Source organism: Phalacrocorax aristotelis, chromosome 24 (assembly GCF_949628215.1).
Source record: "Phalacrocorax aristotelis chromosome 24, bGulAri2.1, whole genome shotgun sequence".
NCBI lineage: Eukaryota > Metazoa > Chordata > Aves > Suliformes > Phalacrocoracidae > Phalacrocorax > Phalacrocorax aristotelis.
The window spans coordinates 910,889-981,557 of record NC_134299.1 but is presented as its reverse complement, the minus strand read 5'-3'; the positions used below and the strand labels follow the sequence as shown (position 1 = coordinate 981,557).

Sequence of the window (70,669 nt, the reverse complement as noted above, 5' to 3'; positions counted from 1 at the left end):
AGGGAACTGGGATGTACTGGGAGGGGATTGGGACGGACTGGGATGGAACTGGGATGTACTGGCCTGCACTGGTAGGGAACTGGGATGTACTGGGAGGAAACTGGAATGTCCCAGTTGACACCCACTTCCCTCCCAATGCCTCCCAGTATATCCCAGTTTCCTCCCAGTATATCCCAGTTTCCTCCCAGTACATCCCAGTAAATCCCAGCTCGCTGCCAGTACATCCCAATACATCGCTGTACATTCCAGTTCCGTTCCTGTACATCCCAATACATCCCCGTTCCATGCCAGTACATCCCAGTTCCCTACCAGTTCATCCCCGTACATCCCAATTCCCTCCCGGTTCACTACCACTTCTTTCCCAGTTCCGTCCCATTACATCCCAGTTCCGTCCCATTACATCCCAGTACATCCCAGTTCCCTCCCAGTACATCCCAGGTCCCTCCCAGTAGTGGGAGGGAACTGGGATGTACTGGGAGGCACTACAATGTGCGGGGATGCCCTGGGATGTACTGTGGAGGAACTAGGATGTACAGGCTTGTACTGGGTTGTACCGGGTGGAACTGGCAGGGATTTGGGATGTACCAGGATCTACTGGGATGTACTGGGATGTACTGGGAGGTAACTGTTATGTACTGGGAAGGAACTGGGAGGGAACTGGGATGTACTGATAGGGAACTGGGATGTACTGGGAGGGAACTGGGACGTACTGGGATGTGCTGGGAGGGAACTGTGAAGTACTGGGATGTACTTAGAGGGAACTGGGATGTACTGGGATGGAACTGTGAAGTACTGGGATGTACTGGGATGGAACTGGGATGTACTGGGAGTGAACTGGGAGGGAACTGGTATGTAGTAGGATGTACTGGGTGGGAACTGGGATGTACCAGGATGTACTGGGATGTACTGGGAGGGAACTGGGATGTACTGGGATGTAGTGGGAGGGAACTGGGAGGGAACTGGGATTTACTGGGAGGGAACTGGTATGTACTGGGAGGGAACTGGGATGTACTGGGACATACTGGCAGGGAACTGGGATGTACTGGGAGGGGATTGGGACGGACTGGGAGGGGACTGGGACGTACTGGGCTGCACTGGTAGGGAACTGGGATGTACTGGGAGGAAACTGGAATGTCCCAGTTGACACCCACTTCCCTCCCAATGCCTCCCAGTATATCCCAGTTTCCTCCCAGTATATCCCAGTTTCCTCCCAGTACATCCCAGTAAATCCCAGCTCGCTGCCAGTACATCCCAATACATGGCTGTACATTCCAGTTCTGTTCCTGTACATCCCAATACATCCCCGTTCCATGCCAGTACATCCCAGTTCCCTGCCAGTTCATCCCTGTACATCCCAATTCCCTCCCGGTTCACTACCACTTCTTTCCCAGTTCCATCCCAATACATCCCAGTTCCGTCCCATTACATCCCAGTACATCCCAGGTCCCTCCCAGTTGTGCTGGTTTTGGCTGAGAAGGGGTGAATTCTCCTCACTGTGGGGGTCAGCTACCTTTCCAGCTTCCCGCGCTCTGCCGCGTGGCGTGGCAGGGGGGGCTGGGAGGGGCAGGGCCATGGTGGGGGCGGCTGACCCCGACTGGCCAATGGCAGGTTCATTCCATACCATGTGACACCATGACCAGTATATTGAGGGGGGGGCAGTGGCAGCACGCGGGCGGCGCGGCGTCGGGTCGGCGGGCGGCGAGCGGCTGCGGCGCGTGCGGTTTGTTCCGGCGGTTCGTTCCCCCTCTCCCCTCCCTTCCTTTCCCCCTCCCCCGGGGCTTTGCGCCTCTCGTTGTTCTCCTTTACATTGCATTTCTACTGTTGTTTCTTTTAATTTTCATTATTAAACTGTTCTTATCCCAACCCACGAGCGTTACCCTTCTGATTCTCTCCCCCATCTACCGGTGGGGGAGTGAGCGAGCGACTGTGTGGGGCTGAGCTGCCGCTAAACCACGACAGTCTTTTTGGCGCCCAACGTGGGGCACGAGGGTTGGAGATAACAACAGCTGCTGGTCCCAGCACCATGTTGTCCTTTTTGCAGTTGGTGTTAAAAATCGGTGTTGGTTGTTTGAGTCTGCTGTGTTCTGCTGTGATTAGTAATGTTTTGCCTACGAGATTTGTTATACAAACACTCGTTTTCAGCTTTATCTGGTATTTGGGGTTTTTGCTGAAACCGTTACTGTACTTCGGATACCACCTTGTTGAGGCAATTAGCAATTATACCTCCTCCTCTGAGAGATTTTATATGGAGGAAATACAGAATAATACCTTTGCAACTTTGTTCTATGATGTCTGTGCCTTTGTTACAACAACGTTTTTGTATCTTGAACATCCTTGGGTGGTTAAGGTGCAGTCATTGTTAGTTTTTGGGCATGTTGTTTTGGTTTTGACTAAGCAACTTAAGAATATCACCCAGAAATCTGCCCCGAGGCTTGATAGTTACGAGTGGCAGGGCATGTGGGATAGCATGGGCAAATACCTAGGGCAGTGGGCACCCCCAGTGTTTTGGAGTTTCACCCCCGAGCAAGTGCAGAATCCTAAAAAACTAGTAGAATATTTGGAGAAAGTATGTTGTTACGCTGGGAACTCCAGAGAGACACAGATAACTGCAACGTGCTGGGGTCTGGCCCATGCATACCGAGCCCTGCTCAACAGTATTCAGTGCCCCCAGGGGGAAGAGAATGTCTCTGGATTGAAATGCAAAGTGACTGGCACTGTAGACAATCCAGCCCTGACAACAGGCACTGCAGCCACTCAAACCCCCACAACAAGTACCGGAGCTAGCTCAGAAAATAAACCCGTACCAGTATCAGTTGCCCCCATACATAAGACGAAATATTGGAAGCGGACATCAACTCGTTTAGAACGGGATGATGAAGAACCAGGGCCATCGCGGGGAGAGGAGGGAGAAGTAATAAATGAAATAGAGACCACCCGATCCCTGTCCTTAAGCGAGTTGCGAGATATGCGAAAAGATTATAGCCGTCGTTCAGGTGAGCACATTGCCACCTGGCTGCTCCGATGCTGGGATAATGGGGCCAGTAGCCTGGAACTAGAGGGAAAAGAAGCCAAACAATTGGGATCCCTTTCTGGGGAAGGGGGTGTTGACAAAGCAATTGGAAAAAAACCACAAGCCCTCAGCCTCTGGAGGCGACTCCTGTCTGGAGTGAAGGAAAGGTATCCCTTCAAAGAAGATGTTACATATCGCCCAGGAAAATGGACAACTATGGAGAAAGGCATCCAGTATCTCAGGGAATTAGCTGTGTTTGAGGTGATTTATGGTGACCTGGATGATCAACGGTCATCCAAAGATCCAGATGAAGCCGAGTGCACACGACCCATGTGGCGGAAGTTTGTACGGAGCGCACCATCTTCGCATGCAAACTCATTGGCAGTGATGTCCTGGAAAGATGACGAGACACCAACGGTGGCAGAGGTGATAGATAGACTCCGGGATTATGACACAAATATCTCTTCCTCGCTTGTCTCTGCTGTGGAGAAACTATCCCAAGAGGTCCAGCAACTCAAAGAAGATCTGTCCTACTCCCCACCTCGACAGAGCAGTGTCTCAGCTGTTAGGAATAAGCGTCCTTTGGCTCAAAGAAGGGGATACACACCACGGGCCACCCTATGGTTCTACCTGCGTGACCACGGAGAGGACATGATGAGGTGGGATGGCAAGCCTACTTCGACCCTACAGGCACGAGTACATGAACTGCAAGGGAGAACAGTCACTCAGGGAGGCTCTTCCAGGAAAGCTGCTGCTCCAGTTTCCAGCGAGCAAGTCCCCAGACAGAGGAGTAGAAGCGCAGATTTTATTTCTAAGTGTAATAGAGGGACTCCTGATTCACATTTACAGGAAGTGAGTTGTGACTGCCATGATCAGGACTAGAGGGGCCCTGCCTCCAGCCGGGTGGAGGAAAGGGATAACCGGGCTTACTGGACTGTGTGGATCCGATGGCCTGGCACGTCCGACCCACAGGAGTATAAAGCTTTAGTGGACACCGGCGCACAGTGCACCTTAATGCCATCAAACTATATAGGGGCAGAACCCATCAGCATTGCTGGAGTGACAGGGGGATCTCAAGAGCTAACTGTATTGGAGGCCGAAGTGAGCCTAACTGGCAATGAGTGGCAGAAGCACCCCATTGTGACTGGCCCAGAGGCTCCGTGCATCCTTGGTATAGACTACCTCAGGAGAGGGTATTTCAAGGACCCAAAAGGTTACAAGTGGGCTTTTGGTGTAGCTGCCTTGGAGACAGAGGAAACTGAACAGCTGTCTACCTTGCCTGGTCTCTCAAAGGACCCTTCTGTGGTGGGGTTGCTGAAGGTCAAAGAACAACAGGTGCCAATCGCCACCACAACAGTGCACCGGCGGCAATATCGCACCAACAGAGACTCTCTGATCCCCATCCGTAAACTCATTCACCAACTGAGGAGCCAAGGAGTCATCAGTAAGACCCACTCACCCTTTAACAGTCCCATATGGCCAGTCCGGAAGTCTAATGGAGAGTGGAGACTAACAGTAGACTATCGTGGCCTGAATGAAGTCACTCCACCGTTGAGTGCTGCTGTGCCAGACATGCTAGAACTTCAATACGAACTGGAGTCAAAGGCGGCCAAGTGGTATGCCACAATTGATATTGCTAATGCATTCTTCTCAATCCCTCTGGCAGCAGAGTGCAGGCCACAGTTTGCTTTCACATGGAGGGGCGTCCAGTACACCTGGAATCGACTGCCCCAGGGGTGGAAACACAGTCCTACCATTTGCCATGGACTGATTCAGACTGTACTGGAACAGGGAGAAGCTCCAGAACACCTTCAATACATTGATGACATCATTGTGTGGGGCAGCACAGCAGAAGAAGTTTTTGAGAAAGGTGAGAAAATAGTCCAAATCCTTCTGAAAGCTGGTTTTGCCATAAAACAAAGTAAGGTGAAGGGACCTGCACGAGAAATCCAGTTCTTAGGAATTAAATGGCAAGACGGTCGTCGTCAGATTCCAATGGATGTGATCAACAAAATAGCAGCCATGTCTCCACCAACTAGCAAAAAGGAAACACAAGCTTTCTTGGGCGTTGTGGGTTTTTGGAGAATGCATATTCCAAATTACAGTCTGATCGTGAGCCCTCTCTATCAAGTGACCCGGAAAAAGAATGATTTCAAATGGGGCCCTGAGCAACGACAAGCCTTTGAACAGATTAAACGAGAAATAGTCCATGCAGTAGCTCTTGGGCCAGTCCGGGCAGGACAAGATGTAAAAAATGTGCTCTACACTGCAGCCGGGGAGAATGGCCCTACCTGGAGTCTCTGGCAGAAAGCACCTGGGGAGACCCGGGGTCGACCCCTAGGGTTTTGGAGTCGGGGATACAGAGGGTCTGAAGCCCGCTATACTCCAACTGAAAAAGAGATATTGGCAGCATATGAAGGGGTTCGAGCTGCTTCAGAAGTGGTTGGTACTGAAGCACAGTTGCTCCTGGCACCCCGACTGCCAGTGCTGGGCTGGATGTTCAAAGGAAACATCCCCTCTACACACCATGCAACTGATGCTATGTGGAGTAAATGGGTTGCACTGATCACCCAGCGGGCTCGAGTAGGAAACCCCAGTCGCCCAGGAATCTTGGAAGTGATTATGGACTGGCCAGAAGGCAAAGATTTTGGATTATCACCAGAGGAGGAGGTGACACGTGCTGAAGAAGCCCCACTGTATAACAAACTGCCAGAAGATGAGAAGCAATATGCCCTGTTCACTGATGGGTCCTGTCGCCTTGTGGGAAAGCACCGGAGATGGAAGGCTGCTGTATGGAGTCCTACACAACAAGTAGCAGAAACTGCTGAAGGAGAAGGTGAATCGAGCCAGTTTGCAGAGGTAAAGGCCATCCAGCTGGCCTTAGACATCGCTGAACGGGAAAAGTGGCCAGTGCTCTATCTCTGTACTGACTCCTGGATGGTGGCAAATGCCTTGTGGGGCTGGCTGCAGCAATGGAAGCAAAGCAACTGGCAGCGCAGAGGCAAACCCATCTGGGCTGCCACATTGTGGCAAGATATTGCTGCCCGGGTAGAGAAACTGGTTGTAAAGGTACGGCATGTGGATGCTCACGTCCCCAAGAGTCGGGCCACTGAAGAACATCGAAACAACCAGCAGGTAGATCGGGCTGCCAAGATTGAAGTGGCTGAGGTGGATCTGGACTGGCAGCATAAGGGTGAACTATTTCTAGCTCGGTGGGCCCATGACACCTCAGGCCATCAAGGGAGAGATGCAACATACAGGTGGGCTCGTGATCGAGGGGTGGACTTGACCATGGATATTATTGCACAGGTTATCCACGAATGTGACACATGCGCTGCAATCAAGCAAGCGAAGCGGGTAAAGCCTCTGTGGTATGGGGGACGATGGCTGAAATATAAATATGGGGAGGCCTGGCAAATTGACTATATCACACTCCCACAGACCCGCCAAGGCAAGCGCCATGTGCTTACAATGGTAGAAACAACGACTGGCTGGCTGGAAACATATCCTGTCCCCCACGCCACTGCCCGGAACACTATCCTGGGTCTTGAGAAACAAGTCCTGTGGCGACATGGCACCCCAGAGAGGATTGAGTCAGCCAATGGGACTCATTTCCGAAATAGCCTCATAGACACCTGGGCCAAAGAGCACGGCATTGAGTGGGTGTATCACATCCCCTATCACGCACCAGCCTCTGGGAAAATTGAAAGGTACAATGGACTGTTAAAAACCACACTGAGAGCAATGGGGGGTGGGACATTCAAGCACTGGGATACACATTTAGCAAAAGCCACGTGGTTAGTCAACACGAGGGGATCTGCCAACCGAGCTGGCCCTGCCCAGTCAGAAATCCTACATACTGTGGAAGGGGATAGAGTCCCTGTAGTGCACACAAAAAGTATGCTGGGCAAAACAGTCTGGGTTCTTCCTGCCTCTGGCAAAGGCAAACCCATTCGTGGGATTGTTTTTGCTCGAGGACCTGGGTGCACTTGGTGGGTGATGCGGGAGGATGGAGAAATCCGATGTGTGCCTCAAGGGGATTTGATTTTGGGTGAAAACAGTCAATGAACTGAATGGCACAATGTGAACTGCTATATAATATTGTGTGTCACCTCTGTGTTGTATCAATGATATCAGAGTACGAGCCTCCCAACCCATGGAAGATCAACTATGAAACAAGCCGTGCAGCAGTGATGGAACGATGACTGACTCGGTATGCAGCAACCCAACGCCACACACCATCTCTCCCACCCGGAAAGACTGATACAACAGATGGAGCCCAGAGTCATGGACTGCGTGAACTCAATGGACATTTTAATGGACATTTTACAGGGAAGATCCATGAACTAAGGGAATGATGTCTGTGTATTATGTTAAAGGATGGGAAGGGGAGGGGTGGTGGTTGGTACGGTTGTATTGCATCATATGGGACCTGGGCATGGTGTAAGTGGTATGGAATAAGGGGTGGAGAATGTGCTGGTTTTGGCTGAGAAGGGGTTAATTCTCCTCACTGTGGGGGTCAGCTACCTTTCCAGCTTCCCGCGCTCTGCCGCGTGGCGTGGCAGGGGGGGCTGGGAGGGGCAGGGCCATGGTGGGGGCGGCTGACCCCGACTGGCCAATGGCAGGTTCATTCCATACCATGTGACACCATGACCAGTATATTGAGGGGGGGCAGTGGCAGCGCGCGGGCGGCGCGGCGTCGGGTCGGCGGGCGGCGAGCGGCTGCGGCGCGTGCGGTTTGTTCCGGCGGTTCGTTCCCCCTCTCCCCTCCCTTCCCCCCTCCCCCGGGGCTTTGCGCCTCTCGTTGTTCTCCTTTACATTGCATTTCTACTGTTGTTTCTTTTAATTTTCATTATTAAACTGTTCTTATCCCAACCCACGAGCGTTACCCTTCTGATTCTCTCCCCCATCTACCGGTGGGGGAGTGAGCGAGCGACTGTGTGGGACTGAGCTGCCGCTAAACCACGACACCAGTACGTCCCAGTTCCCTCCCAGTCCGTCCCAATCCCCTCCCAGTACATCCCAGTAAATCCCAGCTCGCTCCCAGTACATCCCAGTACATCGCAGTACATTCCAGTTCCATTCCTGTACATCCCAATACATCCCCGTTCCATGCCAGTACATCCCAGTTTCCTACCAGTTCATCCCCGTACATCCCAATTCCCTCCCGGTTCACTACCACTTCTTTCCCAGTTCCGTCCCATTACATCCCAGTTCCGTCCCATTACATCCCAGTACATCCCAGTTCCCTCCCAGTACATCCCAGTTCCCTCCCAGTACTGGGAGGGACCTAGGATATACTGGGAGGCACTACAATGTGCGGGGATGCCCAGGGATGTACCGTGGAGGAACTGGGATGTACAGGCTTGTACTGGGTTGTACCGGGTGGAACTGGCAGGGATTTGGGATGTACCAGGATCTACTGGGATGTACTGGGATGTACTGGGAGGGAAGTGTTATGTACTGACGGGAACTGGGACGTACTGGGATGTGCTGGGAGGGAACTGTGAAGTACTGGGATGTGCTTAGAGGGAACTGGGATGTACTGGGATGGAACTGGGATGTACTGGGAGGTAACTGCTGTGTACTGGGCAGAAATTGGGAGGGAACTGGGAGGTACAGGGAGTGAACTGGGAGGGAACTGGTATGTAGTAGGATGTACTGGGAGGGAACTGGGACGGACTGGGAGGGAACTGGGATGTACTGGGAGGGGATTGGGACGGACTGGGAGGAAACTGGAATTTCCCAGTTGACACCCACTTCCCTCCCAGTGCCTCTCAGTATATCCCAGTTTCCTCCAAGTATATCCCAGTTTCCCAGTATATCCCAGTAAATCCCAGTTTGCTCCCAGTACATCACAGTACATCGCAGTACATTCCAGTTCCGTTCCTGTACATCCCAATACATCCCTGTTCCATGCCAGTACATCCCAGTTTCCTACCAGTTCATCCCCGTACATCCCAATTCCCTCCCGGTTCGCTGCCACTTCTTTCCCAGTGCCTCTCAATACATCCCAGTACATCCCAGTTCCCTCCCAGTACATCCTAGTTCCCTCCCAGTACTGGGAGGGACCTGGGATGTACTGGGAGGCACTACAATGTGCGGGGATGCCCTGGGATGTACTGTGGAGGAACTAGGATGTACAGGCTTGTACTGGGTTGTACCGGGTGGAACTGGCAGGGATTTGGGATGTACCAGGATCTACTGGGATGTACTGGGAGGTAACTGTTATGTACTGGGAAGGAACAGGGAGGGAACTGGGATGTACTGGTAGGGAACTGGGATGTACTGGGAGGGAACTGGGACGTACTGTGAGGACACTGGGATGTACTGGTATGTACTGGGAGGGAAGTGTTATGTACTGAGGGGAACTGGGACGTACTGGGATGTACTGGGAGGGAACTGTGAAGTACTGGGATGTACTGGGAGTGAACTGGGAGGGAACTGGTATGTAGTAGGATGTACTGGGTGGGAACTGGGATGTACCAGGATGTACTGGGATGTACTGGGAGGGAACTGGTATGTACTGGGAGGGAACTGGGATGTACTGGGATGTAGTGGGAGGGAACTGGGAGGGAACTGGGATGTACTGGGAGGGAACTGGTATGTACTGGGAGGGAACTGGGATGTACTGGGACATACTGGCAGGGAACTGGGATGTACTGGGAGGGGATTGGGACGGACTGGGAGGGGACTGGGATGTACTGGGCTGCACTGGTAGGGAACTGGGATGTACTGGGAGGAAACTGGAATGTCCCAGTTGACACCCACTTCCCTCCCAATGCCTCCCAGTATATCCCAGTTTCCTCCCAGTATATCCCAGTTTCCTCCCAGTACATCCCAGTAAATCCCAGCTCGCTGCCAGTACATGCCAATACATCGCTGTACATTCCAGTTCTGTTCCTGTACATCCCAATACATCCCCGTTCCATGCCAGTACATCCCAGTTCCCTGCCAGTTCATCCCCGTACATCCCAATTCCCTCCCGGTTCACTACCACTTCTTTCCCAGTGCCTCCCAATACATCCCAGTTCCGTCCCATTACATCCCAGTACATCCCAGTTCCCTCCCAGTACGTCCCAGTTCCCTCCCAGTACATCCCAGGTCCCTCCCAGTCCTGGGAGGGAACTGGGATGTACTGGGAGGCACTACAATGTGCGGGGATGCCCTGGGATGTACTGTGGAGGAACTAGGATGTACAGGCTTGTACTGGGTTGTACCGGGTGGAACTGGCAGGGATTTGGGATGTACCAGGATCTACTGGGATGTACTGGGATGTACTGGGAGGTAACTGTTATGTACTGGGAGGGAACTGGGAGGGAACTTGGATGTACTGGGAGGGAACTGGGATGTACTGTGAGGACACTGGGATGTACTGGGATGTACTGGGAGGGAAGTGTTATGTACTGAGGGGAACTGGGACGTACTGGGACGTGCTGGGAGGGAACTATGAAGTATTGGGATATACTTAGAGGGAACTGGGATGTACTGGGAGGGACCTGGGAGTGAACTGGGAGGGAACTGTGAAGTACTGGGATGTACTTAGAGGGAACTGGGATGTACTGGGAGGGAACTGGTATGTACTGGGTGGAAAGTGTTGGGAATTGGGATTTACTGGGAGGGAACTGGGATGGACTGGGAGGGAACTGGGATGTAGTGGGACATACTGGGAGGGAACTGGGATGTACTGGGGTGTACTGGGAGGGAACTGTTATGTACTGGGGGGAACTGGGATGTACTGGGAGTGAACTGTGAAGTACTGGGATGTACTTAGAGGGAAGTGGGAGGGAACTTGGATGTAGTGGGAGGGAACTGGGATTTACTTGGAGGAAAGTGGCATGTACTGGGATGTACTGGAATGGAACTGGGAGTGAACTGTGTGTGAACTGTGAGGGAACTGGGATGTACTGTGAGGGAACTGGGATGTACTGGGATGTACTGGGACGGACTGGGAGGGAACTGGGATGTACTGGGAGGGATCTGGGATGTACTGGGCTGCACTGGTAGGGAACTGGGATGTACTGGGAGGAATCTGGAATGTCCCAGTTGACACCCACTTCCCTCCCAGTGCCTCCCAGTATATCCCAGTTTCCTCCCAGTACATCCCAGTAAATCCCAGTTCGCTCCCAGTACATCCCAGTACATCGCAGTACATTCCAGTTCCATTCCTGTACATCCCAATACATCCCCGTTCCATGCCAGTACATCCCAGTTCCCTACCAGTTCATCCCCGTACATCCCAATTCCCTCCCGGTTCACTACCACTTCTTTCCCAGTTCCGTCCCATTACATCCCAGTTCCGTCCCATTACATCCCAGTACATCCCAGTTCCCTCCCAGTACATCCCAGTTCCCTCCCAGTACTGGGAGGGACCTGGGATGTACTGGAAGGCACTACAATGTGCGGGGATGCCCTGGGATGTACTGTGGAGGAACTAGGATGTACAGGCTTGTACTGGGTTGTACCGGGTGGAACTGGCATGGATTTGGGATGTACCAGGATCTACTGGGATGTACTGGGATGTACTGGGAGGGAAGTGTTATGTACTGAGGGGAACTGGGACGTACTGGGATGTGCTGGGAGGGAACTGTGAAGTACTGGGATGTGCTTAGAGGGAACTGGGATGTACTGGGAGGGAACTGTGAAGTACTGGGATGTACTGGGATGGAACTGGGATGTACTGGGAGGTAACTGCTGTGTACTGGGAAGGAATTGGGAGGGAACTGGGATGTACAGGGAGTGAACTGGGAGGGAACTGGTATGTAGTAGGATGTACTGGGAGGGAACTGGGACGGACTGGTAGGGAACTGGGACGGACTGGGAGAGATCTGGGATGTACTTTGACATACTGGTAGGGAACTGGGATGTACTGGTAGGGATCTGGAATGTCCCACTTGACACCCACTTCCCTCCCAGTGCCTCCCAGTATATCCCAGTTTCCTCCCAGTACATCCCAGTAAATCCCAGTTCGCTCCCAGTACATCCCAGTACATCGCAGTACATTCCAGTTCCGTTCCTGTACATCCCAATACATCCCCGTTCCATGCCAGTACATCCCAGTTCCCTACCAGTTCATCCCCGTACATCCCAATTCCCTCCCGGTTCACTACCACTTCTTTCCCAGTTCCGTCCCATTACATCCCAGTTCCGTCCCATTACATCCCAGCACATCCCAGTTCCCTCCCAGTACATCCCAGTTCCCTTCCAGTACATCCCAGGTCCCTCCCAGTACTGGGAGGGAACTGGGATGTACTGGGAGGCACTACAATGTGCGGGGATGCCCTGGGATGTACTGTGGAGGAACTAGGATGTACAGGCTTGTACTGGGTTGTACCGGGTGGAACTGGCAGGGATTTGGGATGTACCAGGATCTACTGGGATGTACTGGGAGGTAACTGTTATGTACTGGGAAGGAACAGGGAGGGAACTGGGATGTACTGGTAGGGAACTGGGATGTACTGGGAGGGAACTGGGACGTACTGTGAGGACACTGGGATGTACTGTTATGTACTGGGAGGGAAGTGTTATGTACTGAGGGGAACTGGGACGTACTGGGATGTACTGGGATGGAACTGTGAAGTACTGGGATGTACTGGGAGTGAACTGGGAGGGAACTGGTATGTAGTAGGATGTACTGGGTGGGAACTGGGATGTACCGGGAGGGAACTGGGATGTACTGGGAGGGAACTGGTATGTACTGGGAGGGAACTGGGATGTACTGGGATGTAGTGGGAGGGAACTGGGAGGGAACTGGGATGTACTGGGAGGGAACTGGGATGTACTGGGAGGGAACTGGGATGTACTGGGACATACTGGCAGGGAACTGGGATGGACTGGGAGGGGATTGGGACGGACTGGGAGGGAACTGGGATGTACTGGGCTGCACTGGTAGGGAACTGGGATGTACTGGGAGGAAACTGGAATGTCCCAGTTGACACCCACTTCCCTCCCAGTTTCCTCCCAGTATATCCCAGTTTCCTCCCAGTATATCCCAGTTTCCTCCCAGTACATCCCAGTAAATCCCAGTTTGCTCCCAGTACATCGCAGTACATTCCAGTTCCGTTCCTGTACATCCCAATACATCCCCGTTCCATGCCAGTACATCCCAGTTCCCTACCAGTTCATCCCCATACATCCCAATTCCCTCCCGGTTCACTACCACTTCTTTCCCAGTTCCGTCCCATTACATCCCAGTTCCGTCCCATTACATCCCAGTACATCCCAGGTCCCTCCCAGTACATCCCAGTTCCCTTCCAGTACATCCCAGGTCCCTCCCAGTACTGGGAGGGACCTGGGATGTACTGGGAGGCACTACAATGTGCGGGGATGCACAGGGATGTACCGTGGAGGAACTAGGATGTACAGGCTTGTACTGGGTTGTACCGGGTGGAACTGGCATGGATTTGGGATGTACCAGGATCTACTGGGATGTACTGGGAGGTAACTGTTATGTACTGGGAAGGAACTGGGAGGGAACTGGGATGTACTGGTAGGGAACTGGGATGTACTGTGAGGGAACTGGGACGTAGTGTGAGGACACTGGGATGTACTGTTATGTACGGGGAGGGAAGTGTTATGTACTGAGGGGAACTGGGACGTACTGGGATGTGCTGGGAGGGAACTGTGAAGTACTGGGATGTACTTAGAGGGAACTGGGATGTACTGGGAGGGAACTGTGAAGTACTGGGATGTACTGGGATGGAACTGGGATGGAACTGGGATGGAACTGGGAGGGAACTGGTATGTAGTAGGATGTACTGGTTGGGAACTGGGATGTACCAGGATGTACTGGGATGTACTGGGAGGGAACTGGTATGTACTGGGAGGGAACTGGGATGTACTGGGATGTACTGGGAGGGAACTGGGATGTACTGTGAGGGAACTGGGATGTACTGGGACATACTGGCAGGGAACTGGGATGTACTGGGAGGGAATCGGGATGTAATGGGAGGGAACTGGGATGTATTGGGAGGGAAGTGTTATGTACCAAGGGGGAACCGGGACGTACTGGGATGTAGTGGGAGTGAACTGTGAAGTACTGGGATGTACTGTGAGGGAACTGGGATGTACTGGGAGGGAACTTTGAAGTACTGGGATGTACTTAGAGGAAACTGGGAGGCAACTGGCATGTACTGGGATGTACTGGAATGGAACTGGGAGTGAACTGTGTGTGAACTGGGAGGGAACTGGGATGTACTGTGAGGGAACTGGGATGTACTGGGACGGACTGGGAAGGAACTGGGACGGACTGGGAGGGATCTGGGATGTACTGGGCTGCACTGGTAGGCAACTGGGATGTACTGGGAGGGAACTGGGATGTACTGGGCGTCGCTGGGAGGGAGCTGGGATGTACTGGGATCCATACTGTGTGGCATGTTGGTCATTACTGGGACGCACTGGTCTATACGCGCGGGCTGATATCTGACCCCTCTGGCCCCACCCACCTTTGCGACAGGCCCCGCCCCCTGGCGAGGGCCTGGTGGGGTGGGGCCGTGCTCGTGTGCTCCCCAGCATCCCCAGTTAGCAACAGGTCCCACCCCCTGGTGACAGCCTGGGGGTGTTGCTGGTGCTGCCTGGCCCCACCCTCCATAGCAACAGGCCCTGCCCTTGGTGATGGCTCCAGGGGCATTGCCAGCGTCCCTTTGGACACACCCCCTTAGTGACAGGCCCCACCCCCCGGCAACGGCCCGGGGGGCGGTGCCGGCTCTCTCCCCTTAGCGACAGGCCCCACCCCCCGGCAACGGCCCGGGGGGCGGTGCCGGCTCTCTCCCCTTAGCGACAGGCCCCGCCCCCCGGCAACAGCCCGAGCCTGTGTTTGCTCCGCTCGGGGGGCTCGGTTTGGGTGTTTTCTCTCCCCCCTCCCTCCCGTGCCGGGAACTCCAGGCGGCTCTCGTACGGCTCCCGGGGCCTTCACCCCCCGGGGGGCTCGGCCCGCCCCTTTCGCGGGGCGCTGTGGGAAGGGCGGGGGCGGGGCCCGGGGGTGGAAGAGCCCCGGCTCTGGCCCTGGGCTTCTCTGGCGTCGGTGCTCCCGTGTTCCCTCGGGCGGTCGCAGCTTTGGGGCTGTCTCAGCCCCCCGGGCAGGCGTGCTCTGGCGTTTAGAGAAGCGGAGGCGTTGCCTGAGGTAAGGATTCCAGAGCTTGGCACTCTTTGGCGGCATCTGTACTAGAAAGGTCCCTTGTGGCCTGCTTTGCTTTTTTTCTCCCAGGATGCTGTTTTGGGCGCTGAGGGGGCGGTGAGACGGGTTAGTGGTATGGTGTTCTGTTTGGGGTTTGGTTTTTGCTTTGCTGTTTTTTTTCCCCTCGTGAGATCATTTTATTGTGCTGCTGCAATTCCTGTCTTTACTGAACCCGGAACCTTGGGGGTTTTCACTAGTTGTGCCGTTCACTGTTTCAGGTGTTGCCTTGGCCTCTCAACAGCCGTGGCACAACCTGCAGCGATGCTGCCTCTCCAGGCCCCCGCAGGCCCCGCTTTCTTGTCCAGCCAGGCGGGAAAGCGTGGTTGTTGCAGAAACAGCTACGCCCTGCGACTCCTCCTCAGGTTGTTGGCTCGGCCCCAACAGCGTACAGGCTGCTGAGGTCACCGCCTCCGCGCGGGACGCAGGCGGCCCGGAGAGCTTTACCCCGCGCCATTTCCGTCCCCTCTGGGCAGCAGCGGAGCTGCCGCCGCTTCAGGCGGCCGCTTTCTCGAGGGCGAGGAGCTGGGATGACAACGGGCCGCTGCAGACTCTGGTCAGGGTAAGAGGCTGTTCCCTGGGGAGCCGGCGCAGGGGGAGCGGAGGTACGCACGGGCACTTGTCGGTGCCCCTGGCCGGTAAAGGGAAGGTTAAATTGTTAGAGTGCAAATAAATACATATTATTTAGGGAGGAGTCGTGACTAAATTTAATCACACCTATTACTGAACAAACCAGGCAGTCATTATTCCTAATCTGTAGTTAAAAAAAATAAAGGCAGTCCTTTTTTATGCCATAAATAGAGTTGCGAGTCATTAATAGCTCAATCTAAATACAGCCGTTACTAAATCAACTGCAGGCATTAATGACTCCTGATCAGAAACAAAATAAGGAAATTTTCGAATCTAGAATGAAAATCGACCCGGAAAGCTAAATTGGGAGCGGGTAGTACTGAAATTGTAACAGGGCTGTTAGAAAGTTCAGAGGCAGCGACAGCTCCTGCTTCCAACCCAAGCAGTAAACGAAGCTTTAGGTTCTTAAATGAAGAGAAATAAAGGTGAGCTGTTAAACAGTGGCTGGGGTCAAGCGTAGCTATTAAGAAAATTTGCAGGTACGGGTGATTCCTGAGCAGAACTAACAATTCCAGAAGATTTAGATTTAAAAACTACAGAGCTAATGGAGTGCCACAACCGCCCGGATGTAACTGCAGCCGCTTTGGGGGAATGCCCCAGCCCCCCCAGCCACCGCTATTAATTACTGCCAAGGAGAGCGAAAGTGAAAGTAGAAGCAGTGCAGGTGAAGTGTGAGCAGTACGCTTTTTCCTAAGTCATCTCTTCGTGTCAGGAGAGGAAAGAAAATGGAAAGAAGATGTTTGCAGGGGGTCTGTGCTGGGTTACCTGCGCGTCTCTTCCGTGCGTCCTTGAGGAGACATTTAGCTCCTGTTGGGCGCTCGCAGGTGGAGACAGGGCGAGCTGGAGGCAGGATCGGTGCCGGCACTGATAAAGGGATGGGCAACGAGCGGAGAGAAGAGGGGGCAAGGGCTGAAAAAGGGTCACCGGTTCTGCAGGGAAGGCAGCGGGATGTGACTCGGCAACCGCTCTGACGAGCGCAGGGTCATTCGCTGCGATGAAGTCAGGGTCTGCGGCTGGCCCGGAGAGGCAGCAGAAATCCCAAACTCTTTGCAGGGGTACCGGCCAGATTAGGGCAACACCTGAACAGTAAAACCGTTTAGGGGAAGCAGAGCTGGGCTGCACCGCGTGGCCAACCTCCCTCTTCTCCGTGAGTCCCAAAGGGGCAGCTCCAAGAATGTGCTGAGAATTCATCCCTTGCGCTAAAAATGAGACGCAAGTAGCACCCACCCGTGAATTTTATTTTCTCTCTCGCTCTGCGGCTCCTGCCTGCTTGTCTCTCCTCAGTGCTCACCTGCACCTGTGCTCGGATGGGGCAGCTGAGGGAAGGTGCTGCCATCTCCCCAGCCCCGGCGGACCGCCCCTCAGCTGTGTCCTCTGTCAGGGAGCGTCGTCATCTCTCCTGCCTCCCAGAGCGTGTCCTGTAGTGGCAGACGCGCGGGCTTTTCCCTGCACGCGCATACGGGAAGGGAAGGGAAGGGAAGGGAAGGGAAGCACAGTGAGAGCTGGGCTTGTCAAAGAGTAATGGGGGTGGTGGGAAGCGTAGCTAGAACCGGAGAGCTACAGCGCAAAAGCGAAGCGGACGGGACACAAAAGTAAAATGGTGCACAGGAATGCTGAGGCGAGAACTCCCGCAGCACACAGGAAATCAGTGTCAGAATCTATTGTCTTCTGACTGCCAAATTAAAAATAATGGCACGCTTTGCAACGCTAAGCTCGCTCTAATCGTCTGAACTGTTTCTTTCCAACCCCCACCGCCCCCAGCACACCGCTCAGCCTCCTCAGCCTGAAATGCCTTGTTTTCCTTCTTTTTTTTTTTTTTTAATGACAGGGCAACTTCTGTTCCCGAGGTGGTGCCTACGGTACAGCTATCTCTTCGAAGACAGTTTGGTTTAGGTCAGAGAATGTTGAGCCTGGACTGAATCAGCCTCTGTTTCTATTTCTGGAAATCGTCGGTCCTGTGCATCAAGCCCGGAAAAAAGGAAATATGAACCAAAGGACGTGGGGCCTGCAGGGCTAGGAAATTATTTGAGAAGAGGTTCAGTGGGGAAATGACTCTTTGTCTGTGGGGCGTCCAGGCAAGCAACCCAGCTGCTAGAAAGCGGCGCTGTCCCCAGGATGGCCTCGGCGGTCCCGTTGGAGTCAGGACAACAAGGACAAGGCAGGGTGAAGCATCTGGCCTGCCGTGTGGAACGTGACTGTACAAAGCACGTGTGATGCACTGCAAGTTTACTTGTTTAAACTGTGAGTTAAAGAAGGTGTGCGGTTGCTTTGTAAACAGCCGACGCTCTAAAGCTACACCCATCTAATTGCTAGCTGTATTAAATCTATCGTATTGCTGTTTCTGCATTAAAAAAAGTAACAAACCAACACACCTATGTAAGCACTTCTAAGTACAACGGAAAACCACTGTTTAACGCGTGGCATGTGTGGGTTGTTTTTTTGGGGTGGGAGGGTGGGGTGTATGACAAAAACCTGCGAGAGACACACGCACATATGCACATGTCATGTTTAGCGCTCACCTAAACCCAAAAAAGAAAATCCACTCTTTATTTTGCAGCATTAGCATTAGCTTCCAGCGCACAGCCTGAGCGCACACCTCTGCTCTCACCGTCTGCTCCCTCTTCAACCGTGTGTGGCTGTCATCAGCTTGCACAGGCTTTGCTCGTGCAAGTTTCCGCGACAGCTTACGAGAAGGCAGGGAAACAAACCCAGCAAGACGCGTAGTGCCTTCCTCTATGGGCTCCGTCCAGCCTTTGTTAAAATGAGCAGAAAAGAAATCTGCTGCTGCCTTTACCCTGACTGACTCTTACAGAGAGCATCTGACTTGACCCGCAGCAAAGTGATGCCCCAGGCAGCAGCACGTATTGGCGCGGACCGCGGTTTCACCCACCTGTTTTACTGCGCCGGTCCTTTCCCACGGCCGATGCCGCAGATGTGGCGCGCCCCACCCCCAAACCTCTTTACGAGGGTTCCCTGGGCTCTGCAAGTCGCCTGCTGGACGTGTTGCTGATTCAGGCACGGGCAAAGTCAGCTTCTTCGCTGGCCTCGGGCCAGGGCAGCCCCGTACTTGAGGGAAACTCAGAATATCTCCAGCGAGATCTCACCGGGAGGCTGGGACCTCGTCAGTAGGGGAGAAAGCCAAGCGACTGACACTGAAAGGGAGCTCTTTGCTAGGCTGTAGATCGTAAAGTTAACAAAGAAAACAAACCTGCCTTTTTAAAAATGCCCTCTTTTGAGTCTGCCACATTTGATACGGATTTTTTAAATTGCAGGGTATATCTCCTACAGGCCTCATGCAAAGGGAAGTGAGTACCTCTGGCTCTCAGGACAAGGGGGTCCCTCAGGAGCCCAGGTGCTCACGCCAGCCGGCATCTGGCACAGCACAGGGCAGGAGCTTTGGCAGTAGTACGTGAGCTGAGAATGAGAGTTAGGCAGCACTGCGCGCTTCTCCTGTGAGCCGCCGAGGCTCACGCGCTGTACCTTCCACAAATAAAAGGCCAGAAGAGTCAGCATTTCTGCTAGTTCCAGCCTCATCCGTACCCTCGTCGGTGTAGCTGTAAGCAAGCGTCCCGTAGCGACTGGGAGCGTGGCAGCTGGGCTTCCTGCGCTGCCTTAGGTTGTGCCCTTGGAGAGACCCTTCTCCGAGCCCCGGGCTGGGTGGGCTGCGGTGCCGTTCAACGCTGAATAGGCACGAAGGCCTGTAAACAAAATGTATTTATATCGCACCCATACCCGGCAGCCAACCGCCGCTTTATTTATGTATTCTGCACCTCCTGCCGACGCTTTTAAACTTAGCCGCTATTGCCGCAGTTTTCACTGACGGGGCAGGGGGCTGCCACGCTGCAGGGGGAGTGTCTGGGTGTCCCCCACGGACACAGACGTCCTCAGCTGGGTAGGGACAGGGTGAGAGCTGGAACAACTCTGCTGACATGTAAGGGCCGTCCCAGGGCAAGGCTCCTGGGTCTGGGGGCTGAAAGGCGAGCCACGCTGGGTGGTTGGTGTGGGAGTTGTGGAGCAAGTAGGGGGAAAAAAAACCAACAAGAAAAAACCATCCAAATGTTTCACAGCAGGTAGAAAGCTAGGCAGAAAGCAAACTGAATGCTGTAAAGACAAAAGCCGAAAGCCGGCTATGGACTGTACAAAAAGAGTCAGTGCCACGGAAAGAGGTTATTTCTTCAACTGACCATAGGAGGCTTTTTGTGAGAAAACACAACACCTTTCTGCTACGGCGCGGTACCGCAGCAGTAATGGGCCAGAACGTGCGAGCGCCTTTGGCAGGATCGGTAACGGCCGGGGCACGGCCGAACGGCCAGCCCACCTTCCGCACAAGGAAAACACCATTCCCCTGGAACGCCACGCAGACCCAGGACGGGTAAGGCGGAGGCCGAGCCCAGGCGCCCCCATTGCCAAGGACCACCTTGGCCTTGCAGCGTCTCATGCTTCGGGGTGTTTTGCAGGCCGTGGCTAAGCTCAGGCCCCCTGCTCGTGGCTGCCCCCGGTCGCCCGGCGCCGGTCGGGCCCCAGCCCCCAGCGCGGTGCGGCGCAGGGCAGTGACCCAGCAGGGCGGCCCCACGGGCCCCAGCCCCCCACCCCCCCCCGCCTGCGGCCAGGCCCCGCGGCCGCCGGCCCCTTCCTCCTCTGCCCGCTCCCGTCGCAGACGGCTCGGTATGTGTCACGAGCGGCAGCCCCGTTCAGCAGCTCTCGGAGGGCGCGCGGCTCTGCCCGGCCGTGACCGGGGCCCGCAGGGGTTTCCCGCTCGCCCCGAGAAGGCGCTGGCCCCGAGCCGGCGCGTCCCGCCCCGCCCGGCCCTCGGCGCCCTCGCGAGCTGAGCGCGGCCCGGCCAGCAGGGGGCGCTGGCGCTCACCGGCTGGGCGCGGGGGCGGTCCGGCGCGGGGGCGGGGCCGGTGGGGGCCGCTCCTTCCGGCCGCCCTTTAAGGGCCGCCCCGCGGGGCTCGGGCTTCCGGTGGCGCGTGCGCGGCGCGGCGGAGCGGGGGCGGGAGCGGTGCGTGTGGCGGCCGGGTCGCGAGGCGTCCCTGTGCGGTGCCGGAGCCCCTCTGCGGCCCGGCGTGGGAAGCCCGCGGCCGGCGGAGCCTGCTCGGAGCTGGGCGGGGAGCGCCGCGGCGGTCCGGCCGCCGGCAGCCATCCCCTGCGGTGTCCGGCAGCCCCTCGGGACGCCTGGAGGCCTGGCGGTGCCCGAGCCTCGCCTGCGGCAGCCGCCTGAGAGAGCAGCGCGGCCGTGTCCGGGGGCCGGAGAGCGCTGGTGGGTGAGTTCGGGCAGCGGGTGGGTCTCCGTGTGAGGTGGGGCCTGGCGCGGGCCGGGGGGTATCTCCGTGCGGGTCGGGCCGGGTGCCGGGGCGGGGGCCGGGCCCCGCAGAGAAGCCCCGGTCGGGCATCGTTCGCTTTTCCACAATGTAGGGCTCTCCCCGGTTATTTTTTGTGTACTGTGTTTTGGGTCACCTGAAACCCTTTGGCCGGTTACGTTTGGTGCGGGGAGATGGCAGGTCTGGACCCTGAAAGATCTCGGGTGGGGGGCGTGGGAGGTATTTCTTGCCTTAAAACTCTGAGCCCACCTCGTGTGTCATGTCGTGAGTCTCGTGACTGTGGCAAATGGCTGAGTCGGGCGTTTTCTGCTAACTAACTTCTGAACGTATGCGTGTGTAGGCACGGGGAGATTTGTGCAGTGTGACGGAGCCCCTTGTGCTTCTGTGCTAATGTCTACCTGTTCTAGACCTCCAGTGTTGGAAAGCCTTTGTTTAGTGCCTAGTTGTGCCTGCGTAACAAATGTTTTAGCTGCTGATGGGTTATACCTCTGCTGCGAACTTCTTGCTGGGTGGCTTGATTGTTTCTGGTTGTCCGTGTAAATCTAGGCGGCTATTTTCTGCCCGGTGGTGAAGCCTATCGCTTTGGATAACAAATGGCAGGAGTGCAATAAAGAAAAAGGTGATTCGTCTGCTGCAGCTCCTTGGAAACAATTCGTTCCTTATTTTCTGCCGTTGGGGAGGTGTTGTGCTTTCCAGATAATGCAGCCTCTCCTGTGCCTGTCCACGCCGTGCATTTTGTCCTGCCCTTGCTTGAAAAGGCTCTCCTTGCCTTCCTCCTCTCTGCTGCAGTTGGCTTAATCTCTCGCTGCTGCTGCTGCTACTGCTGGAAGAGGGATAAAGGGAGTGTTGTCGATCGGGTTGTTAAAAGCTTTTTCGCGGGCTGTAACGCGCGGAAAAGGGGGGCCGGGGGGGGGCAACTCAGTACGGGGGAGGGGGGAGGATCAGTTTGCGGGGAAAATGGGAAACCAACATCACCTTCCCCTCCTACGGCGCAGCCCGGCCGCACGGCTCCCCGGGGATGCCCCTGCCCGCGGGTGTACCGTGTGTGCGCCCCCCGCGTGGGGCGGGGGACGACGACACCCCCCCACACACCGTCGGCGGCACTGGGGCAACCCCTGCCCCAGGGCTCCGCGCTCGTACCCGGCTCTCCCCGCTCCGGCACGGCACGGGGCTGGACGCACCGAGGAGACCCCGGGGCAGCTTCTCGCGTCCGGGCGAGAACAGGGCCCGGCCCCGAGCAGCCGAGCGGGCACCGCCGGTAGCTCGGAGGAGCGGGGCCGGCTCGGCTCGAGGCGTCAGAGCGAAAAGGGACGAGAACCGTCCCGGAGCGTCCGGGGTTTGGGGGGGTCGGCGGATGGTCCGGTGTCCGGGTTCGGCTCCGTGCCGGGCCGTGGGGCAGCCGGAGCCGCGCCGGGGGGCAGGTGAGGAGCCGCATGGCCGGGCGCGCTGTGGGTCGGCGGGCTTCGGCTGTGGGGTCTCCCGGTCCGCGGAGCCCCCGGGGGGGCGGCGGGGTGCGGGCAGCAGCGGCCCCGGGCCGAGCGCTGTCGTGGGTCGGTGGTTGGGTTTTGGGGCCGAGCCCGTGCCCGTCCCCGGGGAGTAGGGGCAGCCCCACCCGGCTCTCGGCTGCTCCTCGTCGGGGTCGGGCGGCGGCGGCGACCCCGGCGGGGGCTCCTGCGGTGCCGGGCGGGTCCCCCCTTGCCCGCGAGGCAGGCAGGGACCCCGGCTGCTGCCGCCGCGGTTTGCTGGAGGCGGGCCGGGCCCGGCCCTCTGTGGGGTTGGGGTGCGGGCCCGGCGGTGCCGGCGCTGCCGGGGAAACGAGGCCTGCGAGAGCAGGAAGAAAGCGCTGCCGGGCCGGCGCTGGGCTGCCCCGCCGGGGTGCGGGGCCGGGCCCGCGCAGTTCAGTTCCCAAGGCCTCCCCGACAGTGCGCGCGTGGGCCGTGGGGGTGCAGGGCTGCGGGGTGGCTGCGCTCTCCGCGGCCCTGAGCGTTGCCCGTGGGGACTGCGGAGGGGGCCGGGACGCAGCCAGGCTCAGCTGGTTTGGTCCCTGAGCGTGGAGAGCACAGCTCTTCTGTTCCTGGGCCTTGAGAGCAGGCTCCTGTGGCTGACGCCGGGGCCCTGAAACAGATCGAGTCGTGTGTTTTGAGGGCCTGAGCGAGGGGACTAAGTGGTGTGGTTTTGGGCTGAGGAGCAGAGGTCAAGTGCTGTGCCTTTGGGACTTGAGAACAGGCTCAGCAGCTGGGCTTTTTGGCTCAGAACCGGTCCCAAAGTGAGCTGGTTTGGGGGCCAAAAGCAGAAGCCGGTTTGGCTGCTTGTGGGGGTGGCGTGGGGGCATCGGGGGCTGCAGGGGAAAGCAAGGGTTGGGCAGGGTACGAGGACCCTCCCCGGAGGTGGGGGTCCGGTCACATCAGACCCCGAAGTTCGGGAGGCCGGCATGCACCAGAGCGAACTCGCCACCTGAGGCGGGTCTCTGGAGGAAGGGTGCTTTTTGGATCCAGCGCAGCGCACCCTCTTTGGGTCCAGCTCTTCATTCTGCGCTGCTTAGAAGAGTTATTAACCAATTAATTAAACATCCAAACTAAGTCACAACAGCTCTATCGGCTCCATCGTGGTTTGGAGCTCTGAATCGGTTTCATTTGGTGTCTAACACGTTTTTTCCCCGAGGAGAGGCTACGTTTCAAGTTAATTAGTTTTCTCACAAGTGTGTCAGTCGATAAAATTGAGTTACGATTATTAAAACCACAAAGGTGACAGGAGTCTCACGGATCGGGTCTATTTCTGAAAATGTATTCATCCCATGCAAATGTCATCGGGATACAGATCATCTGCACTTCATGCTCTGACAAGACAAGATGCTGAGACAGGGATGAGCTCCAAAAGGACTACTGAAAAGGAAAAAAAAACCATGCACTTCATGAAGTCATGGGGGTTTTTTTTGTTTGTATTTGGGGGGGGCGGGGTGGCTTTAACAAAAGAGTGCAGTGTTGGCTGGCAGCAGCCTGCAGAGCATTTTTGCTGCCTGATCTCTCCTGTTCTTCTCTTCCACTCCTCTTTCAGGGCTGTAATTGTCATTTGGATAGTTTTAGAAGAGCAGTTAAGTTCCTCGCCTGTGTCTCAATGTGCTGGTAATACCAGGAAGGTGAATGCTTGAACCGGTCGGGCGGGTGGGAATAACTTGGCTGCAGGTAGAACTTCTGAGGGAAGACCAGCAAAACCAGGAAGCAAATAGCAAGTTCCCAAAAAATGTGCGGGTGTCAAACACATAAAAGTTTTATTGCCGAATGTTTTGTTTCTGGCAATATGTTCCAAATGCCTATTTTTGGTAAACATAAATTTTCAGGAGATTCAGGGTTGTGTGTGGCAAAACATGTCCCTCTGTTTTTGTGCCCTGCCGCACAAACGGCCGGCGGCAGGGCTCTTGTTCCCCGCTCTCGCTATTGCCACAGCAGGGCTGCGATATTTAGACCTAAGGGATGGGTTTAGGAATGGAAGGAGAGAGAACGCCTGTGTTCTGTAAGGGCTATGAATGCTGACCCTTTGCCTCCATCTGCCGCTTTTCCTGTGCGGGTGATGAAGCTGTTTTACTTTCCTCTGTTGTTCCTGGTCTAAGTAGTTGCAAGGCTGTCGCCGCTGTGGGTGTGCAATTTGTGTTGCTGTGTTTCTGTGGAGTCCTAGCTACGGCTTGCTTCTAGTGTGGCCAAGCGTCAAGGTAGGGCTTTCAGCTTAAAGCTTCAGAAGCGCTGCGCGCCGAGATGGGTGTAGGTGAAACTGCTGTTGCGCCTGCAGCTGTGCTCGCAGGGATGCTGGGTGGCTCCGCATCAAACCGGCGAGGTGCGCGTGGACCTCCGTCGGGCTGCGCCCTGGGTGCGCGAGCGTGCCGTGTTTTTGCTGTTCCGGCTTGTATGTGCGAGGGCTTAACGTTTGATTTAATGCATTTCCTTTAACGGCAGGCTGTAGTTGGGCTCTAGATGGTATTCCTACGTGGGCGCAGGAGCTGTGGAATGGTTAAGCTGTTGCTGTGCCTCCAGGTGACTTGTTCAGTAACACTGTTTTTCCAGGTGCAGATGGATGAGTCGTGCAGGGCAACGGAGGAGGGCCCAGGGGAGCGCTGTAAGAAGGTGAGTCTGTGTGTAGTACTGGAGGGAAGATGTGACTGATGGCTATAGGGCTCCATTACGGGTTTTACTCTTTTTCTTTTTTTTTGTGATCTGAGGGTGCTAAGCGATGAGCCGAGCGTGATCTGGGCCCTGGAGGTGAGTCAGGCAAGGTGACCGGTGCTTGGTGGGCTGGAGTAGGTGTTCTTTTTCAGGTTATTCAGGGTTTTTTCTCCTTCTCTTCACTTTCCCATCCCAATTTGGGGCCGATTCCCTCAACCAGGGACTTCCCCCTGTGGGGCTGCTTATGCAGCCTGGGAGCTGCTGCCTGGGCACAAAAATACCTCAAACCCCTTGACTCTGGGCCTGCAATGAGGGGTGAAAATACAGGAAGAATTCTGGTGGAAAGAAAACAACTTGGGGCTTCTGGGAAAGCCAACTCCAGCTGGATTTGTGCGGCTGGAAAGGAAAAAAAAAGGGGGTGGGGGTAAGGAACAACAACCTAAAAGCACCCGCCAACCATTCTCATGCACAAAACCGAAAGTGAAAATGACCATTTTTTGTAGGGCAAAAGCACAAAAAAATCCCCACAGAACTCAGTAGTTTGGAAAAGCAACCCCAATTATTACATTATGTAAAGAAGGCGGGGAAAAAAAAAGAAAACCAAACCAAAACCCGATCACAACCCTGATGCCACATGCCTACAAGCAGTTCCTGGGGCTTATTCTGTGGGGGTGGGAACCCAACCTTGTTCCCCAGGTTTGCTGTGCTGCTTCTCCTCCCTCGAGACACTTTGCTGTTTGGTGCAGAGGCAATGAATGGTGCTGCTGGGGCTGCGAGGGGGAAAGGTGCAGAGGAATAGAAGCTCTGTGGATGCAGCCAAGTTACGGTTTCTGGATGGTATTAATCGAGAAGAGTAATTCAGATAATGCTGCTGCCCAGCGACCAGAATTGGGTACTGAGCCCGGGAGCCACGCACACGCGGTGGCGTCCCTGTGATCCCCATTGCTCTCTCCGCAGGTAACAGCCCTGCGATGCTGCGGTGCCTGCGAGGTGATGCCGCCGTGCTCGTTGCTGCTTCCTGGTAAGGAAAGGCCTCCTCTGCTCTTGCTGCAGCGTGGTGGTGTGTCGGACACGATTCCCTGTGTCGGGTGAGGCCTAGGGCTGCCGGCGAGGTGAGCGAGCGCCTTTGGTGGGTGCAGGGGTGTCTCCTTGTGTGCCTGCACTACTGGGGCTGGTGGGATGGGAAGCTTCAAATGACCCGCCGAGGCAGGCTTCTGGTATGCTAAAGGCGAGCGGGTGAGGGCAGCCCTAGGAGTTACCCGGGAGCTGATAGAAGGGAAGAGGGAAAGGAGGAGGAGGAGGATGATGACGACCTTTTCCCCCTGCACCTTCTGGGTGCAGAAGATGGCCGACTCCCCAGCTCACCAGAGCTCCCCCTCAGCCTCCCCTGGCCCCCCTTGCCCCGTGCGCCTGCCCCCAGCTCCAGCACAGGCGAGCTAGGCTACGTGCCTAGGAAGCCTCATCTGGTAAGAGCTGTAAGACACCCACGTATTCTCTTCAGGTGGAGGACGGCCTAGAGTCTGGAGCTGCAGAAGAGGCAGGGAGGAGAGGAGGGGAAAGAAGCATCTGAACGGCTAAATTGTGCCAGCAGCGCTGAGAGCGAGAGTCGCGGTGAGTCCTGGGCCACTGGGGCCCCGTTGCCTCTCTTGTGCGTCCTGGGCCCTCCCTGTCTCTCCCCCGGCCCCCTCTCTTTCCTTACCTGCTGCAAAATTTACTTTTTTTTTTGCGCCCCCCGCCCCCGCACCTTCTTTCTCCATCTCGCTCTGAGTGTCTCCCTGCCTCCCCGTCTTTTCAGTCCTCCCTCTCTCTGTCCTGTAGCCTGTGGCTCCTTTTTCTTTCTCCGCCTCTCTCTGCCTGGCTCTGGCTCCGTTTTTTTTTTTTTTATTCCTCCTGCTCTGTCCTGTAGCCTGTCGGTGTTTTGTTGTTCACTGGCTCTCTTGATCTGACTCCCTGTGTTACCGAAAAACGCGTTAAAATCGGAAACGACTCCTCAACACCAATTTAGTATTAAAGAGCAGGCATTCTTTATTCGCGGCGCCGGATGCACGGGGGATCGCTCCTCCTGGCGTGCGTACCTCACGCACCTTTCCCGTACAATTTGTAGATCAATGTTTTACGTATTCATACATATTCATTATTGTCCTGTCTGCTGATTGGTACAAACTTGCTCGTTCCGTATGTAAATCGCTGCGCAGGCTCGGTTGTCCTCTTCCGTTGTTCTCTTCTGTTACTTGGGTCGGTGGTGGTCTGTGAGTCGGTGGTCACGATCTCCCCCTGCCGGAATTACCTTTTACCTTCTTGGCTCTTAATCTTGGCAGTCTTGGCTAGTTTTCTCAGTCCGCTAAGCGAAACCGCGTTTTGTCATCCTTTTCTGACAGAAGCATGTTGTCTGTTGTTCTGCTGACATTAACGATCGCCTAGGGACTAAAATGCAGATCGACAGATGCGCTGATTGGTACGCTCCATGTTCCCGTAATGGAACACCGTCTCTGGTTGATTTCATCACTTTGGTTACATTTCCCCTGTTTGGAAGTTCTGAAATAATAATTTTCTCAATACTTCCATCCTAGATCAATAATATTCCACTATGTCAGTTTAGTGTTTGCTTCATGTTCTGAAATTTTTCACTTGATTGTGGTCTCCAGGGTGTATGCAGGTCCCATTTTCTACCCAAAATTTTATTAATTTGTTGAAGTACCTCTGCAAAAAAATGTGGTGCTCTATCAGAGGACATTCCCGTTGGCACTCTAAATCTTGGTATTATTTCTTTCAGCAACGTTTTAACTACTACTCTAGCTTTGTTGGTGCAGCACGAGAAAGCTTCTGGCCATCTAGAAAATTTGTCAATCCGCACTGACAAATACTGCTATATCTATTTTGTCTGGGTAACTCAGAGAACCTAATTTGCTAATAATTTCCGGGAGAATTTTTTGTTTTGTTACTCCTAAAGGTGGTTTCCTTTGGTTCAGGGGATTATTTCTAGGACAGATTGGACACTTAGCTACTGTGGGTTTAACTATTCTTGTCATGCCTACACACGCTACAGATGTTTTTAAACTCAAAACCGTAGCGCCTACACCCTAATGTGTTTGCTCATGGTTTTCTTTTGCAAGTTCTGTCATAACTTGTGGGGTGGTTGTTGTTATTACTTGTTTTTCTGGTGTTACCTACCATCTCTCTGTGTTTTGTGATGCTGCCAATTGTTCTGCTAATTGCTCATCCAATTTATTATATCTCGGTTTCAACTTTGGAATTCTGATCTGTTTTACTGGTACTAGTGCAAGGATACCTTGCTCTGCAGTCCTCTTTGCAGCTTTATCGGTCAGTCGTTTGCTTATGTTTACAGCCGTCTGGCCAAATTGATGAGCTTTGCAACGCTTTACCGCCACTTCTTTTGGTTTCTGCACGTCTTCCGGAAGTTGGAGAATTTCTTCTTTATGCTGTATTGATGATTCTTGGGCTGATGGCAGTCCTTTCTCCTTCCCAATAGCTCCATGATCGTGGATCACACCAAATGCACGTTTGGAATCAGTCTAGATATTTATCCTTTGTCCTTCTGCCATTCGCAGAGCTCGCTTCAATGCTACCAATACTGCTTTCTGTGCTGAGGTGTTTGCAGGCAGCACCCCTGACTCCGTTCCCTCGGCGGCGATAACGACAGCATATCCGGCCGTTCGCTTCTCTTCTCGCCCAGAGCTTCTTCCATCTGTAAACAACTCCAGATCAGGATTTTCCCAGAGGTTTGTGTCTCAGGTCTGGTCTGCTGGAATAGACTTGTTCAATAGTTAGCAAGCGATCGTGTTCTAAATTGTCCGTAAGGTTTTCTGTTGTTAAAAACATAGCAGGATTCAGTATAGCAGTAGTCTTCGATTCCACATCGTCTTGTTCTAACAGAACAACTTGATATTTCAACATTCTGCTAAGGGATAGCCAACGACCCCCCTTTTGTTCTAAAACAGTCACCGCTATGTGCGGGATATATACTGTCATCTTCTGTCCCATTGTTAACTTTGGGGCTTCCCGGATCGGCAGCGCTGTTGTTGCTACTGCCCGTAAACACCCAGGCCATCTTTAACTCGCGTGGTCAGGTTGTTTGGAGAAGTAGCCCACAGGTCTCTTCCAGGTTCCCAGTCGCTGTGTCAGCACTCCAAGGGCTAAATGTTGTCTTTCGTGGACAAACAACTGAAAAGGTTTAGCGAAATCAGGTAGGCCTAATGCAGGGGCCATCATCGAGGCTCTTTTCAGTTCTTTGAATGCCGTTTGGCATCCGGGCGTCCAGGTTAAATATTTATCCTTTTGAGTCTTTCAATGCCTCAAATAATGGTTTTACATACAGTCTATAGTTCAGAATCCAGAGCTGATGCTATTTCATTGTTTTCAGAAAAGCTCTCAGTTCCTTCGGGCTGCTAGGTTCGGGAATTTGACAAATAGTTTCTTTCTTTTCACTTTCTAATTGTCTTTGTCTTTGAGATTTCAAATCCTAAATAAATGGCTGCTTCTTTTCCTATTTGGGTTTTGTTTCTGGAAACTCCGCATCTTCCTTGGCCCAGAAAATTTAAAAATTTCAAAACATTTTTCTTTACTTTGTGCCGCTATCAGAATGTCATCCGCATTCTGTAACAAGATGCCTCTCCCTGGGTTCTGTTTTTTCTATATCTCTAATTTTTTTTTGCCAGCTGAGTCTCAAGTATCGTAGGACTAATTTTAAATCCTTGTGGAAGTACGGTCCATGGTAGCTGTGTCTTTCATTCTGTGGTGGGGCTTTCCCATTCCAAAGCAAATAGGCTTTGACTTTTTATGCCTGGAGGTATGCAAAAGAAGGCGTCCTTCAAATCTAGTACAGTAAACCATTTATGCTCCTCCTTTAAAAGAGGTCAGTAAAGTGTATGGATTAGCTACTACCGGATGTATATCTTGGACCACCTGATTTATAGCCCTTAAATCGTGAACTAGCTAATACTCTTTGCCTCTAGATTTCTTTACTGGCGACACAGGAGTACTATATTCTGATTCACATTCCACTAAAAGCTCATATTCTGAAAAATTTTATAATTAACTTCTGTAATCCTTTTCGAGCCTCTCGCTTAATAGGGTATTGTTTTTGTCTTACGGGCTTGGCTCCAGGCTTTAAGGTTACTTTTACCGGCTCTGCCCACTTAGATCGCTCCGGAGCTCCGCTCGCTCAAACCAAAGGAATTACTACGTTTTCCACTTCCTCGGGAACCCGTTCCTCCCTGGAGGAATCCTGTAACATAAACGCTCTCGCCTCTGTGGCTTTTGATTCTGGTATTAGTGATTTAATCTCTCCATCTTTAAAAGTTACTTGAGCATCTAATTGACCTAATAGATCTCGTCATAACAGAGGCAGTGGACATTCAGGCATATGCAGAAACTGGTGAGTTGCCCATTGCTTCTCCAATTTAAACTTTAATGGCTCTGAGAGGGGCTAATTTTTCTTTGCCCTGTTGCGCTAGCAACATCTACTGATTTATGATCAAATTTCTCTTCACGTGTATTCAATACCAAATAAGTGGCTCCCGTATCTACCAAAAATTCTATTTCTTCATTCCGTAGCTTCAGTGTAACCAGGTGTTCAGCTAGGGTTGATTCCCCTGGTCTCCTTCATGCCAAGCTACTTCAAGCATTTAACCCAGATCTCTGGATTCAGGTTGTTCTAGTTTCTGAAGGTTGTTTTCTCTCCCCCCGCCCCCATCTGGGGCTGATTGTCTTATGAATATAGAGACCAGCTGAATTGCTTTTTCTGGTTTTTCTGGGTTCAAATGAGTATATTTTCTGGTGGTCACCTTCAGTCTTTCCATAAAGGCTGAAGGGGACTCACTTAATTCTTGTCTCACTTCATAAATTTTGACCAATTTATTGCTTTTGGCATTGCTTGTCTTACTCCAAATAAAATCTCTCTCTGACATCTAGTCAACATTCCCCTGGGTCCTGGCTGATTAGGGTCCCACTCGGGATTTGTAGATGGAAAATTCTTATTCATTGTTCTCTGTAAATTCCCGTTAGCATGTGCTCCCTGCACCTGCCTTCTGGCTGTATTCCATACTATTTTCTTGTCAGTTTCATCAAGCGAAGTATCCAGTATCACAAGTAGAGCAACACTCTTTCAAGTTCTCACCACGTTTTCCTCTTTTCAGAAACATTGCCGTAGAATCTTGTGGACATACCTCACGCTGTTTCTGCTGCTCGGGATGATTCCACGGTGTAAAGAACAAATCAACATATGCCACTTCTTCCCGTTTGCCTTCCCTTTTTACAAAACAACATTAATTGCAAGATGGTACGATATTGCAATGTCTCGTGTTCTGGCCATTTGTGCCCACCTTCCAATTGATACGTTGGCCACCAATGATTGCAATATTCAATTAATGGTTTCCGAGTTAGTGGGTCACCGCCCCCGACGTCTTTCCAGTGCTTCAAAATACATCGCAAAGGTGTTCTCTGTGGGATAGGTTTCCTACTCAGTAATGCTCCCGTCTCCCAGTCGACTAGTAGTTGTGATAGTGCACTATCACAAATACTAGTCAGAGGGACTCCAACCCCCGTTAGAGGTCTCACTGGAAATCTGCCACTGGGATCTGTAGCCCCCTGCTAGATATCCCTGGAGACTTCAACCCCCTGTTGAAGACTCCCCTACCCTCGGGTCCCGCTCCACAGGCTTTCGCCTAGCAGAGACTTACCAACCGAGGCACCTCTTGGCCCCGACCCTGCGTGGCTTTCGCCGCGCCTTACGGGCAGGCCTGTGGGACTCAAACCCGCTATCCTATCCTATGTGGGAAACTAACCCCACGTATTATTCTACCTAAGTTTCTTCTTCAAAGAATGCCTTGTTTACCTCAATCCAGGGGATCTTGCTCAGAATTCTCTGGCCCGGGGATCGGAAGCTCTCCCGGAGAATTCCTCGGGGCCGGCTGCAGGTCCCACGATCCCACGGATCCGTCGAGATTCAAAAGCAGGTTCCCACCTGGGGTGCCAAAACTGTTACCGAAAAACGCGTTAAAATCGGAAACGACTCCTCAACACCAATTTAGTATTAAAGAGCAGGCATTCTATATTCACGGCGCCGGATGCACGGGGGATCGCTCCTCCTGGCGTGCGTACCTCACGCACCTTTCCTGTACAATTTGTAGATGAAAATTTTACATACTCATACATAGTCATTATTGTCTTGTCTAGCGATGGGTACAAACTTGCTCGTTCCGTATGTCAATCACTGCGCAGGCTCGGTTGTCCTCTTGCGTTGTTCTCTTCTGAGTAGGTGGTGTTACTTGGGTCGGTGGTGGTCTGTGAGTCGGTGGTCGCGATCTCCCCCTGCCGGAATTACCTTTTAGCTTCTCGGCTCTTACTCTTGGCAGTCTTGGCTAGTTTTCTCAGTCCGCTCCACGAAACCGCGTTTTGTCATCCTTTTCTGACAGAAGCATGTTGTCTGTTGTTCTGCTGACATTAACGATCGCCTAGGCACTAAAATGCAGATCGACAGGTGCGCTGATTGGTACGCTCCATGTTCCCGTAATGGAACACCGTCTCTGGTTGGTTGATTTCATCGCTTTGGTTACACCTGTTCCTGTTGTTCAGTTTCTTCTTTTTTGGCTTTGTGTGATTCTCTCTGTGATTCTGTTTTTCTCTGCCTCGCTTTTCCCAGCTCCCCGTCCCTCACTTTTAATGCCCGTTATCCTTCACCAGCACACTCTCCCTTGGTTCCCATCCTCGTTTCTGAATTCCTCCTGCTTTGCCACGTAGCCCGTGACTTTTTTCTTAATCTCTCTCTGTCTGCCTCAACGCTCCCCCCGTGCTTTTTAATTCGTCTTCTCTGCTCTGTACCCTGCTACTGTTCTTGCCTTTCTGAGTTCTTCTCTGTCCAGCTCCCTTTCCCTATTCATGAATTCCTGTTCTTCCTGCAGCCACCGCTGTTCCCTGTGACCTCCATCTCTCTCTGTCCAGCTCCCTGTCCCTAGGTTTTAATTCCTGCCTCTGCCCGCTGTAGCCTGTCTAGATGTTTCTCTCGGCCTCTCTCTCTGTCCGGCTCCCTCTCTCTGTGTTCTAATTCCACGTTCTCTGTCACGTGGACCCGTGCTATTTGTTTGTCCTCATCTCTCTCTGTCCAGCTCCTTGCTGCGACGTTTTATTTCCTCATTTCCTCCCTCTCTGTCTTTGTAGCCCATTGCTGTTGGTTTGTTTTTTTCTTTTTTTTCACTTGTTTCTTCATGTGTCTCTGTCTGCCTCCCAGTCCCTGATCTTTAATTCCTCCTTCCCTGTAGGCCGCTGTTCCTTTTTTCCATTCTACATTGTGTTCTCTTTGGTCTCGTGTTCTTATTCATTGATTCCCTCCTCGCTGCCCTGTGGCTTGTCCCCATTTTATTGTTGCTTCTCTCTCCCTCTCTCTGGCTTCTTGCCCCTGTTTTTAAAATTCCTCCCTCTCTTCTCTCTTCCCTGTAGGCCGTGTGATCTTTAGCCTTTCTCCATGTCTTTCTGCCCATCTCTCTGTGTCTATTCATTAATTCTTCCCTCTCTGCCCTGTAGCCTGTAGCTTCTGTCCTTTCTCCATCTTGCTGTCCCTGGCTCCCGCGTGACCCTATGCTAGAATTGTTTCTCTCTTCTCTCCGTACGCATTGCGATTCCTTTTGCTCTCTGTCTCCCTTTGGTTTTTTTCTTTTTTTTTTTTCTGGCTCCCTGTCCCTAATTCTTAATTCTCTGCCTTCTCGTGCCCCATGGTTTGTTCTGTGGGGTTCTCTCGCGGTTCCCTCGCAGTTCCCTCCAGTCCATACTGGGCTATATTGGTCTAGTCCATACTGGGCTATATTGGTCTGTCCCGAGTTCCCTCCAGTCCATACTGGGCTATATTGGTCTAGTCCATACTGGGCTATATTGGTCTGTCCCGGCTTCCTCCCACTTCTTTCCCAGTGCCTCACAGTAGGTCCCGGTTCCGTCCATGGGATGAACTGTGAGGGAACTGTGAGGGAACTGTGAGGGAACTGTGAGGGAACTGTGAGGGAACTGTGAGGGAACTGTGAGGGAACTGTGAGGGAACTGTGAGGGAACTGTGAGGGAACTGTGAGGGAACTGTGAGGGAACTGTGAGGGAACTGTGAGGGAACTGTGAGGGAACTGTGAGGGAACTGTGAGGGAACTGTGAGGGAACTGTGAGGGAACTGTGAGGGAACTGTGAGGGAACTGTGAGGGAACTGTGAGGGAACTGTGAGGGAACTGTGAGGGAACTGTGAGGGAACTGTGAGGGAACTGTGAGGGAACTGTGAGGGAACTGTGAGGGAACTGTGAGGGAACTGTGAGGGAACTGTGAGGGAACTGTGAGGGAACTGTGAGGGAACTGTGAGGGAACTGTGAGTACGGGGGCGGCCCCCCGGGCCCCAGCCCCCCCCCCCCGCCTGGGGCCAGGGCCCCGCGGCCGCCGGCCCCTTCCTCCTCTGCCCGCTCCCGTCGCAGACGGCTCGGTATGTGTCACGAGCGGCAGCCGCGTTCAGCAGCTCTCGGAGGGCGCGCGGCTGTGCCCGGCCGTGACCGGGGCCCGCAGGGGTTTCCCGCTCGCCCCGAGAAGGCGCTGGCCCCGAGCCGGCGCGTCCCGCCCCGCCCGGCCCTCGGCGCCCTCGCGAGCTGAGCGCGGCCCGGCCAGCAGGGGGCGCTGGCGCTCACCGGCTGGGCGCGGGGGCGGGGCCGGTGGGGGCCGTTCCTTCCGGCCGCCCTTTAAGGGCCGCCCCGCGGGGCTCGGGCTTCCGGTGGCGCGTGCGCGGCGCGTCGGAGCGGGGGCGGGAGCGGTGCGTGTGGAGGCCGAAGGGCCGGTGCGTGTGGCGGCCGGGTCGCGAGGCGTCCCTGTGCGGTGCCGGGGCCCCTCTGCGGCCCGGCGTGGGAAGCCCGCGGCCGGCGGAGCCTGCTCGGAGCTGGGCGGGGAGCGCCGCGGCGGTCCGGCCGCCGGCAGCCATCCCCTGCGGTGTCCGGCAGCCCCTCGGGACGCCTGGAGGCCTGGCGGTGCCCGAGCCTCGCCTGCGGCAGCCGCCTGAGAGAGCAGCGCGGCCGTGTCCGGGGGCCGGAGAGCGCTGGTGGGTGAGTTCGGGCAGCGGGGGGCGGGTGTGTGTCTCCGGGCGGGGCCGGGGGGCTCCGTGCCCCGCAGAGGAGCCCCGGTCGGGCATCGTTCGCTTCCGAACAATGCAGGTCTGTCCCTGGTTATTTTCTGTGTACAGTGTTTCGGGCCACCTGAAAGCCTTTGGCCGGGTAGGTTTGGTGCGGGGCGATGGCAGGTGTGGACCCTGAAAGATCTCGGGTGGGGGGCGTGGGAGGTATTTCTTGCCTTAAAACTCTGAGCCCACCTCGCGTGTCATGTCGTGTTATCATGTCGTGAGTCTCGTGACTGTGGCAAATGGCTGAGTCGGGCGTTTTCTGATAACTAACTTCTGAACGTGTGCGTGTGTAGGCACGGGGAGATTTGTGCAGTGTGACGGAGCCCCTTGTGCTTCTGTGCTAATGTCTACCTGTTCTAGACCTCCAGTGTTGGAAAGCCTTTGTTTAGTGCCTAGTTGTGGCTGCGTAACTGCTGTTGCGCCTGCAGCTGTGCTCGCAGGGATGCTGGGTGGCTCCGCATCAAACCGGCCGCCGGGCGGCCGGGTTGTGCCGCAGAGCATGCCGGGAGCTGTAGTCCTTGCGGCTGCCGGGCGGCCGGGTTGTGCCGCAGAGCATGCCGGGAGCTGTATTCCTGGCGCAGTGGCTGCCGGCCCTGTCACGTGGTTCGCCGGGCATGGCGGGAGGCGCGGTCTTCCGGCGCTCGGGTGCCGGGCGGCCGTGGCGCGTACGGTACGCGAGGTGTATTTTTGGGGTTGGCTTCGTGTTGATTACTGGGGGCTTGCGGGTGCGGCCGCTTCCCGAGAAGCGGTGAGTTCCCCGGGAGCTGACAGAAGGGAAGAGGGAAAGGAGGAGGACGATGACCTTTTCCCCGTGCCCAGGGCGCAGATGATGGCCGCGTCCCCGGCCCACCGGAGGTCCCGCTCAGCCTCCCCTGGCCCCCCTTGCCCTGTGCGCCTGCCCCCAGCTCCGGCACCTCCCCATAAGCGTGCTGCATAGCCTTAGGCCGCCCCCAGGCCCTGTCGTGAAGGCAGCAAGCCGTCCCTCAAGCGCACTGGATTCCCCCTTGGTGCAGGGGCCCTTAGCAGTAGCGTGGGGAGGGAGCGGTGTGTCCAGAAGCCCCTGCGGAAGGAGAGGCTTTGGCCAGGGTCGATCGACGGTAATGACGGTCACTGTTTCTTCTTTCCCTCTCCCAGAGACCGTGCTGAGGACGTGGTTGTCTGTCCTTCCCCCGGGGATGCCGTTGCCTGTGGCCGTCTCAGGCTCGCGTGGCTTCTCTCTGCCCGTCCTCGCCGTCCTCGCAGCGCAGGGCCGAAAAGGGATAGACAAAGCCCTTCCCGGCTGCGGACAGGAGCTGCCTCGGCTGAAGCTGGAGACGCCAACGAAAGGTAAAGAAGAAGAAACTGAAGGTGCTCTGGCTGCCAGCTGCCTTCCTGCCGCAGGCAAGAGAGAGCCTGTCCCTGCAGGTGGGGGAGGAAGGATCCCCCTTCATAGCCCGCAGCGGGCCAGGCCACCAACGTGCACCGTAGGGTCTGTACGCGTAACCCGGAGTTGGGTACGGGCGTGTAGTGCACGAGCAAGCTAGGCTACGTGCCTAGGAAGCCTCATCTGGTAAGAGCTGTAAGACACCCACGTATTCTCTTCAGGTGGAGGACGGCCTAGAGTCTGGAGCTGCAGAAGAGGCAGGGAGGAGAGGAGGGGAAAGAAGCATCTGAACGGCTAAATTGTGCCAGCAGCGCTGAGAGCGAGAGTCGCGGTGAGTCCTGGGCCACTGGGGCCCCGTTGCCTCTCTTGTGCGTCCTGGGCCCTCCCTGTCTCTCCCCCGGCCCCCTCTCTTTCCTTACCTGCTGCAAAATTTACTTTTTTTTTTTGCGCCCCCCCCCCCGCACCTTCTTTCTCCATCTTGCTCTGAGTGTCTCCCTGCCTCCCCATCTTTTCAGTCCTCCCTCTCTCTGTCCTGTAGCCTGTGGCTCCTTTTTCTTTCTCCGCCTCTCTCTGCCTGGCTCTGGCTCCGTTTTTTTTTTTTTTTTTTATTCCTCCTGCTCTGTCCTGTAGCCTGTCGGTGTTTTGTTGTTCTCTGGCTCTCTTGATCTGACTCCCTGTGTTACCGAAAAACACGTTAAAATCGGAAACGACTCCTCAACACCAATTTAGTATTAAAGAGCAGGCATTCTTTATTCGCGGCGCCGGATGCACGGGGGATCGCTCCTCCTGGCGTGCGTACCTCACGCACCTTTCCCGTACAATTTGTAGATCAATGTTTTACGTATTCATACATATTCATTATTGTCCTGTCTGCTGATTGGTACAAACTTGCTCGTTCCGTATGTAAATCGCTGCGCAGGCTCGGTTGTCCTCTTCCGTTTTTCTCTTCTGTTACTTGGGTCGGTGGTGGTCTGTGAGTCGGTGGTCGCGATCTCCCCCTGCCGGAATTACCTTTTAGCTTCTCGGCTCTTACTCTTGGCAGTCTTGGCTAGTTTTCTCAGTCCGCTAAGCGAAACCGCGTTTTGTCATCCTTTTCTGACAGAAGCACGTTGTCTGTTGTTCTGTTCGCATTAATGATCGCCTAGGGACTAAAATGCAGATCGACAGGTACGCTGATTGGTACGCTCCATGTTCCCGTAATGGAACACCGTCTCTGGTTGATTTCATCACTTTGGTTACATTTCCCCTGTTTGGAAGTTCTGAAATAATAATTTTCTCAATACTTCCATCCTAGATCAATAATATTCCACTATGTCAGTTTAGTGTTTGCTTCATGTTCTGAAATTTTTCACTTGATTGTGGTCTCCAGGGTGTATGCAGGTCCCATTTTCTACCCAAAATTTTATTAATTTGTTGAAGTACCTCTGCAAAAAAATGTGGTGCTCTATCAGAGGACATTCCCGTTGGCACTCTAAATCTTGGTATTATTTCCTTCAGCAACGTCTTAACTACTACTCTAGCTTTGTCGGTGCAGCACGAGAAAGCTGCTGGCCATCTAGAAAATTTGTCAATCAGCACTGACAAATACTGCTCTATCTATTTTGTCTGGGTAACTCAGAGAACTTAATTTGCTAATAATTTCCGGGAGAATTTTTTGTTTTGTTACGCCTAAAGGTTGTTTCCTTTGGTTCAGGGGATTATTTCTAGGACAGATTGGACACTTAGCTACTATGGGTTTAACTATTCTTGTCGTGCCTACACACGCTACAGATGTTTTTAAACTCAAAACCGTAGCGCCTACAGCCTAATGTGTTTGCTCATGGTTTTCTTTTGCAAGTTCTGTCATAACTTGTGGGGTGGTTGTTGTTATTACTTGTTTTTCTGGTGTTACCTACCATCTCTCTGTGTTTTGTGATGCTGCCAATTGTTCTGCTAATTGCTCATCCAATTTATTATATCTCGGTTTCAACTTTGGAATTCTGATCTGTTTTACTGGTACTAGTGCAAGGATACCTTGCTCTGCAGTCCTCTTTGCAGCTTTATCGGTCAGTCGTTTGCTTATGTTTACAGCCGTCTGGCCAAATTGATGAGCTTTGCAACGCTTTACCGCCACTTCTTTTGGTTTCTGCACGTCTTCCGGAAGTTGGAGAATTTCTTCTTTATGCTGTATTGATGATTCTTGGGCTGATGGCAGTCCTTTCTCCTTCCCAATAGCTCCATGATCGTGGATCACACCAAATGCACGTTTGGAATCAGTCTAGATATTTATCCTTTGTCCTTCTGCCATTCGCAGAGCTCGCTTCAATGCTACCAATGCTGCTTTCTGTGCTGAGGTGTTTGCAGGCAGCACCCCTGACTCCATTCCCTCGGCGGCGATAACGACAGCATATCCGGCCATTCGCTTCTCTTCTCGCCCAGAGCTTCTTCCATCTGTAAACAACTCCAGATCAGGATTTTCCCAGAGGTTTGTGTCTCAGGTCTGGTCTGCTGGAATAGACTTGTTCAATAGTTAGCAAGCGATCGTGTTCTAAATTGTCCGTAAGGTTTTCTGTTGTTAAAAACATAGCAGGATTCAGTATAGCAGTAGTCTTCGATTCCACATCGTCTTGTTCTAACAGAACAACTTGATATTTCAACATTCTGCTAAGGGATAGCCAACGACCCCCCTTTTGTTCTAAAACAGTCACCGCTATGTGCGGGATATATACTGTCATCTTCTGTCCCATTGTTAACTTTGGGGCTTCCCGGATCGGCAGCGCTGTTGTTGCTACTGCCCGTAAACACCCAGGCCATCTTTAACTCGCGTGGTCAGGTTGTTTGGAGAAGTAGCCCACAGGTCTCTTCCAGGTTCCCAGTCGCTGTGTCAGCACTCCAAGGGCTAAATGTTGTCTTTCGTGGACAAACAACTGAAAAGGTTTAGCGAAATCAGGTAGGCCTAATGCAGGGGCCATCATCGAGGCTCTTTTCAGTTCTTTGAATGCCGTTTGGCATCCGGGCGTCCAGGTTAAATATTTATCCTTTTGAGTCTTTCAATGCCTCAAATAATGGTTTTACATACAGTCTATAGTTCAGAATCCAGAGCTGATGCTATTTCATTGTTTTCAGAAAAGCTCTCAGTTCCTTCGGGCTGCTAGGTTCGGGAATTTGACAAATAGTTTCTTTCTTTTCACTTTCTAATTGTCTTTGTCTTTGAGATTTCAAATCCTAAATAAATGGCTGCTTCTTTTCCTATTTGGGTTTTGTTTCTGGAAACTCCGCATCTTCCTTGGCCCAGAAAATTTAAAAATTTCAAAACATTTTTCTTTACTTTGTGCCGCTATCAGAATGTCATCCGCATTCTGTAACAAGATGCCTCTCCCTGGGTTCTGTTTTTTCTATATCTCTAATTTTTTTTTGCCAGCTGAGTCTCAAGTATCGTAGGACTAATTTTAAATCCTTGTGGAAGTACGGTCCATGGTAGCTGTGTCTTTCATTCTGTGGTGGGGCTTTCCCATTCCAAAGCAAATAGGCTTTGACTTTTTATGCCTGGAGGTATGCAAAAGAAGGCGTCCTTCAAATCTAGTACAGTAAACCATTTATGCTCCTCCTTTAAAAGAGGTCAGTAAAGTGTATGGATTAGCTACTACCGGATGTATATCTTGGACCACCTGATTTATAGCCCTTAAATCGTGAACTAGCTAATACTCTTTGCCTCTAGATTTCTTTACTGGCGACACAGGAGTACTATATTCTGATTCACATTCCACTAAAAGCTCATATTCTGAAAAATTTTATAATTAACTTCTGTAATCCTTTTCGAGCCTCTCGCTTAATAGGGTATTGTTTTTGTCTTACGGGCTTGGCTCCAGGCTTTAAGGTTACTTTTACCGGCTCTGCCCACTTAGATCGCTCCGGAGCTCCGCTCGCTCAAACCAAAGGAATTACTACGTTTTCCACTTCCTCGGGAACCCGTTCCTCCCTGGAGGAATCCTGTAACATAAACGCTCTCGCCTCTGTGGCTTTTGATTCTGGTATTAGTGATTTAATCTCTCCATCTTTAAAAGTTACTTGAGCATCTAATTGACCTAATAGATCTCGTCATAACAGAGGCAGTGGACATTCAGGCATATGCAGAAACTGGTGAGTTGCCCATTGCTTCTCCAATTTAAACTTTAATGGCTCTGAGAGGGGCTAATTTTTCTTTGCCCTGTTGCGCTAGCAACATCTACTGATTTATGATCAAATTTCTCTTCACGTGTATTCAATACCAAATAAGTGGCTCCCGTATCTACCAAAAATTCTATTTCTTCATTCCGTAGCTTCAGTGTAACCAGGTGTTCAGCTAGGGTTGATTCCCCTGGTCTCCTTCATGCCAAGCTACTTCAAGCATTTAACCCAGATCTCTGGATTCAGGTTGTTCTAGTTTCTGAAGGTTGTTTTCTCTCCCCCCGCCCCCATCTGGGGCTGATTGTCTTATGAATATAGAGACCAGCTGAATTGCTTTTTCTGGTTTTTCTGGGTTCAAATGAGTATATTTTCTGGTGGTCACCTTCAGTCTTTCCATAAAGGCTGAAGGGGACTCACTTAATTCTTGTCTCACTTCATAAATTTTGACCAATTTATTGCTTTTGGCATTGCTTGTCTTACTCCAAATAAAATCTCTCTCTGACATCTAGTCAACATTCCCCTGGGTCCTGGCTGATTAGGGTCCCACTCGGGATTTGTAGATGGAAAATTCTTATTCATTGTTCTCTGTAAATTCCCGTTAGCATGTGCTCCCTGCACCTGCCTTCTGGCTGTATTCCATACTATTTTCTTGTCAGTTTCATCAAGCGAAGTATCCAGTATCACAAGTAGAGCAACACTCTTTCAAGTTCTCACCACGTTTTCCTCTTTTCAGAAACATTGCCGTAGAATCTTGTGGACATACCTCACGCTGTTTCTGCTGCTCGGGATGATTCCACGGTGTAAAGAACAAATCAACATATGCCACTTCTTCCCGTTTGCCTTCCCTTTTTACAAAACAACATTAATTGCAAGATGGTACGATATTGCAATGTCTCGTGTTCTGGCCATTTGTGCCCACCTTCCAATTGATACGTTGGCCACCAATGATTGCAATATTCAATTAATGGTTTCCGAGTTAGTGGGTCACCGCCCCCGACGTCTTTCCAGTGCTTCAAAATACATCGCAAAGGTGTTCTCTGTGGGATAGGTTTCCTACTCAGTAATGCTCCCGTCTCCCAGTCGACTAGTAGTTGTGATAGTGCACTATCACAAATACTAGTCAGAGGGACTCCAACCCCCGTTAGAGGTCTCACTGGAAATCTGCCACTGGGATCTGTAGCCCCCTGCTAGATATCCCTGGAGACTTCAACCCCCTGTTGAAGACTCCCCTACCCTCGGGTCCCGCTCCACAGGCTTTCGCCTAGCAGAGACTTACCAACCGAGGCACCTCTTGGCCCCGACCCTGCGTGGCTTTCGCCGCGCCTTACGGGCAGGCCTGTGGGACTCAAACCCGCTATCCTATCCTATGTGGGAAACTAACCCCACGTATTATTCTACCTAAGTTTCTTCTTCAAAGAATGCCTTGTTTACCTCAATCCAGGGGATCTTGCTCAGAATTCTCTGGCCCGGGGATCGGAAGCTCTCCCGGAGAATTCCTCGGGGCCGGCTGCAGGTCCCACGATCCCACGGATCCGTCGAGATTCAAAAGCAGGTTCCCACCTGGGGTGCCAAAACTGTTACCGAAAAACGCGTTAAAATCGGAAACGACTCCTCAACACCAATTTAGTATTAAAGAGCAGGCATTCTATATTCACGGCGCCGGATGCACGGGGGATCGCTCCTCCTGGCGTGCGTACCTCACGCACCTTTCCTGTACAATTTGTAGATGAAAATTTTACATACTCATACATAGTCATTATTGTCTTGTCTAGCGATGGGTACAAACTTGCTCGTTCCGTATGTCAATCACTGCGCAGGCTCGGTTGTCCTCTTGCGTTGTTCTCTTCTGAGTAGGTGGTGTTACTTGGGTCGGTGGTGGTCTGTGAGTCGGTGGTCGCGATCTCCCCCTGCCGGAATTACCTTTTAGCTTCTCGGCTCTTACTCTTGGCAGTCTTGGCTAGTTTTCTCAGTCCGCTCCACGAAACCGCGTTTTGTCATCCTTTTCTGACAGAAGCATGTTGTCTGTTGTTCTGCTGACATTAACGATCGCCTAGGCACTAAAATGCAGATCGACAGGTGCGCTGATTGGTACGCTCCATGTTCCCGTAATGGAACACCGTCTCTGGTTGGTTGATTTCATCGCTTTGGTTACACCTGTTCCTGTTGTTCAGTTTCTTCTTTTTTGGCTTTGTGTGATTCTCTCTGTGATTCTGTTTTTCTCTGCCTCGCTTTTCCCAGCTCCCCGTCCCTCACTTTTAATGCCCGTTATCCTTCACCAGCACACTCTCCCTTAGTTCCCATCCTCGTTTCTGAATTCCTCCTGCTTTGCCACGTAGCCCGTGACTTTTTTCTTAATCTCTCTCTGTCTGCCTCAACGCTCCCCCCGTGCTTTTTAATTCGTCTTCTCTGCTCTGTACCCTGCTACTGTTCTTGCCTTTCTGAGTTCTTCTCTGTCCAGCTCCCTTTCCCTATTCATGAATTCCTGTTCTTCCTGCAGCCACCGCTGTTCCCTGTGACCTCCATCTCTCTCTGTCCAGCTCCCTGTCCCTAGGTTTTAATTCCTGCCTCTGCCCGCTGTAGCCTGTCTAGATGTTTCTCTCGGCCTCTCTCTCTGTCCGGCTCCCTCTCTCTGTGTTCTAATTCCACGTTCTCTGTCACGTGGACCCGTGCTATTTGTTTGTCCTCATCTCTCTCTGTCCAGCTCCTTGCTGCGACGTTTTATTTCCTCATTTCCTCCCTCTCTGTCTTTGTAGCCCATTGCTGTTGGTTTGTTTTTTTCTTTTTTTTCACTTGTTTCTTCATGTGTCTCTGTCTGCCTCCCAGTCCCTGATCTTTAATTCCTCCTTCCCTGTAGGCCGCTGTTCCTTTTTTCCATTCTACATTGTGTTCTCTTTGGTCTCGTGTTCTTATTCATTGATTCCCTCCTCGCTGCCCTGTGGCTTGTCCCCATTTTATTGTTGCTTCTCTCTCCCTCTCTCTGGCTTCTTGCCCCTGTTTTTAAAATTCCTCCCTCTCTTCTCTCTTCCCTGTAGGCCGTGTGATCTTTAGCCTTTCTCCATGTCTTTCTGCCCATCTCTCTGTGTCTATTCATTAATTCTTCCCTCTCTGCCCTGTAGCCTGTAGCTTCTGTCCTTTCTCCATCTTGCTGTCCCTGGCTCCCGCGTGACCCTATGCTAGAATTGTTTCTCTCTTCTCTCCGTACGCATTGCGATTCCTTTTGCTCTCTGTCTCCCTTTGGTTTTTTTCTTTTTTTTTTTTCTGGCTCCCTGTCCCTAATTCTTAATTCTCTGCCTTCTCGTGCCCCATGGTTTGTTCTGTGGGGTTCTCTCGCGGTTCCCTCGCAGTTCCCTCCAGTCCATACTGGGCTATATTGGTCTAGTCCATACTGGGCTATATTGGTCTGTCCCGGCTTCCTCCCACTTCTTTCCCAGTGCCTCACAGCAGGTCCCGGTTCCGTCCATGGGATGAACTGTGAGGGGGCAACTGTGAGGGGGCAACTGTGAGGGGGCAACTGTGAGGGGGCAACTGTGAGGGGGCAACTGTGAGGGGGCAACTGTGAGGGGGCAACTGTGAGGGGGCAACTGTGAGGGGGCAACTGTGAGGGGGCAACTGTGAGGGGGCAACTGTGAGGGGGCAACTGTGAGGGAACTGTGAGTAGGGGGGCGGCCCCCCGGGCCCCAGCCCCCCCCCCCCCGCCTGGGGCCAGGGCCCCGCGGCCGCCGGCCCCTTCCTCCTCTGCCCGCTCCCGTCGCAGACGGCTCGGTATGTGTCACGAGCGGCAGCCCCGTTCAGCAGCTCTCGGAGGGCGCGCGGCTGTGCCCGGCCGTGACCGGGGCCCGCAGGGGTTTCCCGCTCGCCCCGAGAAGGCGCTGGCCCCGAGCCGGCGCGTCCCGCCCCGCCCGGCCCTCGGCGCCCTCGCGAGCTGAGCGCGGCCCGGCCAGCAGGGGGCGCTGGCGCTCACCGGCTGGGCGCGGGGGCGGGGCCGGTGGGGGCCGTTCCTTCCGGCCGCCCTTTAAGGGCCGCCCCGCAGGGCTCGGGCTTCCGGTGGCGCGTGCGCGGCGCGTCGGAGCGGGGGCGGGAGCGGTGCGTGTGGAGGCCGAAGGGCCGGTGCGTGTGGCGGCCGGGTCGCGAGGCGTCCCTGTGCGGTGCCGGGGCCCCTCTGCGGCCCGGCGTGGGAAGCCCGCGGCCGGCGGAGCCTGCTCGGAGCTGGGCGGGGAGCGCCGCGGCGGTCCGGCCGCCGGCAGCCATCCCCTGCGGTGTCCGGCAGCCCCTCGGGACGCCTGGAGGCCTGGCGGTGCCCGAGCCTCGCCTGCGGCAGCCGCCTGAGAGAGCAGCGCGGCCGTGTCCGGGGGCCGGAGAGCGCTGGTGGGTGAGTTCGGGCAGCGGGGGGCGGGTGTGTGTCTCCGGGCGGGGCCGGGGGGCTCCGTGCCCCGCAGAGGAGCCCCGGTCGGGCATCGTTCGCTTCCGAACAATGCAGGTCTGTCCCTGGTTATTTTCTGTGTACAGTGTTTCGGGCCACCTGAAAGCCTTTGGCCGGGTAGGTTTGGTGCGGGGCGATGGCAGGTGTGGACCCTGAAAGATCTCGGGTGGGGGGCGTGGGAGGTATTTCTTGCCTTAAAACTCTGAGCCCACCTCGTGTGTCATGTCGTGTTATCATGTCGTGAGTCTCGTGACTGTGGCAAATGGCTGAGTCGGGCGTTTTCTGATAACTAACTTCTGAACGTGTGCGTGTGTAGGCACGGGGAGATTTGTGCAGTGTGACGGAGCCCCTTGTGCTTCTGTGCTAATGTCTACCTGTTCTAGACCTCCAGTGTTGGAAAGCCTTTGTTTAGTGCCTAGTTGTGGCTGCGTAACTGCTGTTGCGCCTGCAGCTGTGCTCGCAGGGATGCTGGGTGGCTCCGCATCAAACCGGCCGCCGGGCGGCCGGGTTGTGCCGCAGAGCATGCCGGGAGCTGTAGTCCTTGCGGCTGCCGGGCGGCCGGGTTGTGCCGCAGAGCATGCCGGGAGCTGTATTCCTGGCGCAGTGGCTGCCGGCCCTGTCACGTGGTTCGCCGGGCATGGCGGGAGGCGCGGTCTTCCGGCGCTCGGGTGCCGGGCGGCCGTGGCGCGTACGGTACGCGAGGTGTATTTTTGGGGTTGGCTTCGTGTTGATTACTGGGGGCTTGCGGGTGCGGCCGCTTCCCGAGAAGCGGTGAGTTCCCCGGGAGCTGACAGAAGGGAAGAGGGAAAGGAGGAGGACGATGACCTTTTCCCCGTGCCCAGGGCGCAGATGATGGCCGCGTCCCCGGCCCACCGGAGGTCCCGCTCAGCCTCCCCTGGCCCCCCTTGCCCTGTGCGCCTGCCCCCAGCTCCGGCACCTCCCCATAAGCGTGCTGCATAGCCTTAGGCCGCCCCCAGGCCCTGTCGTGAAGGCAGCAAGCCGTCCCTCAAGCGCACTGGATTCCCCCTTGGTGCAGGGGCCCTTAGCAGTAGCGTGGGGAGGGAGCGGTGTGTCCAGAAGCCCCTGCGGAAGGAGAGGCTTTGGCCAGGGTCGATCGACGGTAATGACGGTCACTGTTTCTTCTTTCCCTCTCCCAGAGACCGTGCTGAGGACGTGGTTGTCTGTCCTTCCCCCGGGGATGCCGTTGCCTGTGGCCGTCTCAGGCTCGCGTGGCTTCTCTCTGCCCGTCCTCGCCGTCCTCGCAGCGCAGGGCCGAAAAGGGATAGACAAAGCCCTTCCCGGCTGCGGACAGGAGCTGCCTCGGCTGAAGCTGGAGACGCCAACGAAAGGTAAAGAAGAAGAAACTGAAGGTGCTCTGGCTGCCAGCTGCCTTCCTGCCGCAGGCAAGAGAGAGCCTGTCCCTGCAGGTGGGGGAGGAAGGATCCCCCTTCATAGCCCGCAGCGGGCCAGGCCACCAACGTGCACCGTAGGGTCTGTACGCGTAACCCGGAGTTGGGTACGGGCGTGTAGTGCACGAGCAAGCTAGGCTACGTGCCTAGGAAGCCTCATCTGGTAAGAGCTGTAAGACACCCACGTATTCTCTTCAGGTGGAGGACGGCCTAGAGTCTGGAGCTGCAGAAGAGGCAGGGAGGAGAGGAGGGGAAAGAAGCATCTGAACGGCTAAATTGTGCCAGCAGCGCTGAGAGCGAGAGTCGCGGTGAGTCCTGGGCCACTGGGGCCCCGTTGCCTCTCTTGTACGTCCTGGGCCCTCCCTGTCTCTCCCCCGGCCCCCTCTCTTTCCTTACCTGCTGCAAAATTATTTTTTTTTGCGCCCCCCCCGCACCTTCTTTCTCCATCTCGCTCTGAGTGGCTCCCTGCCTCCCCGTCTTTTCAGTCCTCCCTCTCTCTGTCCTGTAGCCTGTGGCTCCTTTTTCTTTCTCTGCCTCTCTCTGCCTGGCTCTGGCTCCGTTTTTTTTTTTTTTTTTTATTCCTCCTGCTCTGTCCTGTAGCCTGTCGGTGTTTTGTTGTTCACTGGCTCTCTTGATCTGACTCCCTGTGTTACCGAAAAACGCGTTAAAATCGGAAACGACTCCTCAACACCAATTTAGTATTAAAGAGCAGGCATTCTTTATTCGCGGCGCCGGATGCACGGGGGATCGCTCCTCCTGGCGTGCGTACCTCACGCACCTTTCCTGTACAATTTGTAGATGAAAATTTTACATACTCATACATAGTCATTATTGTCTTGTCTAGCGATGGGTACAAACTTGCTCGTTCCCTATGTCAGTCACTGCGCAGGCTCGGTTGTCCTCCCAGTACAGTGCGGGGAACGGGGACGTACAGTGCGGGGAACGGGGACGTACCAGGATCTACTGGGTTGTACTGGGAGGGAACTGGGACGTACTGGGAGTCTCTACAATGTCCTGGGATGTCCTGGGATGTAGTGTGGAGGAACTAGGATGTACAGGCTTGTACTGGGTTGTACCGGGTGGAACTGGCAGGAATTTGGGATGTACCAGGATGTACTGGGATGTACTGGGAGGTAACTGTTATGTACTGGGAAGGAACTGGTAGGGAACTGGGATGTACTGGTATGTACTGGGAGGGAAGTGTTATGTACTGACGGTAACTGGGACGTACTGGGATGTGCTGGGAGGGAACTGGGACGTACTGGGATGTGCTGGGAGGGAACTGGGACGTACTGGGATGTGCTGGGAGGGAACTGGGATGTACTGGGAGGGAACTGGGATGTGCTGGGAGGGAACTGGGATGTACTGGGAGGGAACTGGGATGTACTGGGAGGGAACTGGGATGTACTGGGAGGGAACTGGGATGTACTGGGAGGGAACTGGGATGTACTGGGAGGGAACTGGGATGTACTGGGAGGGAACTGGGATGTACTGGGAGGGAACTGGGATGTACTGGGAGGGAACTGGGATGTACTGGGAGGGACCGGTGAAGTACTGGGAGGGACCGGTGAAGTACTGGGATGTACTGGGATGTACTGGGATGTACTGGGAGGGCACTGGAATGTAATGGGATGTACTGGGAGGGAACTGGGGTATACTGGGAGGCACTACAATGTGCTGGGATGTCCTGGGATGTACCGTGGAGGAAGTAGGGTGTACAGGCTTGTACTGGGTTGTACCGGGTGGAACTGGCAGGGATTTGGGATGTACCAGGATCTACTGGGATGTACTGGGATGTACTGGGAGGTAACTGTTGTGTACTGGGAAGGAACAGGGAGGGAACTGGGATGTACTGGGAGGGAACTGGGATGTACTGGGATGTACTAGGAGGTAACTGTTGTGTACTGGGAGTGAACTGGGAGGGAACTGTGAAGTACTGGGATGTACTTAGAGGGAACTGGGATGTACTGGGAGGCACTACAATGTGCGGGGATGCCCTGGGATGTACTGTGGAGGAACTAGGATGTACAGGCTTGTACTGGGTTGTACCGGGTGGAACTGGCAGGGATTTTGGATGTACTAGGATGTACTGGGATGTACTGGGATGTACTGGGAGGTAACTGTTATGTACTGGGAAGGAACAGGGAGGGAACTGGGATGTACTGGTAAGGAACTGGGATGTACTGTGAGGGAACTGGGACGTACTGTGAGGACACTGGGATGTACTGTTATGTGCTGGGAGGGAAGTGTTATGTACTGAGGGGAACTGGTACGTACTGGGATGTACTGGGAGGGAACTGTGAAGTACTGGGATGTACTGGGAGTGAACTGGGAGGGAACTGGTATGTAGTAGGATGTACTGGGTGGGAACTGGGATGTACCAGGATGTACTGGTATGTACTGGGAGGGAACTGGTATGTACTGGGAGGGAACTGGGATGTACTGGGATGTACTGGGAGGGAACTGGTATGTACTGGGAGGGAACTGGGATGTACTGGGAGGCACTACAATGTGCGGGGATGCCCTGGGATGTACTGTGGAGGAACTAGGATGTACAGGCTTGTACTGGGTTGTACCGGGTGGAACTGGCAGGAATTTGAAATGTCCTAGGATCTATTAGGATGTACTGGGAGGTAACTGTTATGTACTGGGAGTGAACTGGGAGGGAACTGGGATGTACTGGGAGGGAACTGGGACGTACCGTGAGGACACTGGGATGTACTGGTATGTACTGGGAGGGAAGTGTTATGTACTGAGGGGAACTGGGACGTACTGGGATGTACTGGGAGGGAACTGTGAAGTACTGGGATGTACTGGGAGTGAACTGGGAGGGAACTGGTATGTAGTAGGATGTACTGGGTGGGAACTGGGATGTACCAGGATGTACTGGGAGGGAACTGGTATGTACTGGGAGGGAACTGGGATGTACTGGGATGTAGTGGGAGGGAACTGGGAGGGAACTGGGATGTACTGGGAGGGAACTGGTATGTACTGGGAGGGAACTGGGATGTACTGGGACATACTGGCAGGGAACTGGGATGTACTGGGAGGGGATTGGGACGGACTGGGAGGGAACTGGGATGTACTGGGCTGCACTGGTAGGGAACTGGGATGTACTGGGAGGAAACTGGAATGTCCCAGTTGACACCCACTTCCCTCCCAATGCCTCCCAGTATATCCCAGTTTCCTCCCAGTATATCCCAGTTTCCTCCCAGTACATCCCAGTAAATCCCAGCTCGCTGCCAGTACATGCCAATACATGGCTGTACATTCCAGTTCTGTTCCTGTACATCCCAATACATCCCCGTTCCATGCCAGTACATCCCAGTTCCCTACCAGTTCATCCCAGTACATCCCAATTCCCTCCCGGTTCACTACCACTTCTTTCCCAGTGCCTCCCAATACATCCCAGTTCCGTCCCATTACATCCCAGTACATCCCAGGTCCCTCCCAGTACGTCCCAGTTCCCTCCCAGTACATCCCAGGTCCCTCCCAGTACTGGGAGGGAACTGGGATGTACTGGGAGGCACTACAATGTGCGGGGATGCCCTGGGATGTACTGTGGAGGAACTAGGATGTACAGGCTTGTACTGGGTTGTACCGGGTGGAACTGGCAGGGATTTGGGATGTACCAGGATCTACTGGGATGTACTGGGATGTACTGGGAGGTAACTGTTGTGTACTGGGAGTGAACTGGGATGTACTGGGAGGGAACTGGGATGTACTGTGAGGACACTGGGATGTACTGGTATGTACTGGGAGGGAAGTGTTATGTACTGAGGGGAACTGGGACGTACTGGGACGTTCTGGGAGGGAACTATGAAGTATTGGGATGTACTTAGAGGGAACTGGGATGTACTGGGAGGGAACTGGGAGTGAACTGGGAGGGAACTGTGAAGTACTGGGATGTACTTAGAGGGAACTGGGATGTACTGGGAGGGAACTGGGATGTACTGGGTGGAAAGTGTTGGGAATTGGGATTTACTGGGAGGGAACTGGGATGGACTGGGAGGGAACTGGGATGTAGTGGGACATACTGGGAGGGAACTGGGATGTACTGGGGTGTACTGGGAGGGAACTGTTATGTACCGAGGGGGAACTGGGATGTACTGGGAGTGAACTGTGAAGTACTGGGATGTACTTAGAGGGAAGTGGGAGGGAACTTGGATGTAGTGGGAGGGAACTGGGATTTACTTGGAGGAAAGTGGCATGTACTGGGATGTACTGGAATGGAACTGGGAGTGAACTGTGTGTGAACTGTGAGGGAACTGGGATGTACTGTGAGGGAACTGGGATGTACTGGGACGGACTGGGAGGGAACTGGGATGTACTGGGAGGGATCTGGGATGTACTGGGATGCACTGGTAGGGAACTGGGATGTACTGGGAGGAAACTGGAATGTCCCAGTTGACACCCACTTCCCTCCCAGTGCCTCCCAGTATATCCCAGTTTCCTCCCAGTACATCCCAGTAAATCCCAGTTCGCTCCCAGTACATCCCAGTACATCGCAGTACATTCCAGTTCCGTTCCTGTACATCCCAATACATCCCCGTTCCATGCCAGTACATCCCAGTTCCCAACCAGTTCATCCCCGTACATTCCAGTTCCCTCCCGGTTCACTACCACTTCTTTCCCAGTTCCGTCCCATTACATCCCAGTTCCGTCCCATTACATCCCAGTACATCCCAGGTCCCTCCCAGTACATCCCAGTTCCCTTCCAGTACATCCCAGGTCCCTCCCAGTACTGGGAGGGAACTGGGATGTACTGGGAGGCACTACAATGTGCGGGGATGCCCTGGGATGTACTGTGGAGGAACTAGGATGTACAGGCTTGTACTGGGTTGTACCGGGTGGAACTGGCAGGGATTTGGGATGTACCAGGATCTACTGGGATGTACTGGGAGGTAACTGTTATGTACTGGGAAGGAACAGGGAGGGAACTGGGATGTACTGGGAGGGAACTGGGACGTACTGTGAGGACACTGGGATGTAGTGTTATGTACTGGGAGGTAAGTGTTATGTACTGAGGGGAACTGGGACGTACTGGGAGGGAACTGTGAAGTACTGGGATGTACTGGGAGTGAACTGGGAGGGAACTGGTATGTAGTAGGATGTACTGGGTGGGAACTGGGATGTACCAGGATGTACTGGGATGTACTGGGAGGGAACTGGTATGTACTGGGAGGGAACTGGGATGTACTGGGATGTAGTGGGAGGGAACTGGGAGGGAACTGGGATGTACTGGGAGGGAACTGGTATGTACTGGGAGGGAACTGGGATGTACTGGGACATACTGGCAGGGAACTGGGATGTACTGGGAGGGGATTGGGACGGACTGGGAGGGAACTGGGATGTACTGGGCTGCACTGGTAGGGAACTGGGATGTACTGGGAGGAAACTGGAATGTCCCAGTTGACACCCACTTCCCTCCCAATGCCTCCCAGTATATCCCAGTTTCCTCCCAGTATATCCCAGTTTCCTCCCAGTATATCCCAGTTTCCTCCCAGTACATCCCAGTAAATCCCAGTTCGCTCCCAGTACATCCCAGTACATCGCAGTACATTCCAGTTCCGTTCCTGTACATCCCAATACATCCCCGTTCCATGCCAGTACATCCCAGTTTCCTACCAGTTCATCCCCGTACATCCCCATTCCCTCCCGTTTCACTACCACTTCTTTCCCAGTGCCTCCCAATACATCCCAGTTCCGTCCCATTACATCCCAGTACGTCCCAGTTCCCTCCCAGTACGTCCCAGTTCCCTCCCAGTACTGGGAGGGAACTGGGATGTACTGGGAGGCACTACAATGTGCGGGGATGTCCTGGGATGTACCGTGGAGGAACTAGGATGTACAGGCTTGTACTGGGTTGTACCGGGTGGAACTGGCAGGGATTTAGGATGTACCAGGATCTACTGGGATGTACTGGGAGGTAACTGTTATGTACTGGGAGTGAACTGGGAGGGAACTGGGATGTACTGGGAGGGAACTGGGACTTACTGTGAGGACACTGGGATGTACTGGTATGTACTGGGAGGGAAGTGTTATGTACTGAGGGGAACTGGGATGTACTGGGAGGGAACTGTGAAGTACTGGGATGTACTGGGAGTGAACTGGGAGGGAACTGGTATGTAGTAGGATGTACTGGGTGGGAACTGGGATGTACTGGGAGGGAACTGGGATGTACTGGGAGGGAACTGGGATGTACTGGGATGTAGTGGGAGGGAACTGGGAGCGAACTGGGATGTACTGGGAGCGAACTGGTATGTACTGGGAGCGAACTGGTATGTACTGGGAGGGAACTGGGATGTACTGGGACATACTGGCAGGGAACTGGGATGTACTGGGAGGGGATTGGGACGGACTGGGAGGGAACTGGGATGTACTGGGCTGCAGTGGTCGGGAACTGGGATGTACTGGGAGGAAACTGGAATGTACCAGTTGACACCCACTTCCCTCTCAATGCCTCCCAGTATATCCCAGTTTCCTCCCAGTATATCCCAGTTTCCTCCCAGTACATCCCAGTAAATCCCAGCTCGCTGCCAGTACATGCCAATACATGGCTGTACATTCCAGTTCTGTTCCTGTACATCCCAATACATCCCCGTTCCATGCCAGTACATCCCAGTTTCCTACCAGTTCATCCCAGTACATCCCAATTCCCTCCCGTTTCACTACCACTTCTTTCCCAGTGCCTCCCAATACATCCCAGTTCCGTCCCATTACATCCCAGTACATCCCAGTTCCCTCCCAGTACGTCCCAGTTCCCTCCCAGTACATCCCAGGTCCCTCCCAGTACTGGGAGGGAACTGGGATGTACTGGGAGGCACTACAATGTGCGGGGATGCCCTGGGATGTACTGTGGAGGAACTAGGATGTACAGGCTTGTACTCGGTTGTACCGGGTGGAACTGGCAGGGATTTGGGATGTACCAGGATCTACTGGGATGTACTGGGATGTACTGGGAGGTAACTGTTGTGTACTGGGAGTGAACTGGGAGAGAACTGGGATGTACTGGTAGGGAACTGGGATGTACTGTGAGGACACTAGGATGTACTGGTATGTACTGGGAGGGAAGTGTTATGTACTGAGGGGAACTGGGACGTACTGGGACGTTCTGGGAGGGAACTATGAAGTATTGGGATGTACTTAGAGGGAACTGGGATGTACTGGGAGGGAACTGGGAGTGAACTGGGAGGGAACTGTGAAGTACTGGGATGTACTTAGAGGGAACTGGGATGTACTGGGAGGGAACTGGTATGTACTGGGTGGAAAGTGTGGGAATTGGGATTTACTGGGAGGGAACTGGGATGGACTGGGAGGGAACTGGGATGTAGTGGGACATACTGGGAGGGAACTGGGATGTACTGGGGTGTACTGGGAGGGAACTGTTATGTACCGAGGGGGAAGTGGGATGTACTGGGAGTGAACTGTGAAGTACTGGGATGTACTTAGAGGGAAGTGGGAGGGAACTTGGATGTAGTGGGAGGGAACTGGGATTTACTTGGAGGAAAGTGGCATGTACTGGGATGTACTGGAATGGAACTGGGAGTGAACTGTGTGTGAACTGTGAGGGAACTGGGATGTACTGTGAGGGAACTGGGATGTACTGGGATGTACTGGGACGGACTGGGAGGGAACTGGGATGTACTGGGAGGGATCTGGGATGTACTGGGATGCACTGGTAGGGAACTGGGATGTACTGGGAGGAAACTGGAATGTCCCAGTTGACACCCACTTCCCTCCCAGTGCCTCCCAGTATATCCCAGTTTCCTCCCAGTACATCCCAGTAAATCCCAGCTCGCTGCCAGTACATCCCAGTACATCGCAGTACATTCCAGTTCCGTTCCTGTACATCCCAATACATCCCCGTTCCATGCCAGTACATCCCAGTTCCCAACCAGTTCATCCCCGTACATTCCAGTTCCCTCCCGGTTCACTACCACTTCTTTCCCAGTTCCGTCCCATTACATCCCAGTTCCGTCCCATTACATCCCAGTACATCCCAGGTCCCTCCCAGTACATCCCAGTTCCCTTCCAGTACATCCCAGGTCCCTCCCAGTACTGGGAGGGAACTGGGATGTACTGGGAGGCACTACAATGTGCGGGGATGCCCTGGGATGTACTGTGGAGGAACTAGGATGTACAGGCTTGTACTGGGTTGTACCGGGTGGAACTGGCAGGGATTTGGGATGTACCAGGATCTACTGGGATGTACTGGGATGTACTGGGAGGTAACTGTTATGTACTGGGAAGGAACAGGGAGGGAACTGGGATGTACTGGGAGTAAACTGGGATGTACTGTGAGGGAACTGGGACGTACTGTGAGGACACTGGGATGTACTGTTATGTACTGGGAGGGAAGTGTTATGTACTGAGGGGAACTGGGACGTACTGGGATGTACTGGGAGGGAACTGTGAAGTACTGGGATGTACTGGGAGTGAACTGGGAGGGAACTGGTATGTAGTAGGATGTACTGGGTGGGAACTGGGATGTACCGGGAGGGAACTGGGATGTACTGGGAGGGAACTGGGATGTACTGGGATGTAGTGGGAGGGAACTGGGAGGGAACTGGGATGTACTGGGAGCGAACTGGTATGTACTGGCAGGGAACTGGGATGTACTGGGACATACTGGCAGGGAACTGGGATGTACTGGGAGGGGATTGGGACGGACTGGGAGGGAACTGGGATGTACTGGGCTGCACTGGTAGGGAACTGGGATGTACTGGGAGGAAACTGGAATGTCCCAGTTGACACCCACTTCCCTCCCAATGCCTCCCAGTATATCCCAGTTTCCTCCCAGTATATCCCAGTTTCCTCCCAGTACATCCCAGTAAATCCCAGCTCGCTGCCAGTACATGCCAATACATCGCTGTACATTCCAGTTCTGTTCCTGTACATCCCAATACATCCCCGTTCCATGCCAGTACATCCCAGTTTCCTACCAGTTCATCCCAGTACATCCCAATTCCCTCCCGGTTCACTACCACTTCTTTCCCAGTGCCTCCCAATACATCCCAGTTCCGTCCCATTACATCCCAGTACATCCCAGTTCCCTCCCAGTACGTCCCAGTTCCCTCCCAGTACGTCCCAGTTCCCTCCCAGTACATCCCAGGTCCCTCCCAGTACGTCCCAGTTCCCTCCCAGTACATCCCAGGTCCCTCCCAGTACTGGGAGGGAACTGGGATGTACTGGGAGGCACTACAATGTGCGGGGATGCCCAGGGATGTACTGTGGAGGAACTAGGATGTACAGGCTTGTACTGGGTTGTACCGGGTGGAACTGGCAGGGATTTGGGATGTACCAGGATCTACTGGGATGTACTGGGATGTACTGGGAGGTAACTGTTATGTACTGGGAGGGAACTGGGAGGGAACTTGGATGTACTGGGAGGGAACTGGGATGTACTGTGAGGACACTGGGATGTACTGGGATGTACTGGGAGGGAAGTGTTATGTACTGAGGGGAACTGGGACGTACTGGGACGTGCTGGGAGGGAACTATGAAGTATTGGGATATACTTAGAGGGAACTGGGATGTACTGGGAGGGAACTGTGAAGTACTGGGATGTACTTAGAGGGAACTGGGATGTACTGGGAGGGAACTGGTATGTACTGGGTGGAAAGTGTTGGGAATTGGGATTTACTGGGAGGGAACTGGGATGGACTGGGAGGGAACTGGGATGTAGTGGGACATACTGGGAGGGAACTGGGATGTACTGGGGTGTACTGGGAGGGAACTGTTATGTACTGGGGGGAACTGGGATGTACTGGGAGTGAACTGTGAAGTACTGGGATGTACTTAGAGGGAAGTGGGAGGGAACTTGGATGTAGTGGGAGGGAACTGGGATTTACTTGGAGGAAAGTGGCATGTACTGGGATGTACTGGAATGGAACTGGGAGTGAACTGTGTGTGAACTGTGAGGGAACTGGGATGTACTGTGAGGGAACTGGGATGTACTGGGATGTACTGGGACGGACTGGGAGGGAACTGGGATGTACTGGGAGGGATCTGGGATGTACTGGGCTGCACTGGTAGGGAACTGGGATGTACTGGGAGGAATCTGGAATGTCCCAGTTGACACCCACTTCCCTCCCAGTGCCTCCCAGTATATCCCAGTTTCCTCCCAGTACATCCCAGTAAATCCCAGTTCGCTCCCAGTACATCCCAGTACATCGCAGTACATTCCAGTTCCATTCCTGTACATCCCAATACATCCCCGTTCCATGCCAGTACATCCCAGTTCCCTACCAGTTCATCCCCGTACATCCCAATTCCCTCCCGGTTCACTACCACTTCTTTCCCAGTTCCGTCCCATTACATCCCAGTTCCGTCCCATTACATCCCAGTACATCCCAGTTCCCTCCCAGTACATCCCAGTTCCCTCCCAGTACTGGGAGGGACCTGGGATGTACTGGAAGGCACTACAATGTGCGGGGATGCCCTGGGATGTACTGTGGAGGAACTAGGATGTACAGGCTTGTACTGGGTTGTACCGGGTGGAACTGGCATGGATTTGGGATGTACCAGGATCTACTGGGATGTACTGGGATGTACTGGGAGGGAAGTGTTATGTACTGAGGGGAACTGGGACGTACTGGGATGTGCTGGGAGGGAACTGTGAAGTACTGGGATGTGCTTAGAGGGAACTGGGATGTACTGGGAGGGAACTGTGAAGTACTGGGATGTACTGGGATGGAACTGGGATGTACTGGGAGGTAACTGCTGTGTACTGGGAAGGAATTGGGAGGGAACTGGGATGTACAGGGAGTGAACTGGGAGGGAACTGGTATGTAGTAGGATGTACTGGGAGGGAACTGGGACGGACTGGTAGGGAACTGGGACGGACTGGGAGAGATCTGGGATGTACTTTGACATACTGGTAGGGAACTGGGATGTACTGGTAGGGATCTGGAATGTCCCACTTGACACCCACTTCCCTCCCAGTGCCTCCCAGTATATCCCAGTTTCCTCCCAGTACATCCCAGTAAATCCCAGTTCGCTCCCAGTACATCCCAGTACATCGCAGTACATTCCAGTTCCGTTCCTGTACATCCCAATACATCCCCGTTCCATGCCAGTACATCCCAGTTCCCTACCAGTTCATCCCCGTACATCCCAATTCCCTCCCGGTTCACTACCACTTCTTTCCCAGTTCCGTCCCATTACATCCCAGTTCCGTCCCATTACATCCCAGCACATCCCAGTTCCCTCCCAGTACATCCCAGTTCCCTTCCAGTACATCCCAGGTCCCTCCCAGTACTGGGAGGGAACTGGGATGTACTGGGAGGCACTACAATGTGCGGGGATGCCCTGGGATGTACTGTGGAGGAACTAGGATGTACAGCCTTGTACTGGGTTGTACCGGGTGGAACTGGCAGGGATTTGGGATGTACCAGGATCTACTGGGATGTACTGGGAGGTAACTGTTATGTACTGGGAAGGAACAGGGAGGGAACTGGGATGTACTGGTAGGGAACTGGGATGTACTGGGAGGGAACTGGGACGTACTGTGAGGACACTGGGATGTACTGTTATGTACTGGGAGGGAAGTGTTATGTACTGAGGGGAACTGGGACGTACTGGGATGTACTGGGATGGAACTGTGAAGTACTGGGATGTACTGGGAGTGAACTGGGAGGGAACTGGTATGTAGTAGGATGTACTGGGTGGGAACTGGGATGTACCGGGAGGGAACTGGGATGTACTGGGAGGGAACTGGTATGTACTGGGAGGGAACTGGGATGTACTGGGATGTAGTGGGAGGGAACTGGGAGGGAACTGGGATGTACTGGGAGGGAACTGGGATGTACTGGGAGGGAACTGGGATGTACTGGGACATACTGGCAGGGAACTGGGATGGACTGGGAGGGGATTGGGACGGACTGGGAGGGAACTGGGATGTACTGGGCTGCACTGGTAGGGAACTGGGATGTACTGGGAGGAAACTGGAATGTCCCAGTTGACACCCACTTCCCTCCCAGTTTCCTCCCAGTATATCCCAGTTTCCTCCCAGTATATCCCAGTTTCCTCCCAGTACATCCCAGTAAATCCCAGTTTGCTCCCAGTACATCGCAGTACATTCCAGTTCCGTTCCTGTACATCCCAATACATCCCCGTTCCATGCCAGTACATCCCAGTTCCCTACCAGTTCATCCCCATACATCCCAATTCCCTCCCGGTTCACTACCACTTCTTTCCCAGTTCCGTCCCATTACATCCCAGTTCCGTCCCATTACATCCCAGTACATCCCAGTTCCCTCCCAGTACATCCCAGGTCCCTCCCAGTACTGGGAGGGACCTGGGATGTACTGGGAGGCACTACAATGTGCGGGGATGCACAGGGATGTACCGTGGAGGAACTAGGATGTACAGGCTTGTACTGGGTTGTACCGGGTGGAACTGGCATGGATTTGGGATGTACCAGGATCTACTGGGATGTACTGGGAGGTAACTGTTATGTACTGGGAAGGAACTGGGAGGGAACTGGGATGTACTGGTAGGGAACTGGGATGTACTGTGAGGGAACTGGGACGTAGTGTGAGGACACTGGGATGTACTGTTATGTACGGGGAGGGAAGTGTTATGTACTGAGGGGAACTGGGACGTACTGGGATGTGCTGGGAGGGAACTGTGAAGTACTGGGATGTACTTAGAGGGAACTGGGATGTACTGGGAGGGAACTGTGAAGTACTGGGATGGAACTGGGATGGAACTGGGATGGAACTGGGATGGAACTGGGAGGGAACTGGTATGTAGTAGGATATACTGGTTGGGAACTGGGATGTACCAGGATGTACTGGGATGTACTGGGAGGGAACTGGTATGTACTGGGAGGGAACTGGGATGTACTGGGATGTACTGGGAGGGAACTGGGATGTACTGTGAGGGAACTGGGATGTACTGGGACATACTGGCAGGGAACTGGGATGTACTGGGAGGGAATCGGGATGTAATGGGAGGGAACTGGGATGTATTGGGAGGGAAGTGTTATGTACCAAGGGGGAACCGGGACGTACTGGGATGTAGTGGGAGTGAACTGTGAAGTACTGGGATGTACTGTGAGGGAACTGGGATGTACTGGGAGGGAACTTTGAAGTACTGGGATGTACTTAGAGGAAACTGGGAGGCAACTGGCATGTACTGGGATGTACTGGAATGGAACTGGGAGTGAACTGTGTGTGAACTGGGAGGGAACTGGGATGTACTGTGAGGGAACTGGGATGTACTGGGACGGACTGGGAAGGAACTGGGACGGACTGGGAGGGATCTGGGATGTACTGGGCTGCACTGGTAGGCAACTGGGATGTACTGGGAGGGAACTGGGATGTACTGGGCGTCGCTGGGAGGGAGCTGGGATGTACTGGGATCCATACTGTGTGGCATGTTGGTCATTACTGGGACGCACTGGTCTATACGCGCGGGCTGATATCTGACCCCTCTGGCCCCACCCACCTTTGCGACAGGCCCCGCCCCCTGGCGAGGGCCTGGTGGGGTGGGGCCGTGCTCGTGTGCTCCCCAGCATCCCCAGTTAGCAACAGGTCCCACCCCCTGGTGACAGCCTGGGGGTGTTGCTGGTGCTGCCTGGCCCCACCCTCCATAGCAACAGGCCCTGCCCTTGGTGATGGCTCCAGGGGCATTGCCAGCGTCCCTTTGGACACACCCCCTTAGTGACAGGCCCCACCCCCCGGCAACGGCCCGGGGGGCGGTGCCGGCTCTCTCCCCTTAGCGACAGGCCCCACCCCCCGGCAACGGCCCGGGGGGCGGTGCCGGCTCTCTCCCCTTAGCGACAGGCCCCGCCCCCCGGCAACAGCCCGAGCCTGTGTTTGCTCCGCTCGGGGGGCTCGGTTTGGGTGTTTTCTCTCCCCCCTCCCTCCCGTGCCGGGAACTCCAGGCGGCTCTCGTACGGCTCCCGGGGCCTTCACCCCCCGGGGGGCTCGGCCCGCCCCTTTCGCGGGGCGCTGTGGGAAGGGCGGGGGCGGGGCCCGGGGGTCGAAGAGCCCCGGCTCTGGCCCTGGGCTTCTCTGGCGTCGGTGCTCCCGTGTTCCCTCGGGCGGTCGCAGCTTTGGGGCTGTCTCAGCCCCCCGGGCAGGCGTGCTCTGGCGTTTAGAGAAGCGGAGGCGTTGCCTGAGGTAAGGATTCCAGAGCTTGGCACTCTTTGGCGGCATCTGTACTAGAAAGGTCCCTTGTGGCCTGCTTTGCTTTTTTTCTCCCAGGATGCTGTTTTGGGCGCTGAGGGGGCGGTGAGACGGGTTAGTGGTATGGTGTTCTGTTTGGGGTTTGGTTTTTGCTTTGCTGTTTTTTTTCCCCTCGTGAGATCATTTTATTGTGCTGCTGCAATTCCTGTCTTTACTGAACCCGGAACCTTGGGGGTTTTCACTAGTTGTGCCGTTCACTGTTTCAGGTGTTGCCTTGGCCTCTCAACAGCCGTGGCACAACCTGCAGCGATGCTGCCTCTCCAGGCCCCCGCAGGCCCCGCTTTCTTGTCCAGCCAGGCGGGAAAGCGTGGTTGTTGCAGAAACAGCTACGCCCTGCGACTCCTCCTCAGGTTGTTGGCTCGGCCCCAACAGCGTACAGGCTGCTGAGGTCACCGCCTCCGCGCGGGACGCAGGCGGCCCGGAGAGCTTTACCCCGCGCCATTTCCGTCCCCTCTGGGCAGCAGCGGAGCTGCCGCCGCTTCAGGCGGCCGCTTTCTCGAGGGCGAGGAGCTGGGATGACAACGGGCCGCTGCAGACTCTGGTCAGGGTAAGAGGCTGTTCCCTGGGGAGCCGGCGCAGGGGGAGCGGAGGTACGCACGGGCACTTGTCGGTGCCCCTGGCCGGTAAAGGGAAGGTTAAATTGTTAGAGTGCAAATAAATACATATTATTTAGGGAGGAGTCGTGACTAAATTTAATCACACCTATTACTGAACAAACCAGGCAGTCATTATTCCTAATCTGTAGTTAAAAAAAATAAAGGCAGTCCTTTTTTATGCCATAAATAGAGTTGCGAGTCATTAATAGCTCAATCTAAATACAGCCGTTACTAAATCAACTGCAGGCATTAATGACTCCTGATCAGAAACAAAATAAGGAAATTTTCGAATCTAGAATGAAAATCGACCCGGAAAGCTAAATTGGGAGCGGGTAGTACTGAAATTGTAACAGGGCTGTTAGAAAGTTCAGAGGCAGCGACAGCTCCTGCTTCCAACCCAAGCAGTAAACGAAGCTTTAGGTTCTTAAATGAAGAGAAATAAAGGTGAGCTGTTAAACAGTGGCTGGGGTCAAGCGTAGCTATTAAGAAAATTTGCAGGTACGGGTGATTCCTGAGCAGAACTAACAATTCCAGAAGATTTAGATTTAAAAACTACAGAGCTAATGGAGTGCCACAACCGCCCGGATGTAACTGCAGCCGCTTTGGGGGAATGCCCCAGCCCCCCCAGCCACCGCTATTAATTACTGCCAAGGAGAGCGAAAGTGAAAGTAGAAGCAGTGCAGGTGAAGTGTGAGCAGTACGCTTTTTCCTAAGTCATCTCTTCGTGTCAGGAGAGGAAAGAAAATGGAAAGAAGATGTTTGCAGGGGGTCTGTGCTGGGTTACCTGCGCGTCTCTTCCGTGCGTCCTTGAGGAGACATTTAGCTCCTGTTGGGCGCTCGCAGGTGGAGACAGGGCGAGCTGGAGGCAGGATCGGTGCCGGCACTGATAAAGGGATGGGCAACGAGCGGAGAGAAGAGGGGGCAAGGGCTGAAAAAGGGTCACCGGTTCTGCAGGGAAGGCAGCGGGATGTGACTCGGCAACCGCTCTGACGAGCGCAGGGTCATTCGCTGCGATGAAGTCAGGGTCTGCGGCTGGCCCGGAGAGGCAGCAGAAATCCCAAACTCTTTGCAGGGGTACCGGCCAGATTAGGGCAACACCTGAACAGTAAAACCGTTTAGGGGAAGCAGAGCTGGGCTGCACCGCGTGGCCAACCTCCCTCTTCTCCGTGAGTCCCAAAGGGGCAGCTCCAAGAATGTGCTGAGAATTCATCCCTTGCGCTAAAAATGAGACGCAAGTAGCACCCACCCGTGAATTTTATTTTCTCTCTCGCTCTGCGGCTCCTGCCTGCTTGTCTCTCCTCAGTGCTCACCTGCACCTGTGCTCGGATGGGGCAGCTGAGGGAAGGTGCTGCCATCTCCCCAGCCCCGGCGGACCGCCCCTCAGCTGTGTCCTCTGTCAGGGAGCGTCGTCATCTCTCCTGCCTCCCAGAGCGTGTCCTGTAGTGGCAGACGCGCGGGCTTTTCCCTGCACGCGCATACGGGAAGGGAAGGGAAGGGAAGGGAAGGGAAGCACAGTGAGAGCTGGGCTTGTCAAAGAGTAATGGGGGTGGTGGGAAGCGTAGCTAGAACCGGAGAGCTACAGCGCAAAAGCGAAGCGGACGGGACACAAAAGTAAAATGGTGCACAGGAATGCTGAGGCGAGAACTCCCGCAGCACACAGGAAATCAGTGTCAGAATCTATTGTCTTCTGACTGCCAAATTAAAAATAATGGCACGCTTTGCAACGCTAAGCTCGCTCTAATCGTCTGAACTGTTTCTTTCCAACCCCCACCGCCCCCAGCACACCGCTCAGCCTCCTCAGCCTGAAATGCCTTGTTTTCCTTCTTTTTTTTTTTTTTTAATGACAGGGCAACTTCTGTTCCCGAGGTGGTGCCTACGGTACAGCTATCTCTTCGAAGACAGTTTGGTTTAGGTCAGAGAATGTTGAGCCTGGACTGAATCAGCCTCTGTTTCTATTTCTGGAAATCGTCGGTCCTGTGCATCAAGCCCGGAAAAAAGGAAATATGAACCAAAGGACGTGGGGCCTGCAGGGCTAGGAAATTATTTGAGAAGAGGTTCAGTGGGGAAATGACTCTTTGTCTGTGGGGCGTCCAGGCAAGCAACCCAGCTGCTAGAAAGCGGCGCTGTCCCCAGGATGGCCTCGGCGGTCCCGTTGGAGTCAGGACAACAAGGACAAGGCAGGGTGAAGCATCTGGCCTGCCGTGTGGAACGTGACTGTACAAAGCACGTGTGATGCACTGCAAGTTTACTTGTTTAAACTGTGAGTTAAAGAAGGTGTGCGGTTGCTTTGTAAACAGCCGACGCTCTAAAGCTACACCCATCTAATTGCTAGCTGTATTAAATCTATCGTATTGCTGTTTCTGCATTAAAAAAAGTAACAAACCAACACACCTATGTAAGCACTTCTAAGTACAACGGAAAACCACTGTTTAACGCGTGGCATGTGTGGGTTGTTTTTTTGGGGTGGGAGGGTGGGGTGTATGACAAAAACCTGCGAGAGACACACGCACATATGCACATGTCATGTTTAGCGCTCACCTAAACCCAAAAAAGAAAATCCACTCTTTATTTTGCAGCATTAGCATTAGCTTCCAGCGCACAGCCTGAGCGCACACCTCTGCTCTCACCGTCTGCTCCCTCTTCAACCGTGTGTGGCTGTCATCAGCTTGCACAGGCTTTGCTCGTGCAAGTTTCCGCGACAGCTTACGAGAAGGCAGGGAAACAAACCCAGCAAGACGCGTAGTGCCTTCCTCTATGGGCTCCGTCCAGCCTTTGTTAAAATGAGCAGAAAAGAAATCTGCTGCTGCCTTTACCCTGACTGACTCTTACAGAGAGCATCTGACTTGACCCGCAGCAAAGTGATGCCCCAGGCAGCAGCACGTATTGGCGCGGACCGCGGTTTCACCCACCTGTTTTACTGCGCCGGTCCTTTCCCACGGCCGATGCCGCAGATGTGGCGCGCCCCACCCCCAAACCTCTTTACGAGGGTTCCCTGGGCTCTGCAAGTCGCCTGCTGGACGTGTTGCTGATTCAGGCACGGGCAAAGTCAGCTTCTTCGCTGGCCTCGGGCCAGGGCAGCCCCGTACTTGAGGGAAACTCAGAATATCTCCAGCGAGATCTCACCGGGAGGCTGGGACCTCGTCAGTAGGGGAGAAAGCCAAGCGACTGACACTGAAAGGGAGCTCTTTGCTAGGCTGTAGATCGTAAAGTTAACAAAGAAAACAAACCTGCCTTTTTAAAAATGCCCTCTTTTGAGTCTGCCACATTTGATACGGATTTTTTAAATTGCAGGGTATATCTCCTACAGGCCTCATGCAAAGGGAAGTGAGTACCTCTGGCTCTCAGGACAAGGGGGTCCCTCAGGAGCCCAGGTGCTCACGCCAGCCGGCATCTGGCACAGCACAGGGCAGGAGCTTTGGCAGTAGTACGTGAGCTGAGAATGAGAGTTAGGCAGCACTGCGCGCTTCTCCTGTGAGCCGCCGAGGCTCACGCGCTGTACCTTCCACAAATAAAAGGCCAGAAGAGTCAGCATTTCTGCTAGTTCCAGCCTCATCCGTACCCTCGTCGGTGTAGCTGTAAGCAAGCGTCCCGTAGCGACTGGGAGCGTGGCAGCTGGGCTTCCTGCGCTGCCTTAGGTTGTGCCCTTGGAGAGACCCTTCTCCGAGCCCCGGGCTGGGTGGGCTGCGGTGCCGTTCAACGCTGAATAGGCACGAAGGCCTGTAAACAAAATGTATTTATATCGCACCCATACCCGGCAGCCAACCGCCGCTTTATTTATGTATTCTGCACCTCCTGCCGACGCTTTTAAACTTAGCCGATATTGCCGCAGTTTTCACTGACGGGGCAGGGGGCTGCCACGCTGCAGGGGGAGTGTCTGGGTGTCCCCCACGGACACAGACGTCCTCAGCTGGGTAGGGACAGGGTGAGAGCTGGAACAACTCTGCTGACATGTAAGGGCCGTCCCAGGGCAAGGCTCCTGGGTCTGGGGGCTGAAAGGCGAGCCGCGCTGGGTGGTTGGTGTGGGAGTTGTGGAGCAAGTAGGGGGAAAAAAAACCAGCAAGAAAAAAACATCCAAATGTTTCACAGCAGGTAGAAAGCTTGGCAGAAAGCAAACTGAATGCTGTAAAGACAAAAGCCGAAAGCCGGCTATGGACTGTACAAAAAGAGTCAGTGCCACGGAAGGAGGTTATTTCTTCAACTGACCATAGGAGGCTTTTTGTGAGAAAACACAACACCTTTCTGCTACGGCGCGGTACCGCAGCAGTAATGGGCCAGAACGTGCGAGCGCCTTTGGCAGGATCGGTAACGGCCGGGGCACGGCCGAACGGCCAGCCCACCTTCCGCACAAGGAAAACACCATTCCCCTGGAACGCCACGCAGACCCAGGACGGGTAAGGCGGAGGCCGAGCCCAGGCGCCCCCATTGCCAAGGACCACCTTGGCCTTGCAGCGTCTCATGCTTCGGGGTGTTTTGCAGGCCGTGGCTAAGCTCAGGCCCTCTGCTCGTGGCTGCCCCCGGTCGCCCGGCGCCGGTCGGGCCCCAGCCCCCAGCGCGGTGCGGCGCAGGGCAGTGACCCAGCAGGGCGGCCCCACGGGCCCCAGCCCCCCACCCCCCCCCGCCTGCGGCCAGGCCCCGCGGCCGCCGGCCCCTTCCTCCTCTGCCCGCTCCCGTCGCAGACGGCTCGGTATGTGTCACGAGCGGCAGCCCCGTTCAGCAGCTCTCGGAGGGCGCGCGGCTCTGCCCGGCCGTGACCGGGGCCCGCAGGGGTTTCCCGCTCGCCCCGAGAAGGCGCTGGCCCCGAGCCGGCGCGTCCCGCCCCGCCCGGCCCTCGGCGCCCTCGCGAGCTGAGCGCGGCCCGGCCAGCAGGGGGCGCTGGCGCTCACCGGCTGGGCGCGGGGGCGGTCCGGCGCGGGGGCGGGGCCGGTGGGGGCCGCTCCTTCCGGCCGCCCTTTAAGGGCCGCCCCGCGGGGCTCGGGCTTCCGGTGGCGCGTGCGCGGCGCGGCGGAGCGGGGGCGGGAGCGGTGCGTGTGGCGGCCGGGTCGCGAGGCGTCCCTGTGCGGTGCCGGGGCCCCTCTGCGGCCCGGCGTGGGAAGCCCGCGGCCGGCGGAGCCTGCTGGGAGCTGGGCGGGGAGCGCCGCGGCGGTCCGGCCGCCGGCAGCCATCCCCTGCGGTGGCCGGCAGCCCCTCGGGACGCCTGGAGGCCTGGCGGTGCCCGAGCCTCGCCTGCGGCAGCCGCCTGAGAGAGCAGCGCGGCCGTGTCCGGGGGCCGGAGAGCGCTGGTGGGTGAGTTCGGGCAGCGGGTGGGTCTCCGTGTGAGGTGGGGCCTGGCGCGGGCCGGGGGGTATCTCCGTGCGGGTCGGGCCGGGTGCCGGGGCGGGGGCCGGGCCCCGCAGAGAAGCCCCGGTCGGGCATCGTTCGCTTTTCCACAATGTAGGGCTCTCCCCGGTTATTTTTTGTGTACTGTGTTTTGGGTCACCTGAAACCCTTTGGCCGGTTACGTTTGGTGCGGGGAGATGGCAGGTCTGGACCCTGAAAGATCTCGGGTGGGGGGCGTGGGAGGTATTTCTTGCCTTAAAACTCTGAGCCCACCTCGTGTGTCATGTCGTGAGTCTCGTGACTGTGGCAAATGGCTGAGTCGGGCGTTTTCTGCTAACTAACTTCTGAACGTATGCGTGTGTAGGCACGGGGAGATTTGTGCAGTGTGACGGAGCCCCTTGTGCTTCTGTGCTAATGTCTACCTGTTCTAGACCTCCAGTGTTGGAAAGCCTTTGTTTAGTGCCTAGTTGTGCCTGCGTAACAAATGTTTTAGCTGCTGATGGGTTATACCTCTGCTGCGAACTTCTTGCTGGGTGGCTTGATTGTTTCTGGTTGTCCGTGTAAATCTAGGCGGCTATTTTCTGCCCGGTGGTGAAGCCTATCGCTTTGGATAACAAATGGCAGGAGTGCAATAAAGAAAAAGGTGATTCGTCTGCTGCAGCTCCTTGGAAACAATTCGTTCCTTATTTTCTGCCGTTGGGGAGGTGTTGTGCTTTCCAGATAATGCAGCCTCTCCTGTGCCTGTCCACGCCGTGCATTTTGTCCTGCCCTTGCTTGAAAAGGCTCTCCTTGCCTTCCTCCTCTCTGCTGCAGTTGGCTTAATCTCTCGCTGCTGCTGCTGCTACTGCTGGAAGAGGGATAAAGGGAGTGTTGTCGATCGGGTTGTTAAAAGCTTTTTCGCGGGCTGTAACGCGCGGAAAAGGGGGGCCGGGGGGGGGCAACTCAGTACGGGGGAGGGGGGAGGATCAGTTTGCGGGGAAAATGGGAAACCAACATCACCTTCCCCTCCTACGGCGCAGCCCGGCCGCACGGCTCCCCGGGGATGCCCCTGCCCGCGGGTGTACCGTGTGTGCGCCCCCCGCGTGGGGCGGGGGACGACGACACCCCCCCACACACCGTCGGCGGCACTGGGGCAACCCCTGCCCCAGGGCTCCGCGCTCGTACCCGGCTCTCCCCGCTCCGGCACGGCACGGGGCTGGACGCACCGAGGAGACCCCGGGGCAGCTTCTCGCGTCCGGGCGAGAACAGGGCCCGGCCCCGAGCAGCCGAGCGGGCACCGCCGGTAGCTCGGAGGAGCGGGGCCGGCTCGGCTCGAGGCGTCAGAGCGAAAAGGGACGAGAACCGTCCCGGAGCGTCCGGGGTTTGGGGGGGTCGGCGGATGGTCCGGTGTCCGGGTTCGGCTCCGTGCCGGGCCGTGGGGCAGCCGGAGCCGCGCCGGGGGGCAGGTGAGGAGCCGCATGGCCGGGCGCGCTGTGGGTCGGCGGGCTTCGGCTGTGGGGTCTCCCGGTCCGCGGAGCCCCCGGGGGGGCGGCGGGGTGCGGGCAGCAGCGGCCCCGGGCCGAGCGCTGTCGTGGGTCGGTGGTTGGGTTTTGGGGCCGAGCCCGTGCCCGTCCCCGGGGAGTAGGGGCAGCCCCACCCGGCTCTCGGCTGCTCCTCGTCGGGGTCGGGCGGCGGCGGCGGCGACCCCGGCGGGGGCTCCTGCGGTGCCGGGCGGGTCCCCCCTTGCCCGCGAGGCAGGCAGGGACCCCGGCTGCTGCCGCCGCGGTTTGCTGGAGGCGGGCCGGGCCCGGCCCTCTGTGGGGTTGGGGTGCGGGCCCGGCGGTGCCGGCGCTGCCGGGGAAACGAGGCCTGCGAGAGCAGGAAGAAAGCGCTGCCGGGCCGGCGCTGGGCTGCCCCGCCGGGGTGCGGGGCCGGGCCCGCGCAGTTCAGTTCCCAAGGCCTCCCCGACAGTGCGCGCGTGGGCCGTGGGGGTGCAGGGCTGCGGGGTGGCTGCGCTCTCCGCGGCCCTGAGCGTTGCCCGTGGGGACTGCGGAGGGGGCCGGGACGCAGCCAGGTTCAGCTGGTTTGGTCCCTGAGCGTGGAGAGCACAGCTCTTCTGTTCCTGGGCCTTGAGAGCAGGCTCCTGTGGCTGACGCCGGGGCCCTGAAACAGATCGAGTCGTGTGTTTTGAGGGCCTGAGCGAGGGGACTAAGTGGTGTGGTTTTGGGCTGAGGAGCAGAGGTCAAGTGCTGTGCCTTTGGGACTTGAGAACAGGCTCAGCAGCTGGGCTTTTTGGCTCAGAACCGGTCCCAAAGTGAGCTGGTTTGGGGGCCAAAAGCAGAAGCCGGTTTGGCTGCTTGTGGGGGTGGCGTGGGGGCATCGGGGGCTGCAGGGGAAAGCAAGGGTTGGGCAGGGTACGAGGACCCTCCCCGGAGGTGGGGGTCCGGTCACATCAGACCCCGAAGTTCGGGAGGCCGGCATGCACCAGAGCGAACTCGCCACCTGAGGCGGGTCTCTGGAGGAAGGGTGCTTTTTGGATCCAGCGCAGCGCACCCTCTTTGGGTCCAGCTCTTCATTCTGCGCTGCTTAGAAGAGTTATTAACCAATTAATTAAACATCCAAACTAAGTCACAACAGCTCTATCGGCTCCATCGTGGTTTGGAGCTCTGAATCGGTTTCATTTGGTGTCTAACACGTTTTTTCCCCGAGGAGAGGCTACGTTTCAAGTTAATTAGTTTTCTCACAAGTGTGTCAGTCGATAAAATTGAGTTACGATTATTAAAACCACAAAGGTGACAGGAGTCTCACGGATCGGGTCTATTTCTGAAAATGTATTCATCCCATGCAAATGTCATCGGGATACAGATCATCTGCACTTCATGCTCTGACAAGACAAGATGCTGAGACAGGGATGAGCTCCAAAAGGACTACTGAAAAGGAAAAAAAAACCATGCACTTCATGAAGTCATGGGGGTTTTTTTTGTTTGTATTTGGGGGGGGCGGGGTGGCTTTAACAAAAGAGTGCAGTGTTGGCTGGCAGCAGCCTGCAGAGCATTTTTGCTGCCTGATCTCTCCTGTTCTTCTCTTCCACTCCTCTTTCAGGGCTGTAATTGTCATTTGGATAGTTTTAGAAGAGCAGTTAAGTTCCTCGCCTGTGTCTCAATGTGCTGGTAATACCAGGAAGGTGAATGCTTGAACCGGTCGGGCGGGTGGGAATAACTTGGCTGCAGGTAGAACTTCTGAGGGAAGACCAGCAAAACCAGGAAGCAAATAGCAAGTTCCCAAAAAATGTGCGGGTGTCAAACACATAAAAGTTTTATTGCCGAATGTTTTGTTTCTGGCAATATGTTCCAAATGCCTATTTTTGGTAAACATAAATTTTCAGGAGATTCAGGGTTGTGTGTGGCAAAACATGTCCCTCTGTTTTTGTGCCCTGCCGCACAAACGGCCGGCGGCAGGGCTCTTGTTCCCCGCTCTCGCTATTGCCACAGCAGGGCTGCGATATTTAGACCTAAGGGATGGGTTTAGGAATGGAAGGAGAGAGAACGCCTGTGTTCTGTAAGGGCTATGAATGCTGACCCTTTGCCTCCATCTGCCGCTTTTCCTGTGCGGGTGATGAAGCTGTTTTACTTTCCTCTGTTGTTCCTGGTCTAAGTAGTTGCAAGGCTGTCGCCGCTGTGGGTGTGCAATTTGTGTTGCTGTGTTTCTGTGGAGTCCTAGCTACGGCTTGCTTCTAGTGTGGCCAAGCGTCAAGGTAGGGCTTTCAGCTTAAAGCTTCAGAAGCGCTGCGCGCCGAGATGGGTGTAGG

The 70,669-nt window shown here is 54.7% G+C and overlaps 3 long non-coding RNA genes across 3 annotated transcripts; all 3 read left to right on the top strand.

Annotated features, from left to right (window-relative positions):
- Window positions 1-14,998: 14,998 nt before the first annotated feature.
- Window positions 14,999-18,201, top strand: LOC142048069 (uncharacterized). The gene is made up of 3 exons (XR_012657390.1): window positions 14,999-15,131; window positions 15,404-15,744; window positions 17,641-18,201. It is a non-coding gene; the product is annotated as an uncharacterized LOC142048069 (long non-coding RNA).
- Window positions 18,202-26,792: 8,591 nt separating this feature from the next.
- LOC142048039 (uncharacterized) lies at window positions 26,793-47,332 on the top strand. The gene is made up of 3 exons (XR_012657370.1): window positions 26,793-26,898; window positions 37,019-37,128; window positions 46,971-47,332. It is a non-coding gene; the product is annotated as an uncharacterized LOC142048039 (long non-coding RNA).
- A 13,034-nt stretch (window positions 47,333-60,366) lies between these two features.
- LOC142048068 (uncharacterized) lies at window positions 60,367-63,974 on the top strand. Its single transcript, XR_012657389.1, has 3 exons — window positions 60,367-60,904; window positions 61,177-61,517; window positions 63,414-63,974. It is a non-coding gene; the product is annotated as an uncharacterized LOC142048068 (long non-coding RNA).
- Window positions 63,975-70,669: the final 6,695 nt, after the last annotated feature.